General features: G+C 35.1%; 1 protein-coding gene across 1 annotated transcript; it reads left to right on the top strand.

Moving 5' to 3' along the window:
- Positions 1-59,984: 59,984 nt before the first annotated feature.
- LOC141687522 (uncharacterized) lies at positions 59,985-62,566 on the top strand. Its single transcript, XM_074492828.1, has 4 exons — positions 59,985-60,089; positions 60,516-60,899; positions 61,206-61,274; positions 62,153-62,566. The coding sequence occupies exons 2-4, from the start codon at positions 60,516-60,518 to the stop codon at positions 62,348-62,350; spliced, it is 651 nt and encodes a 216-aa protein (XP_074348929.1). The 5' UTR covers positions 59,985-60,089; the 3' UTR covers positions 62,351-62,566.
- The last annotated feature ends 9,523 nt before the right edge of the window (positions 62,567-72,089 follow it).

Genomic DNA, 72,089 nt, shown 5'->3' with positions numbered 1-72,089 from the left:
TAATATTGAACCTACAGGGTCACACCATAAAAAGAGAATGATTTAATGGTGGAGGAATTAATTAATAATGGCTGATAATTATTTATTTATGAAATAAATAATTAATTGGCAAATTTAATAATTGATTAAATGAGATTTAATTGATTATAAATTAATTAAGAAAAGGTTCTTAATATTATTAATTAAGAATTTAATTTTTGGAAATTAAATCAAGTGAGAGAATTATTTCTAAAGAGTTTAGAAAAAGGATTAATAATTAAAAGGTATTTTAATTATTAGTGAGAATAATAAAGGGTTAATAATAATAATATTTTATGGGAAAATTTTTAGCTGAAAATTTTGCCTATAAATATACTATTATAAACCCTATTTTTGCCTCAACCAAAAAGATTTACAAAATCCTAATTCTCTCCATCTCCTCCTCCTTCATTACATCGTTTTCTTGGTGGATACTGGTGGAGTGCTTCACACTTGAGGAGCAGCTGCTAAGGATCTCCGTTCATCATTTTTGGATCGCCATTAAAGACCTCCATCTTTCCATTAACGTAACGCTTCTTAAGGTAAACATACTGAACTACGAATTAAATATTATTTTTCGCATGGATCCTGCGGAGGGTTTCATTTTTTTTTAAGATTTAAATTTACGTTTTTGCTGCGTTTATGTGCTAAAAACCCTTCATTGAGTATAAACTTCTTCCCCGATCAAATTATCCAATCCTTGATTCATAACATCCTCTTGACACTTTCTAATTCTTTCCATCAATTCTGGCTGAAAAGTGATTTCATAAAATTGCTCTTTATTATCTTCTGGCACTTGAACTTCAAATTCCAGCTTTTCCAATTCTTTTGCTCATTCCTCAGCAACTTTATTCAATCTTTCCAACCTGCTCAAGGCATCTGCTACTACATTGGCTTTGCATGGGTGATAGTTAATGGAACAATCGTAATCTTTAATCAGTTCCAACCATCTTCGTTGTCTCATATTTAAGTCCTTCTGGGTGAATATGTACTTTAAACTTTTATGGTCCGTATAGATCTCGCATTTTTCTCCATACAAGTAGTGTCTCCACAGCTTCAACGCGAACACTATTGCTGTTAATTCCAAATCATGTACTGGATACTTCTGCTCATGGGGTTTTAACTGTCTAGACGCATAAGCAATAAATTTATCATGTTGCATTAACACACAGCCTAAACCTTTCAAAGAAGCATCACTATAGATCACGAAATTTCTCGTTTCATCCGGCAATGTCAGCACTGGTGCTGTCACTAATCTCTTCTTCAACTCCTGGAAACTCTCTTTACATTTCTCAGTCCAAACGAACTTTTCATTCTTCCTGGTCAGCTTGGTCAATGGATTTGCAATCTTGGAAAATTCTTTTACAAATCTTCTGTAATAACCCGCTAATCCAAGAAAACTTCTAACTTTGGTTGGGGTCTTTGGTTGTTCCCATTTGGATACAGCTTCAATCTTTACGGGATCCATTTTGATACCATCCTTACCCACTATATGACCCAAAATCTGAACTTCATCCAACCAAAAATTACATTTTGAAAACTTAGCGTATAGCTGCTTTTCTCTGAGGCATTGCAAGGAAATCCTCAGATGTTCGGCATGATCTTCTTTAGTCTTTGAGTAGATGAGGATATCATCAATAAATATAATAATAAACTTATCTAAGTACTCCTTATACACCCGATTCATTAAGTCCATGAAAGTAGCTGGTGCATTGGTCAATCTAAATGACATTACCAAGAATTCATAATGTCCATATCTGGTCCTGAATGCAGTCTTTGGTATGTCCTCAGGCTTGATCTTCAGCTGATGATAGCCCGATCTTAAATCCATCTTCGAAAAACAGCACGCTCCCTTAAGCTGGTCAAACAAGTCATCAATCCTGGGTATGGGATATTTATTCTTGATGGTTAACTTATTTAATTCCCGATAATCAATACACAATCACATGCTTCCGTCCTTCTTTTTCATAAATAACACTGGTGTGCCCCACGGGGATACACTTGGCCTAACTACTCTCTTATCTAGAAGTTCCTGAAGTTGCTTAGCTAGTTCCTTCATTTCCACTAGATCCATACGATAGGGAGACTTTGAAACTGGTTCTGCTCCAGGAATTAGATTAATAGAAAACTTGATCTCACGATCGGGTGGCAATCCTGGAAACTCATCTGGAAAAACATCCGGAAATTCCCTAACTATCGGAATCTTGTCCTGATTAGGTGCCTCTTTCTCAGTGTCTACAATATAGGCTAAGTAAGCTTCGCATCTTTGCCTCAATAGTTTCTTTGCTTTTAGTATCGAGAGAAATTTCTTTTCCTGCTTCTGTCCTTGATAATTTATCCTGAAATTATTTTCTGTAAACATTACAATCCTCTTCTTACAATCAATATTTGCCTTATGCTAGGATAACCAATCCATTCCTAGAATCACATCAAATTTTCCTAACTTGAAGGGTATTAAGTCTGCCGAGAAAGAATGCCCGTAGATTTCTAGTTGACACTTAGGACAAAATTGGCTCACCGAAACTCTATCCTGATTGACCACTTCTATGGTCAAGGGTTCAGCTAAGTCTTCCAACATTAAATCCAATTTACTCACACATTATTTCGATATAAAGGACTTAGACGCTCCTGAATCAAAAAAACTTTAATACGTACGAAATTAAGAGGAAGCGTACCTGCCACTACATCCGAGTCCTGAGCATTGGATCTTTGGGTCATCTTGAGAGTTCTAGCCTTAGCTGTACTGGTTGTCGGTCCTTGGGATGCACTACCTCCTACGCTGCCCTGAGTAGCGACCTTACAATTTCTGGTAATATGTCCAACCTTACCACACTTAAAGCAAGTAACTCTGTGATTCCCTCAACTACACTCCGACGTGTAATGGCCCTTCTGATCACATTTGAAACATTGGACGTCCTTTCTGCATTGGCCACTGTACCTCTTGCCAACAACTTACATTCCACTACTGGCTTGATTAACTGAGCTGGAGTATAAGCAACTGAGGTGGCACTTGGCCTTACCTGGGGCAAACCTTGCCTTCTGAATCTCTCATTCCTATTTCGGCGAAATCGCTTCGGAAACTTCTGACTAGATTCTTCTTGATCCGTCTTATCAGTAACGCTTTCAAACTTTCTCTTCTTGTCACCCTTTTCCTTAACGACCAACTTCTGATCACTCTCAATTACTAGGGCAGCCTGAACTACAGAAGGGTACGTCTTGAGTTGCAACACCACAACTCTCCTACGAACTTCAGGCTTCAATCCTTGTTGAAACCTTCTTGCTTTCTGAATCTTCGTACTCACATATCCAACAGCTAATCGGGCCAATTACGTGAACTTGGCCGCATATTCTGACACACTCTTTTCACCTTGTTTCAATTCCAGAAACTCAACTTCCAACTGATTCTGTAAACTATCTAGAAAATACTTCTCCAAGAATAACTTTGTAAACCTGGTCCAAGAAACAGGACCCTCTCCTTCCAAAGCACGAGTGGATTCCCGTGAATAATTCGCTTCACCCTTAAGAAAATAGCTCGCATAATCCATTTTGGAATCATCACTCACTTGAATGAGGGTAAAAGCCTTTTTCATTTCCTTAAACCAAATTCTGGCAGCAACAGGGTCTAATTCGCCCTTAAACTCTAGGGGTTTGACCGACTAGAAGGATTTGAAACTAACGGTTTGGTTTGGCTCTCTTTGCTGGTGTTGTTGTTGAAGTTGCAGCTGTTGTTGTTGGATTTGTTGGTGCTATTGTTGTATGAATTGCTGCTGTTGTTGCTCCTATTGCAGAAATTATTGTTGCTGCTGCTGGAATTGTTCTTACTGCTGAGCCATCTGATTAGACTGTTGGCGTAGCAAATCTAGCAATTAACCCATGGCTGGGCCCCCAACAGAATCTCTACTAGAGAAATTGGACGGGATATTTTTCTTGGGCGACATTCTCCTCAAACACAACAAAAATTTTAATGTGAAAATTTTGCCCCCGGGTAGCAACATTTTTATACATCAGGAGAACGCTGTCATCATAAAACATTCCCATCCATATTTACTTGGGGTCCATCCACGATGCATGGCTAGATTTAACAAAACCAGCAACAAATACAATAATAACAGTAACAACAATAATAACAGTGCAAAAGTTTTATAAAAAAAACCAACAACAACTTTTATATAAGGAACTACAATACAATAGTAGTGCAAATATCCAACTAAATAGCTACAGTACAACGCTGATAATAAAACTGAGTACACAATAAAATTGGTTGTTATAATAGCCTTCGCCTAATACATGCTACAACAACATAATGTACATATAAAACAAATACAGAACTCCTGATGAACCAACTCTGAGCTCTGTCTATCACTGCTGCAACTCCACTCTAACCACTGCCACTGCCACCAATAGTGCCTAACTCGAAACCAACCAGTTAACCGGGTCCTGGTACTGAATGGCCCTAAACTAAGAACTAATAAAAGGGTCAATAGACCTAGTTCTCTCAACAGCAGTCTGAGTCAAAGTCCTCATTTTGGCCTGGATATCGGGTGAGGGGATAGGGATGCCCTAAAAGGGTTCAACTGGTACTCGATCAAGATGTGCGGCCAGCTCCGGGTTCTGCTCTCTAATAAAAGATCTGTTCACCGCTCGGTGAACATTATATAGAATCGGGGAGGAGGTACCTGTAGGAGCAGATGGAGGGACTGGAGGTCTAGAGAAAGAAGAGTTGGGTCTGCATCCCGGTGGAAAATCCCTAACTATAGATATTGTCTCTGTACCCAATGAGGACGGGCACTAGGTCCAGGTATATCTCTCGGTACAAACGGGGGCACTAGTGGGGGAGGCAAAAGAGTCACCTCAGCCACAACATCTAAGGTCCTCTCCGAGTTTGAGCTGTCGGAATCAGATATGTTCTCCTGGGATGGAGAACTGGATATCACCTTGGGCCACTGTCAATAATATACATATACAGAAAAGACACAATAAGGTTAAGGCAGTTTTATCAAAACATCAATAGATGTCAGGGTAACGCCTTCGGAACCCTCGACTGTCTCTAGGATTGCTCCTCTAAATGAGTTGCTGACCCACACCTTGGGACACAGTTTCTATACCTTTTTGACTCAATTCCTAACCTAAATCAGGGACTTGAACCTGTAGCTCTGATACCAACTGTGAAGGCCTCAACCCCGGGGTCAGGAGCTAACGTCACTATAATATAACAAACCACAAATATAAACTACAAATTTAACATTATTACACTAACATGACCCCATAACTAAGATTCGATCCAGGTTCAAGTATTATTTAGGTTACGAAACTACAACTAACTTATTCAACAAGCCTGACGCTCTAACTTATTACAATAACTCATCAGACCACATGGTCTGATACAAACTACCTCAAAGGAGCCGGGACCGAAGGGGTCTGAAACTCTGTTCTTCCAAGGCCTGATAGGTCTTCCGGGCATCTATTATATATATATATATATACATATAAAACAAGCTGCAAGGGTGAGCAATCAATTACTAAACAGTACCAGTATACGAATAACAAGTAAAACAGTGTATGAAAACAATTATATGAACATAAATCATATCTCATTTGTTGGATTTTTAATCGCAGCGGGGCATGGCAAAACACTTTTACATATATAAAATCCAAATAAAAGCATATAAATCGTGGTAAAAACATAGGGATCGAATCTAACCTTTAAAATAATTCGGAGACAACGATCAGAGATCCTTAGCAGTTGCTCCTCAAGTGTGAAGCACTCCATCGGTATCCACCAAGAAAACGATGTTAATGAGGAGAAAGGAGGTGGAGAAAATTAAGTTTTCCAAACTTTTTGGGTTTTTGGGGTTCAAATAAAAATAGGGTCTATAATAGTATATTTATAGGCAAAATTTTCAGCTGAAATTTTCCCATAAATATTATTATTATCCCATTTATTATTCTCATTAATAATTAAAAAACCTTTTAATTATTAATCCTTTTTCTAAACACTTTAGAAATAATTTTCTCTCTCGATTTAATTTCCAAAAATTAAATCCTTAATTAATAATATTAAGAACTTTTCTTAATTAATTTATAATCAATTAAATCTCATTTAATCAATTATTAAATTTTCTAATTAATTATTTATTTCATAAATAAATAATTATCAGTCATTATTAATTAATTCCTCCACCAATAAATCATTCTCTTTTTATGGTGTGACCCTGTAGGTTCATTATTAAGCCGGTAGTAGAAATAAATAATAATAAAACTATTTTATCATTATTTATATAAATTCTCTAATTTATTAAATATGATTAATTAATTAATCACATTTATTCTACATCGTGAGGGATACTTCTCAGCATATCGCGACTATCCGGATAATATGAATTAACTGCTTAGAATACCAAGAACCTATTCAGTAAATAGTTACCGTACAATAAACTCTTTCTACCCTACAATGTCCCGATTAAATACAAGGCATGGATCTCGTGTCAAGCCTATCTAATTTAATCACTTGCTTACCATTTACTATGCGTAGTTCTATGTAAATTAGAAACTCCTTTCTAATTTCATTCACTCTGGCTAGAGATTCCTGAACTAGCATAAGTGGATCAGCCTTGAACATTCGCTTCCTTCACTGGAAGGGGTAGATCCTTTATTGATCATACACTATCTTCGTGTACAAATTCCTATACCCAATAGAGACCTAATAATTGTCCCTGGAGACTAAGAACTAAACCAAAGCATAGTTCAGTGTACACAAGATGACTATGATGACCTCAAGTCTAAGGATACTTGTACAACTATCACTATGTGAACAACTGTTGACACGTGAGTGAACTCCATCAGTTGTTCAGCTGTGCGAGTCATGTTCAGTGAACTTATTCTATAATAAGCACCTACATACTAGCTATAGTGTTACCACACAAATGTCTATGAGAACAGACATCCTTCATAATGAAGCAAGCATAGTATGTACCGATCTTTGCGGTATTAATTACCAGTTAGTAATCCTATGATCAGGAACTATTTAAGTTTAGAGTTATCATCTTTTAGGTCTCACTATTATGATCTCATCATAATCCATAAAAAGCTTTACTCTAAACTATGGTATATCTTATTTAAACACTTAAATAGATAGAGCCCGTAATAAAAACAAAACAAGTCTTTTATTAAAATCAATGAAATCAAAACAGATTACATAAAGAGTTATTCCTAAATCCTAATACATGATTGGACTTAGGACATATTCTTTTCAATCTCCCACTTGTACTAAAGCCAATCACTCTGGTATCTAATACCCATCTTGTCTTTATGACGATCAAAGTGACTTTCATAAAGTAGCTTTGTGAGTGGGTCTGCTATGTTGTTATGTATGTCAACACTATTTCAATACAATACAAGAAATGTTACCGCGCTCCCACTAACCCTTTTGTAGACGCATGGTTTATCTACGTTTTTTGATAAAATCAAACTCTTTGATTGTCTCATCAAAACGGATATTCCATCAACGAGAAGCTTGCTTTAAACCACATATGGTTCGCAGCAGCTTACACACTAGGTTTTCATTTCCGTAGGAAAGAAAACCATCTGGCTATATGCCAGATCTCATAGTCGTAGTAAGCAGCAATCGCAAGCAAAATCCGAACTGATTTTAACATGGCTACAGGTAAAAGGTTTCATCAAAGTCAATCCATTGCCTTTGTTTGAATCCTTTTTCCACAAGCCTGGCCTTATAGGTCTCCACCTGGCCATCTGCTCCAATCATTCTTTCGTATACCGTATACATAGATTCCTTTTCGGATTTCATGGCACTATGCCATTTATCTGAGTCAACACTACTCATAGCCTCATTATAGGTCACAGGGTCGTCATCATCAATGATCGAAAACTCATTGTCATTCTTAATGACAAGGCCATATTACCTCTCAGGTTGGCGAGACACTCTCCCTGTTCTATGAATGGACTGTTCCACAAAAGGTTGTTCAGTCAGAACATGTGTTTTCACTTGATCCGTAGTAGTTTGTGCTTCTTGAACTTCATCAAGTTCAATTTTGCTCCCACTGTTTCCTTCAAGGATAAACTCCTTTTCCAAGAAGGTAGCCTGTCTAGAGACAAATACCCGATGATCGGTGTAAATGTAATACCCTAAAGTCTCTTTAGGATATCCCACAAAACTACATTTTACGGATCGATATTCCAGCTTATCTAGGTCAACTTACTTGACATAAGCTGGACATCCCCAAATCTTAACATGTTTAAGACTCGGTTTCCTTTCTTTCCATATCTCATACGGAGTTTGAGGAACAGATTTTGGAAGGCACTTTATTCAGTAAATATGTTGAGGTTTCCAATGCATAACCCCATAGGAATACTGGAAGATTTGCATAGCTCATCATGGACCGAACTATGTCTAACAAAGTTCGATTTCTCCTTTCAGATACCAATCTGGAGGCGTCCACTGGGAGACTATACCATTTACTTTGAGATAATCCAGAAACTCTCCATTCAAGTATTCACCACCTCGATCTAATCGAAGAATTATAATACTATGTTTGGTTGTTTCTCCACTTCATACTTATACTCTTTGAACTTTTCAAAGGCTTCAGACTTGTGTTTCATCAAACACATATCTGAATCTAGATCTATTATCCATGAAAGTAATGAAGTATGAAAATCCACTCATGGCATGCGTAGACATTGGTCCACATACATCTGTGTGTACCATTCCTAGCAAATTTGCAGCCCTCTCTCCTTGTCTACTAAATGGAGACTGCAGTGCCACAATTAAGTGAGATTTTCATCATCCCTTTTCTTTTATTAGTTTGTTCAATCTGAAGTAAATTATGTCACATTTATACAGACCATTATTTAAAGTACCACGTCCATAAGGAATATTATCTCTAAGAATATAACATTCATTATTCTCAATAATAAATGAAAATCCATCCAAGTCTAACATGGGAATAATATTCCTCACAATCGAGGGAACAAAATAACAATTATTTCAAACAATAGTCTTGCCCGTAGGCCTATGTAAATAGAATGATTCTACATCTTCAGCAGCAACTCTTGCTCCATTTCCATCAGTAGAATCACCTCCTCTTCCTCAAGAGTCCTACTTCTCCTTGGTCCCTGCAACAAATTGCAGATATGAGAACCACAGGCGGTATCTAATACCCAAGTAGAAATTTGATTTAATGACATATTCACTTCTATCATGAACATACCTGAATCAGAAGCGGTAGTCTCACTACCCTTCTTCTTCTTCAATTCTGCAAGGTAAACCTTGCAGTTCCTCTTCCAGTGCCCCACCTTTTTACAGTGAAAGCAAACAACTTTGCTCTTGGGGTCTTCAGCTTTTGGTGGAACCGGCTTTTCTTCACCTACTTTCTTCTTCTTGGAAGAGTTCCTCTTCCTTTTCTTAGGATTGGAACCTTCACCAATTAGAAGAACAGAACTCTTCTTAGGGGGAAAATTCGATTCCGCAGTCTTCAACATGTTGTGGAGTTCAGGCAGGCTGACATCCAACTTATTCATGTGAAAGTTCACAACAAACTGCGAGAACGAACTTGGAAGCGATTGCAAGACCAAGTCTTGGCTCAGCTCCCCATCCATGGCAAAACCAAGTTGTCCAAGACGTTCAATCAAATTGATCATCTTAAGTACATGGTCATTCACAGATGATCCCTCAGACATCCTACAACCGAACAGCTCCTTCGATATCTCATATCGAGCTGTCCTCCCTGCCACATCATACAACTCTTGTAAATGCATTAGGATAGTGTGAGCATCCATATGCTCATGTTACTTCTGTAGCTCAATGTTTATGGAAGCTAGCATGATGCATTGAGCAACATTTGTATCATCTATCCACTTACGATACACAACATGTTCATCATTATGTGCATCACTAGCAGGTTCAGTAGGCTTAGGTGAGTCAATCACGTATTCCAGCTTCTCAATCCTGAGAACAATTCTCAAGTTTCGAAGCCAGTCAGCATAATTAGGACCAGTCAATTTGTGGGCATCTAGTATGCTCCTGAGTGATAGTGCAGAAGACATAACGTACAAAGTAAATCTGTAAATGATAAACACATGACAACACTTAGCAAATATTCAATTTCATTTCAAAACACTATATGAATCGGGTCTTTATTCATAAGTGGCTCCCACTAGTTTATCTAATTTATTCAACCCCCTACGTGAAAAATAAGCATTCATAATGCTAGTGGGAATAGGGATCCTACATTCCATTACACAACCCCGGCTGTGGCACGAACCGCCATGTAATGTTCAATAGGCAGACAACTCTTGTCAATTACATCTAATGTTATTCCCTAATCAAACTTTAGCCTCTTGAATAATTGAGTCATGGCTGTGGCACGACAAACTCAATATTCTAAGTCAAGTCTAACCCAACATTCCGTACAATTGAATCAGTCCCCAAAGGCCCACGGCTGTGGCACGTACCGACCTTTAGATTCTTATTCAATGTACACATCTCTATGTAACAGACAAGTATTTCTTATTTCAAAATCAAAGCCCTCGGCTGTAGCACGAACCGACAATGATTCAAAAATAAGAACTACTTTCTATCATGTTGGAAGGCTATGACCGACACAAGCCCGTTGTATCATTGGCCAATTACTACTTGATATTATTTAATTTTAGAGGGATTATATTACGTTACAATCATAATCATATTATAAAGAAATTCTTCCTTTTAAATTAAATATTTCAAATCAATAATCAATAATCAGATGATTCCCAGATCGGGTGGAGCATTGTCAAGAGGCGTCACTTAATAACCCTTTCTTACAGATAGAAATCTGTTGTTGACAGAATCATCCTTTCTCTCATATTGAAAATTCATATTCAATTACGTGTTTCATAAACACAAGAATCTCATGATTGTATTCATAATATTATTATTAAGGTTATGAAACAATTTCACTATACTAGGTTGTCTAACAAACGCCTTATGTTCATTTAAGTTCACCTAAATCTATCATCGCATGATAAACTAAACATATATCACATATATAAACATGAATAAACATCAAGGTAGGCATGTTATATCATCTAGCACATTAGTCTAAGCATTATGCATCTCTATGTATCACATGAAGCATTTAAAAGCAGTTAAAAACAGCTTTAAAACACTTCCGGAAATATAAACAGTTCAAAACTTTTATATAAACTAAAATTGATCACTCCATTAGACCTGTCTCGGAAAAACGAATCCAACGGTATATTGCACGCCCAAAACGGAGTTACGAAACTCCCAGAAAATCAATTTTAATATGGACAGTCGGGCTGTAACGCATTACAGGAACGCGTTACAAGCCCTGTAACGCATTCCGGTGATGCGTTACAACCCTTTTAACCAATTAAAAGGTGTAACGCATTCCGTGAATGCGCCACAGGGTGTAACGCATTCCCGGAATGCGCGATACCCTTTTTTTTTTTGCAGCAGCCGCCGTCTTTTCCTCCTCGAACAACATGCCGCCTGATCTGTCTTTCTCTTGCTTTTTCTCCGTGCAGCAGCAATCAACAGACAACAGCAGTAGATATACAAATATATAAACATACTTACAATTCATATATATATATTTGATTTATTTAATTATGAATTTAATTGTAAGAACTTCAAAAATTCATAATAAAAAATCTATACATCATAAAATTATGAAAAAAATACCCAGACGATCTACAACACTTGTAGAACCCAGATCAACATTCAAAATTATTCTGAGAAACGATTTCCCATCAGACAAAATTAATCCATGATATAACTTGTAAAAATCATAATTAATTCATACAAGCACATAAAATTCTGAAATTTTTACCACAGATCTATATGCATATAACCTAGGCTCTGATACCACTGTTAGATTTTTAATCGCAGCGGGGCATGGCAAAACACTTTTACACATATAAAATCCAAATAAAAGCATATAAATCGTGGTAAAAACATAGGGATCGAATCTAACCTTTAAAATAATTCGGAGACAACGATCAGAGATCCTTAGCAGTTGCTCCTCAAGTGTGAAGCACTCCACCGGTATCCACCAAGAAAATGATGTTAATGAGGAGGAAGGAGGTGGAGAGAATTGAGTTTTCCAAACTTTTTGGGTTTTTGGGGTTCAAATAAAAATAGGGTCTATAATAGTATATTTATAGGCAAAATTTTCAACTGAAATTTTCCCATAAATATTATTATTATTATCCCATTTATTATTCTCATTAATAATTAAAACACCTTTTAATTATTAATCCTTTTTCTGAACACTTTAGAAATAATTCTCTCTCTTGATTTAATTTCCAAAAATTAAATCCTTAATTAATAATATTAAGAACTTTTCTTGATTAATTTATAATCAATTAAATCTCATTTAATCAATTATTAAATTTGCCAATTAATTATTTATTTCATAAATAAATAATTATGAGCCATTATTAATTAATTCCTCCACCAATAAATCATTCTCTTTTTATGGTGTGACCATGTAGGTTCATTATTAAGCCGGTAGTAGAAATAAATAATAATAAAACTATTTTATCATTATTTATATAAATTCTCTAATTTATTAAATATGATTAATTAATTAATCACATTTATTCTACATCGTGAGGGATACTTCTCAGCATATCGCGACTATCCGGATAATATGAATTCACTGCTTAGAATACCAAGAACCTATTCAGTGAATAGTTACCGTACAATAAACTCCTTCTACCCTACAATATCCCGATTAAATACAAGGCATGGATCTCGTGTCAAGCCTATCTAATTTAATCACTTGCTTACCATTTACTATGCGTAGTTCTATGCAAATTAGAAACTCCTTTCTAATTTCATTCACTCTGGCCAGAGATTCCTGAACTAGCATAAGTGGATCAGCCTTGAACATTCGCTTCCTTCACTGGAAGGGGTAGATCCTTTATTGATCATACACTATCTTCGTGTACAAATTCCTATACCCAGTAGAGCACTAATAATTGTCCCTGGAGACTAAGAACTAAACCAAAGCATAGTTCAGTGTACACAAGATGACTATGATGACCTCAAGTTTAAGGATACTTGTACAACTATCACTATATGAACAACTGCTGACACGTGAGTGAACTCCATCAGTTGTTCAGCTGTGCGAGTCATGTTCAGTGAACTTATTCTATAATAAGCACCTACATACTAGCTATAGTGTCACCACACAAATGTCTATGAGAACAGACATCCTTCATAATGAAGCAAGCATAGTATGTACCGATCTTTGCGGATTATTAATTACCAGTTAGTAATCCTATGATCAGGAACTATTTAAGTTTAGAGTTATCATCTTTTAGGTCTCACTATTATGATCTCATCATAATCCATAAAAAGCTTTACTCTAAACTATGGTATATCTTATTTAAATACTTAAATAGATAGAGCCCGTAATAAAAACAAAACAAGTCTTTTATTAAAATCAATGAAATCAAAACAGATTACATAAAGAGTTATTGCTAAATCCTAATACATGATTGGACTTAGGTCATATTGCTTTCATCATTTACAAAAACAAGTAAAATAGGTATCAACTGGATATCAACAACTAGCATGCTCTGTAAAACGTATTATCAGTTGTGTGCCATGTGAATACCAGAGTCCAATTTTAGCATGCTAGTTTTATTTCTAAATCCACTGTTCCATTACAGGAACCACAAAGTCATCTGTTCCATTACGGGAACCAAAAAACCAAAATCAGATAAATATGCTAGACGAATTCTAGGGAAAGCTGATCAGTCTATTCCACCACAAACCTGTTCCCGAACTCAGAGACTAGCTAGGTCTCTGTCACGCTGGACTAAGCGGTTCAAATAGGGCGTGCAACCGTCTTAGCCACTTACGCACCTCTTACGCAACCATCCAATATCTGATCCGTTTTCTCCAGTTTCCAAAATCACTTATACCTATCTCTTTTAAAATAATATATCACAACACACTTTCAAAAACCTTTCAAATTTTAATCAACCATTTAGAGATAGGCATTTTTAGAAGTTACTTTTCCCCAAAACATAAATTTAACAAATATTTTCAATTACAGGGGATACGTAACTTAAAACATCTTGTTCCACTATGCAATTTAAATCAACAGTTATTCATATATTACTGAACTGTAAAAGATTTGTTCATGGGTACTTGCCTTGCGAAGCTTTTTAACTAACACTAGCTCGACTTTTAACCGACTTTAATTTTCGAGTCCTTCGACTGGAACCTACAGAATTGAAATATCCTAGGTTAGATGACCAATTATACTTGACATATCCTCGCTAAACACTTTACCCAAACGATAGCAATTCCCGACTCGTACCTATACGTATTAATATAATACACGTAACAATCAGGGTTCATTTAATAATTATTTACAAATATATACGCTCGACTTGTATTCGTGTATTTAAAATATTTTTTAGAAAATTTGGACAGCGACTCCCCTATTTATAGGAATACCCATCGAAACATAATCAACGTCCATTACCCAACAAATCACAATCCACAATTAACGTCTCGATACGACTCGTAACATAAATACTTATTTACGTTTCAAAAATAATTTATATGAATCATTTATTTGTTTTATATATTTAGGACTCAGAATTAATTCATCGCCGTCCACCGTCGACTCGCCGAGGCTCATCGCCGACGGCTGCAAAATTTTGCAGGTACCCGATTAAATTTCGGTTTTCCAATGCAAAAATTCCACTAATTACGAAATTGTTTCCCGCACGAAATTTTATTTCATGAAATTACTCAAGAATTTTCCTGCAGAGAATAAAATAATAAAATACAATTAAAAGAATTTCGAACCAACAGACGACATGCGCATCACGCGCCAACATAACCAAATGAAACAAAACCACGGCCACAGGCGGCGTTGCCGCCTCCCACCTCCACACACACACACAACATCACCTCTCACACACACACATGCACACAATAACACACACGAATACTGCACACACATATACACCACTATATATATATGTATATAATCTTAAAACAGGGGCGGAAGTCAGATGAACCGTCGGAAACCACCGGCTAAACTCACCGGAAATGCAAGGTGAGGCAACAGGGGGCAAGGGAAGGAAGAAACGGGAAGAAAATCGAGAGGAAAAGAAATCGAGATTAAGGAATGGAGAGAGAGCAGATGAGAGTGAGAGATTGAACCAGGAGAAAGAAAAGAAATTGATGTTTTTAATTCCCCAAAACTCTGCTGAAATGCCACGAAGCAAGAAAAAAAATGATACGTGTCAATTTCTTTTTATAGAAATCTGACACGTGTCCTAATACTCCCCTAATTTTCTGACTCGATTTTCCTAATTAAACAAAGCAAGCTGCGAGTGAAAATAACTCGAAAAATTCCCGAAACACTTTTAAAATTCTCAAAATATTCAGCTAGTAATAAATTAAAGTTTTCGTAATTTTTAAAATATTTTTGAATCGCGCAGTATATCCGCATTTAACGATTTAGCGAACAAACGTACGGGTGGATTTAATCCCAAAAATTTCCAAAATAATTTTAAAATTCTCGAAATATTCCAAACTTAATAAAATATGAACTTTGTAATTTTTGAAGCACCCTGAAATTAAATACTAATTTTACAAATAAATGTAATCACAAAATCATTTAAAGATAAATAATTAATGAAATATTGATTTCTAAATTTTATAAAATCCCAAAATAATTATTGAAATTATAAAACCATAAAATAATTTTAGAGACAATCCATATTTATGGAAATAAATCTGCCATAAAATCACTTTTAAAAGTGAAACGGAAACAATACGGCTCTATAATTAATTATACAAATATTCCCTGTAAATCAATAACCACGTATAAATAATAACAAAATATCACACAGCTGACAAGATCAACACACATATTCTATTTAATTATTTAATCCATAATTACGCTTTTAAATAACACAAAATATACTAGTCGTTATAAAGACCAGTTAGAAATGAGATTTTTGAATCTGAGACAAGAAGACATGACAGTGGCAGAATATGAAGTGAATTTTCGGAGTTAGCAAGGTTTGCGCCCGAATATATGAATACTGAAGCTAAGAAGGCCAAAAGATTCCAACAAGGATTAAAACCGGGGACTCGAAGTCAGGTGGCTCTTCTTGAAATAAGGAATTATGCCGCGTTATTTCAGAAAGCGATGATTGTAGAAGGAGAAAAAGAAGCAACTAAGAGGATAAGTGAAGGAAAGAAGAGAAAGTTTGTGGAATTTGAACATGATCAAGGAAATTCTAAGTTTAGAGGGAAGTTTGGAAAGAATGCTGGAAATCAGAACCAGAAGTTTCAGAAGTTCAAGCCCGGGAATGGAAACAAGAAGATCTTTTCTAGAAGACGGGACAACCAGTGAAGGACAATAGACCCCAGATTCAAGAGTGTAAGAATTGTGGAAAGCGACACGCGGGGAGTTGCAATAAGCTGAATGTGACTTGTTTTAAGTGTAACCAGAGAGGACACTACTCAACAGAATGCCCAAGTGGCGCAGGAAAACCAGAGATGACTTATTTTCAATGTGGAAAGGTAGGCCATATGGCAGGGAACTGTAAGGAGGTTGTTCAGAAGGCGAATGTGCTTAGGATTGCTGGACCACCCCCAACAGCACCAACAGCCCAGCCGAGGGCAAGAACATTTAACATGACTATGAAAGATGATGTGCAGGATGTGGATTTGGTAGCAGGTATGCTTGTTATAAACTCAGTAGAAGTTAAAGTGTTAATGGATTCTGGAGCAACCAGATCCTTTATTGCTGAATCGTTATCGATAGATTAAAGTGTGTTGCGTACTCTCTCGAACCTAATTTGACTATAGAAGTAGCAAATCAAGAAAGAGTTACTGCCAATAAAATTTGTCCAAATTATAATGTGGTTATAGAGGGTCAACACTTTTCTGCTGACTTAATACCTTTTAAGCTAGGAGGATTCGACGTTATATTAGGAATGGATTAGTTGTCAAACCATGATGCGCAAATCGAATGTAAAAGTAAGAAGGTGAAGTTAAGAACCAAGGATGGAGATGAGGTGAAGAAATGAAGTTTTAACGGCTATCCAAATGAAGAGATTGTTGCGACAAGGATGCGAAGCGTATTTGGCTCATGTAAAGGATATAGAGGCGGAATCCTTAAGAATTGAGGATATTCTGGTAGCTAAAGATTTTCTCGATGAGTTTCCAGATGAATTACCTGGACTACCTACGGAACGAGAAATCGAATTCACGATTGATTTGGCTCCTGGAACGGAACCAGTTTCGAAAGCTCCCTATCAAATGGCGCTTGTTGAGATGAAGGAATTAGTGACGCAATTACAGGAATTGTTGGACAAAGGAGTAATTCCCCGAGTGTATCCCCGTGGGGTGCACCAGTGCTATTTGTGAAGAAGAAAGATGGAAGTTTGAGGCTGTGTATCGATTATCGCGAGTTGAATAAGTTGACGATTAAGAATAAGTACCCTCTACCGTGAATCGACGATTTATTTGATCAGCTGAAAGGAGCTACTTGTTGCTCGATGATTGATTTAAGATCAGGGTATCATCAACTTAATATTGAAGCGGAAGACATACCCAAGAAGGTGTTTCACACAATATATGGGCATTATGAATTCTTGGTAATGGCGTTCGGTTTGACGAATGCGCCAGCTACATTTATGGACCTCATGAATAGAGTGTTCAAGCAATATCTAGACAAGTTCGTAATAGTGTTTATCGATGATATCTTGATATACTCCAAGACGGAAGCGGAATATATAGAACATTTGAGGATCTCTTTGGGAATTTTAAGGAAAGAGAAGTTATACGCAAAGTTTTCTAAGTGTGAATTTTGGCTAAAGGAGGTTCAATTTCTTAGACATGTAGTTAATAGTGAAGGTATCAAAGTCGATCCCGCAAAGATAGAAGCTGTGATGAATTGGGATAGACCAAAAGACTCCTACGAAAGTAAGAAATTTTCTCGGATTAGCGGGTTATTATAGAAGATTCGTACAAGATTTTTCGAAGATCACTGTCCCATTGACTAAGTTGACAAGGAAGAACGAGAAGTTTGTTTGGACGGATAAGTGCGAGGAAAGCTTTTAAGAGCTGAAAAAAAAGTTAGTAATCGCACCAGTGCTAGTTCTACCTGATGAAAAAGGCGAGTTTGTAATCTACAGCGATGCTTCGTTTAAAGGACTAGGTTGTGTGTTAATGCAACATGGAAAGGTAATAGCATATGCATCAAGGTAATTAAAGCCGCACGAGCAGAAGTATCCTACGCATGATTTAGAATTAGCAGCAATAGTGTTTGCTCTTAAGATTTGGAGGCACTATTTATACGGAGAAAAGTGTGAGATTTATACGGATCATAAGAGCTCAAAGTATATCTTTACGCAGAAAGAACTAAACATGAGGCAAAGGAGATGGTTGGAATTGATCAAGGATTACAACTGTACGATAACTATCATCCTGGGAAGGTGAACGTTGTAGCGGATGCGTTGAGTTGTAAGGAAAGGTTGAATGTGTTGACTTCGTTTGAAGAGTTAATCAAGGAATTTAAGAAATTGGAAATAAAAGTACGAGTCCTAAAAGTTGCAAATGAAGCAATGTATGCGATAACATTCCATCCGGAAATCTTGGAAAAGATTTGATGTTGTCAAGAACAAGTGATGAACTACGAAAAGAGCAAATTGTCAGGAGAAGAAGTGAGAGCACAAAAGGATGAAAAAGGAATATATCGCGTTGGCTCGCGTACTTGGATTCCTAACGTTGTGGAATTAAAGCACGAGATTTTGCATGAAGCGCATAACTCAAAATTTTTGATTCACCCTGGAAGTACGAAAATGTACAAGGATTTGAAAGAAAGTCATTGGTGTCAAAACATGAAAAAGTGAAGGCGGAACATCAGCGACCGAGTGGATTGCTTCAACCACTGGATATACTCTAATGGAAATGGGAGCATATCGTGATGGATTTCGTGGTAGGATTGCCAAAGACTAAGTCTAATCATGATATGATTTGGGTAATAGTCGATGGAATGACAAAATCAGCGCATTTCTTGCCTATCAACGAAAGATTCTCATTGGAAAAGTTGGTCAAGATGTATGTGGATGAAATCATAATGCGTCACAGAGTACCAGTATCTATCGTATCTGATAGAGATCCGAGATTTAACTCGAGATTTTGGCGACAATTTCATGATCATTTGGGAATGAAATTGAAAATGAGCACCGCGTATCATCCGCAGACAGACGGACAAAGCGAAAGGACTATTCAAATGATCGAGGATATGCTGAGAACTTGTGCATTGGATTTCAAAGGAAATTGGGACGATCATCTACCACTGACTGAGTTTTCCTACAACAACAGTTATCATGTGAGTATCGGCATGTTGTCCTATGAAGCGTTATATGGAAGAAAATACAGATCCCCTACCTATTGGGATGAAGTCGGTGAGCGCAAGCTGCTACGCTCAAAATTAGTGTAACGAACGAAAAAGAAAGTGGAAGTGATTCGCACAAGGCTGATAGGTGCTCAAGATCGACAAAGAAAGTATTCGGACCAGAGCCGAAAGGATGTGCTATTCGAACCTGGGGATAAAGTGTTGCTAAAGATATCTCCACAAAAAGGTTTAACCAGATTCGGGAAGAAAGGAAAGTTGAGTCCTAGGTATTTAGACCTTCCGAAGTGCTAAGATAATTGGAAAAGTGGCATATAAGCTAGCGTTACCTCCGCATATTCAACATCTTCATAACGTGTTTCACGTTTCTCTTCTGAAGAAATATAAGGCTGATGCTAGTCTTGTGATCGAGCTGGAACCAATAGAAATTCAGCAACATCTGTCTTATGTCGAACAACCTGTTTAGATTTTAGATCGAACAGAGAAGACGCTCAGAAATAAATTTGTACCTCTAGTTAGAGTATTGTGGAGAAATACTAAGATAGAGGAATCGAATTGGGAATTAGAAAGCAAAATGTGAGAGAAGTATCCCCACTTATTTGTTTAGACTAGATTCTGAGGACAAAATCCTTTTAAGGCGGATAGATTGTAGCAACTGGGAATTTCACGACGTGATTAAGTGAATAAAGTATAATTTTGTGTCGTAATTATGAATTAATGTGAATAAAATAAAAGGTTAAATGATTATGTGGATTAACTGTTATTATTGTATAATAGTAACTGGGAACATAAAGTAGCTCGTTCTAGTTTGATGAGTCGGCTAAAAGGGATTTCAATACTTATTTAATATAACACAAAACAATCATAATTTTCGGGTTCTTACATCATCCCCCCTTAAAGGGATTATGTCCTCAGAATCACGCTAAGAAAATAAATGAGAGTACTTTTCTAACATTTCACTCTCAAGTTCCCAGGTTGACTCTTCAACCATAGGGTTTCTCCACAAAACTCTTACTAACGATACTGAATTATTCCTTAACACTCTCTCCTGCCGGTCCAAAATTTTTACCAGTTGCTCAACATAGGACAAGTTAGCTAGGATTTCTATCGGCTCATATTCTATTACATGCCTCGAATCTAGATTATACTTTTAAAGCATAGACACATAAAACACATTATGAATGTGTTGCATATGGGGAGGTAGAGCCAACTCATACGCAACATTTCCTACTCGCTTCAATATTTCAAACGGTCTAATATAACGCAGTTTGAGCTTCCCTTTCTTTCCAAATACGGTCAACCCCTTCCATGGTGATATCTTCAATAATACTGGTTCTCCCATGTTGAATTCCACGTCCTTTATAGTTTGGTCTGCATATTTACGTTGACGATTCTGAGCAGCTTCTAATCGTTTTTGAATAAGTTCCATTTTTTTTTAGTTTTCTGGATCAATTCTGGACCCAAAATATTTCGTTCACCAACTTCATCCTAACATACTGGAGATCTACATTTTCTCCCGTATAAAGCTTCATATGGTGGCATCCCAATGCTTGTATGATAGCTGTTGGTGAGACTGCGTAGCTGTATGAACAGTTATGTGATAACTCAACACGATAACAACACTTGAACATGACAGGTTAATAATACTACGGCTACACAAGAAATGAGGAAGAATAAAGACAAGGAAAATACAAAGAATCAGAAGATTAGAAGAAGGCTTGAAGTCTGTCTACAGGTCACTGAAAGAAGTTCATTAATATGATCATGCCTCAGTGAAGAACAAAGGTTAAAGACTTTCAGGGTTTCAGAAATGTTGATGATTCAGTATACAAGTGCTACCGGAAGATTTCAGTGTATTGGCATTGATTGAAGATAGACAGTGTTCGAAGTATAGGAATCTGAAAAATTGAAGACAGGGTATAGACAGAGGTTAATGAAGACGTTGTCTAGAGTACCATAAAGGATTCTAGTGAAAGTACAGTTGTTTATTGACAGTCTGTGTCTGAAGCGATAAAGTTGTTGCAAGCTTAACAATTTAATCAAGGCTATAATACGAATACCTGAATCGGGGTTAGTCGTCTGTGAACCAAAACAGTTGCACTAGGCGTTAACAGCTCATGAAAGGAATCTGGGTATTATTTATAGAAGAATTGTTAAGTTGAGGAACGTACTTGGGTTGAACGTATATCTGTTAAAGTACGAGAAGAGGTGCGCGAGGTATACAGCTAAACAACTCAGGGGACTGGCGAAGCTCAAAGTTTAATTGGTTTATTAAATAAATTAATTTAATGGACTTTAATATAATTTATTTAATAAACTTAAAATGATTTATTTTATAAATTTTAAATAAGTTTATTTTATAAATCTAAATTAGTTTATTTATATAAGTTATATTTAAGCTTATTTTATAAATTAATTTAGTTACAACTTAAACTTAAAAAGAAAAGGAAAGAAAAACAAAAAGAAAAACAAAAAAAGTGTTATTCCTAGTGGACTAACAATGAGATTTACAGAAGGGGGGTTGAATGTAAATCTCAAAACTTTTTCAAGTTTTGAGCAGTTTATGAAAGTTGTGTGTTCAAGAAGAACAAGTGTGTGAATTGCTTTAAGCTAATACAGACAGATATATATTCAAGCACAAATGTAAAGAACACAACAGACCTTAAAAACTTTTCTGGTGGATTTGTTGTTCCACCAGAGATGGTATTTTAGAAAATCTGTGATTAAACAATGTTGATCACAGCTGCATCCTAGTACAAACTAGATGAATTTTCTCTCAATATTTTTCTAAACAGCTCTGGAAAATCTCACATCTAATTACTAGCTTCTACTTGGTTTATATATTACCAAGTGTACAAGTGAAGAACAATATAAAATACAGTAATAAAATAAGATCTTCACTTGCTTCTTTTCCTGTTCACTCCAGTACTTTGTTGACTATTACATCTTTGTACTAGAGAAGAACGGCTGCTTTTTCTGTTGTTCCTGAAATTCGGCTACCACATCTCAGTTGTCTCTATCAACCCATGTGCCTCTGTTTGTAGGTACAACTACCCCTTATCAACGGCTAATCATCAGAACATCCGTTGAAGCTTTCATCCGTTGATGCACTCATCCGTTGAAGCTTTCATCCGTTGATGCACTCATCCGTTGAAGGATGTTATCCGTTGATGACTTTATCCGTTGAAGCTTTAGAGACATCCGTTGAAGCTTAGCTTCTCATCCGTTGAAGGTCTTTAAGTCATCCGTTGATACCACTTCACTTATACAAAATTACAAGGCATGAAGTATTTACAATTGGCCTTCCTATCTGCATATCATCTAGTAGTCAACATGACTCATAGTTTCTCTCAACTTCCAAGAATTACATTTTAAATACAGAGACTGAAATATGCTACAACACTAGACTTATTTCTAAGTAAAGCTACACCATCAACGGATAGCCAAAGTGGTCTTATCCGTTGAGGCTACAGACACTAAATTTCTACTTAAGTATTTTGTTAAACATATCATCAAACTAATGCACATACATTCCTAACAATCTCCCCCTATTTATGTCTATAAGAATTGTAGGCATAAATTCAGGGTTAACTTGATGATAACAAAACACTTAACAGATATATGAATTGAAACTAAGTAGAAATTTATAAAATGCTGCAAAAGTGTATGTACTAGGAGATAATTGAAGATTTACAGTGTTTCCAAGGACACTCCTTTAGTCTGAGCAAATCATCTTTTTCTTCTTTGTTCCCTGGTTTTCTTTCCTAGCCTTTTGTCATTTTCCTCAATTTGGAGTTGGAGTTGTCTGAAGAATTCAGCTTCATCTTCAACACTGACATCCAACTTAGATTGCATTTCTTTGAGAGTTTCATTGCTGGCAATCTTGAGTTGGTCTTCAAGTCTGAAAAATCTTCTGACTCCTTTATCATCTCTAAATTCCATCAACCAATGAGGTGATTTGAGAATTTTCATTTCCCTTTCTTGAATGAGTAAAGTCCTGGGTAAAGTATTGGGCTCCCTCCAAGTTTTCCTTATATTGGCTATCTTGTTGAGAATTTCAGTCTTGGCAGTTCTGGTAAAGCCAGAATCCTTTTGTATAGCTGAATAGACTCTAATCAAGGTAGAGTAGCCTTCATCCAGAATCCTGTGGAGAGGCCATGTTCTTTCCCCAGCTCCTTTATATCTGAACACTAATCTCTCTGGTAACTGTCTGTAGGCAGCTATTCCCCTTACATCCTCCAGCTCATCCAGATAGAGTTCAATGTCTGAAATTTCTTTTATGTCACAGATGTGAACATAATCATCTTTAGAAATGGGTGACTTAGGCTTAGGTTTTTGTTTTTGAGTGAATTTCTTAGAGGTTATGGTAGGTGTAGATTTTGGTTTTCTTTTCTGTTTCTTTGGTAGTGGAAGAGTGGTTAGAAAGGTAGGCAATTTGATAGTGTCCCAATCAATAGGTTCCTCTTTTGGAATGATTGGTTCACCATGGATGTTTATTGTGGGATCAGCAACAAGGGGTTCAGGTATAGAAGGTAGTGGTTTAGATATAGATTTGGTTACTTCAGTGTTATCTCCACTCCTTCTATGTGTCTTGGCCTTTCTTCTGTTTCCCTTCTGCCATTCCTCTCTTTCTTCCACACTCTCACCAAATATACTCCCTAAAACCTCATCTAGGTTTGTAGTCTTGTCTTCACCCCTGACTTCAATCCCTTTTTCTTTTTCAACTAGACTTGACTTTAGCTGTTGTTCAAGCTTTGCTTGTGCTCTTTTGTCAGCCTTTAATTGCTTGTCTTCTTCCTTCTTGGCTATTGAGAATTTGGGATGTCCTTGCATCACACATATGCTCTTTCCCTCTCTAATGATAATAGCTCTATTTCTCCTTACAGCCTCATCCATGGTCTTTTTGAGATAAGCAATACTTCTGCCTAAAATCTTGTTCTCATCAGCTTTTGGAGGAGGAAAGTCCACTTCTTTTAAAGGATTCTTTGTTGAGTCCTTATTGGATCTTTCATTGGGCTTGAGAATTATAGCTTGTAGTTCTTTGGAAGAAGCTTCTCCATCCTTATGACTCCCTACTGGCATGAGCTCCATGTTGATTGGTTCAATTTTTGTGCTGTATTTCACAGATGTTGATTTGTCTTGTGTAGAACCAAACAACAGTTGCAACCTTTCATCAATTCTCCTCCTTTGCTCTTTCACTTGAATTTCAGCTGCTGCTAGCTGAATCAAATCAATTCCATCAGGCTTGCCCTTGATTTGAATGATTGGAGAAGTAGTGATGGCAGGAACTAGCACTTTAGATATGTTGACTTTTGTAGATGGCTCTCCTTCCCCTTCCCTTTTACTCTCCCCCTTTTTGTTATCATCAAGGAGAGGGGTCAAGCCTTGTGCTTTTGCCAGCTGCATTAGGAGACTGGTTTGAGATTGTTGATTGTGAAGAATGGTGGCCACAGAATTTTCAATAACTTGAACTCTGTCTTCTAACTTGGCCAACCGTTTTTCAGTAACAGATTCTTTCTTCAATCTCAAAACCAAGTCCTGCAATGTACCATAGGGCATGACTGAATCCAATTTTTCTGAAGTATAGGTTTTCAAGTCAGCAATATCCTTCCTGAGATCATCCATACTCAGATTCTGCTTCACTTGCTGCAGCTTCATGAGATGCAGTGAGTCCAGGTGAGCTTGAAGGATAGCCTTGATATTTGCATGGGAAGTATTCTGAATGGCCTGTTGAATAGTGTTGATTTGTTTGACTAAAGAGACATTGAATTCCCCTGATCTGTACTCCTTAGTCAAGGCCCATTCAGGTAGATTTGGAATTGAACTAGGGCCTTCATCTCCCCCTAAGTTCATGCTTCCATCAAAAGAAATAGAGTCATCATCATCAGAATTTGCTCCAAATTCCTCAGATGGCTCACCAGCTGTAGAAGGCATTTTGTTAATGGCAGCTTTATCCCTTTGAAGAGATTCTGTTGTGTGCACTAGATGTAGTGACCTTTCTGCTTTCTCATTGCCCTGAGCAGCCAACAGTTGATAGGCTGTCACAGGATGAGTAAAAGTGTCAGCATCCAAGGAAATGTTATCAATTACAGCTTTGTAATGTTGCTGAAATTGTCTTTCCTTTTCAGCATCATCCACAATCATTGACTCATTAGCAATGGCTGGTTCCACCCTTGTATCTACTGTACCTGCTTTTCTCTCTTTTTCTCTATGTTCTTGCATCAGGGGCTCCCCCTGGCTCACACAACTCACTCCCTCACCTTCACCTACTAAGGTGGTACTCCACTCACTTACTTTTGCCATGCTGGAAGAAATAGCATGCATTTTTGAGCTCTCAATCTCTCCTTTTGCCTGGGAGCAACCCAGCCTCTCACTCAAATTGTCACTCCCTTCCCTCAATCCTAAGAGTGATTGCACAGTATTCATGTCTTCTACACTTGGGATTAATTCAGTTATTTGTGTAGAGACTGTCAACGGATGTGGAATATCCGTTGAAGGTGAAACTGATGTTATCAACGGATAACTGCTGTTGAGCTTATCCGTTGAAGAACAACCACTTGTCAACGGATGAGTGATATCCGTTGAAGAAGGAAAAGAAGTTGAAATTGAAAGTGATATAACTGTTGAATCTGTGTAGATTGATTTGAGATGTGGTGACACAGATCCTTCAATTATATCTGAAAGAATTTGCGGGTGATCCAACAAATCATCCAAGAGATGATGATCACCTGTATTTGAGTGGGGCTTCTCCCTGAGTTGTAAAGAGGGAGAATCAGGAATTGATGGGAATAACATATCCACATCCAGAGATGGTGATGAAGTGTTTGGTGATTGATGTGTGATTATTGTGAGAGAATGGGGTTGTGACTCCACATTTATTGGAGTCACATCAAACTGAGTTTGAGAAGGCATAGATACAGATGGATGTATCTGTGCAGTGTGTGCACCCTGTGTAGAAGATTGGGTTCTAGCCTTCTTTCTTCTAATAAAGGCTTTTGTTGGTGAGTGTTTGGCTTTAGTGTCCCTCCCTCGTTTGTTCTGTGTTCCTGGTTTGGAACTATTTTCAATAGTAACATCCTTTTGGGAGGATGCTACTAGGGATGTGCTAGATACCTTTTCAACCACCACAGCTTTTTGAGAAACTGTGGCTTGGCTAGCTTGGGAAGCACTCAACTTTCCTTCCTTATCCTGGGGGTTTCTTTGATGTTCACCCCTCCCCTCACCACTCACACCCTGTTCACTCACCTCAGGGTTAATAGTTGGTGTTACAACTGTTGTCTTTTGAGAAACAACAGAGGTGGATTTCTTTGTCTTTGATTTTGAGAGTTTAGTTTTGGTGACCTTGGTAGAAATCTGTTGGGGCATCACAGATTTCATGGCCACACTACAAGATAAAGAAATAGAGGGGTTGGAAGAAGTAGGAGTTGTAGAAGCAATTACCTCACCTACCTGAGGTGCATTCATGATTGGTAAATATACCAATGACACACTGCTGTTAAGATCCATTCTCATCAAGTCTGCAAGAACTCTTTTCTCTTGTGCCCAGCACTTGAGTTTATTATTCTCATTGATTATGACTAAACCTTCAGCAACATGGTTAGCCAATAACATAAAGAATCTAGCATAATAGATGTTATTAGGTCTATTAGCTTTGTTACCTAATCTAGTACCTAATTCTAGCATCACATAGTTGCTAAAGTTAAAATACCTATCAGAAACAAGCATATAGAGCATATTAACCAGAGATGAAGTTATGGCATCAAAATTACTAATTTTCCCAGAGAAAACCTTTATAAAGGCATCCCCAAGGAAACTCCATTCTTTCCTAAGGCCTTTTCTTCTAATACTCCCTAAATTAGCAGAGTTAAGAGAATAACCTATGGAATCTAACATGCTGGATACATCACTATCAGTGTGTGGTGTCATGGCATTGTTCTCAGGCAATTTAAAACATGCTTGTAAATCATCACAGTTAATACAGTGAGTTTTACCTTTGAGAGTGAAGGAGATAGTCATATCCATGGAGTTGAACTCAGCAGTTGTCCAAATCTCCTCAACTACTTCACAGAAAATTGTTGGGGCTTCCAGCATTGCATAGCTAAGTTTACAGTTTTTGATGAAGTCCATCATTTTGTGATAGTCTGAGTGGGCTTCATTCTTTTCTACCAAAGCTATGAAATTGTTCTTTTCATAGATGAACCCAGATTGAGACATAATCTTCACGACTGGTGCCATTGTTGTGAGTAGAAATTGCAGAGAATAACTTGAAGTTTTTGCAGAGAGAAAATGGTAAATGCTTGAAATTTTAAGAAAGCGTAAAGTAAAAATGAACACTCAGAAGGACTTATATGCTTTCTCAAATTAATAAACAAAAATATAAAATAAAGATTTATCAATAAATATGCGTTAGTGAATTTCAGCCGTTTTAAGAATAAACTGTAAGTATTCTAAAAACTACCTTTAAAACCAATACATACAGATGTATGTATGAGTATCAACGGTTAAGAGAATAGAATCAACGGCTGTTAAACACCTGAATCTATTGATGTGACATTTCAACGGATAAGGCAAATTGTCATCCGTTGAAAGGTACTTCAGTTTTATCCGTTGACGGATAAAAATTCCAGAAATGTATTTGTCTTTCAACGGATAATGATTATCCGTTGATAGAGCAATTTTGACTTTCAACGGATAGGGAACATCCGTTGATGGAATAAACTATGTTAAAAGTCAAATTTGTTCTTAGCAACTAATATATTTCAGGCTTCAATTCAAATTGCAATAAAGACATGAATTTTAAGAGTAATTAAGCATACCTAGCTCACTTACCAATCTTGTGAATGTTGATTCATCAAGTGGCTTGGTAAATATGTCAGCAATTTGTTGTTCACTTGGAACAAAATGTAGTTCCACTGTACCATTCATGACATGCTCCCTAATGAAGTGGTACTTGATATCAATGTGCTTGGTCCTTGAGTGCTGCACAGGATTCTCTGTTATGGCTATGGCACTTGTGTTGTCACAAAAGATAGGAATTCTATCAACATGAAGTCCATAGTCAAGGAGTTGGTTCCTCATCCATAACACTTGAGAACAGCAACTTCCAGCAGCAATGTATTCAGCCTCAGCTGTAGAAGTAGAGACTGAATTTTGCTTTTTGCTAAACCATGATACAAGCTTGTTTCCCAGGAATTGGCAGGAGCCTGTTGTACTTTTCCTATCTATTTTGCAACCTGCATAGTCTGCATCTGAATAACCAATTAGATCAAAGCCAGATTCTCTAGGATACCAAATACCTAAATTTGGTGTACCCTTGAGATATCTGAAAATCCTTTTGATAGCAATTAAGTGAGACTCCCTAGGATCAGCTTGGAATCTAGCACATAGACATGTAGCAAACATTATATCTGGTCTGCTAGCAGTTAAATATAAAAGTGAACCAACCATGCCTCTATAACTTGTAATATCCACAGACCTTTCAGTCTTATTTAATTCAAGTTTGGTGGCAGTGGCCATGGGAGTTTTTGCAGATGAACATTCCATTAAGTCAAACTTCTTTAAAAGATCATAAATATATTTAGTTTGACTAATGAAAATTCCATCACTAACTTGTTTAACTTGTAAACCAAGAAAATAGGTTAGTTCTCCCATTAGGCTCATTTCATAATTACTTTGCATTAGCTTAGCAAACTTTTTGCAAAGTTTATCATCTATAGAGCCAAATATTATGTCATCTACATAAATTTGAACAAGTATACTAGAGCCATTAACATCCCTAAAGAAGAGAGTTTTATCAACAGTACCTCTAGTGAAGTGATTCTCCAAAAGAAATTTTGATAAGGTTTCATACCAGGCTCTAGGTGCTTGCTTCAGTCCATAGAGTGCTTTCAACAGATAATACACATAGTCTGGAAAATTTGGATCTTCAAATCCTGGAGGTTGACTTACATAGACTTCTTCCTCTAATTTCCCATTTAGAAATGCACTCTTGACATCCATTTGATAGACTTTGAAATTGGCATGGGCTGCATGGGCTAGAAATATTCTGATGGCTTCAAGTCTTGCAACAGGAGCATATGTTTCATCAAAATCTATTCCCTCTTGCTGAGAATAGCCTTTACCAACCAGTCTGGCTTTATTCCTTATGATAATGCCATTTTCATCCATCTTGTTTCTGAATACCCACTTTGTGTCAATAGGACTCTTGTTCTTTGGTTTGGGTACCAGCTTCCATACTTGGTTTCTCTCAAATTGGTTCAGCTCTTCCTGCATAGCTAATATCCAATCTGGATCCAATAGAGCTTCTTCCACTTTCTTAGGTTCCTCCTGAGACAGAAAACTACTATACAGACATTCATCTTGAGTGGCTTTTCTTGTTTGCACTTTAGATGATGCATCACCAATGATCAGTTCAAAGGGATGATTCTTGGTCCATTTCCTTTGTGGTGGAAGATGTGCTCTAGATGAGGTGGCCTCAGTATTGTCATGATGTGAGACAGAGTGTTGACTAGTTGAAACTCCCCCTGAGTTGTTGGTCCTTTGCAGGGAACTTGGAGTTCTATCAACTGATGATGTAAATCGATTATCCGTTGATGAACTATGATCAACGGATGCTTCATTTTGTACTTCAACGGATGATGCACTATGTCTTTCAACGGATACTGCATTGCCTCTATCAACGGATGCAGTATTTTGTGCATTATCCAAGGGCATGTTTTGAATCCCTTTTGAAGTGTCATCTCCATCAGTCTCCTCTTCACTATCATCACAATATATCTCAATGTTGTCAAATTTGAGTCTCTCATTATGTCCCTCATCTGTTAGTCCATCAATCTTTTTATCATCAAACACAACATGCACAGATTCCATAACAATGTTGGTTCTTAGATTGTAGACCCTATAAGATTTTCCAGCTGAGTAACCAACAAATATCCCTTCATCAGCCTTTGCATCAAACTTCCCTTTATGGTCAGATTGATTCCTCAGTATAAAGCATTTACATCCAAAGACATGAAGAAAGTTTAGAGTTGGTTTTCTTCTCTTGAACAACTGATAAGGAGTCATGCCTTTAGCTTGATTGATCAAAGAAATATTCTGAGTGAAGCAGGCACAATTAACAGCTTCAGCTCAGAAATATGTTGGTAACTTTGATTCTTCAAGCATTGTTCTGGCAGCTTCAATTAAAGATTTGTTCTTTCTTTCAACAACCCCATTTTGCTGAGGTGTTCTTGGAGCTGAGAACTCATGCATGATTCCATTTTCTTCACAGAACAGCCTTAATGTCAAATTCTTGAATTCAGTTCCATTGTCACTCCTGATATTTCTAACCTTCAAGTCAGGATGATTGTTGACTTGCCTGATGTGATTGATAATGATTTCACTTGCTTCATCCTTTGATCCAAGAAAATAGACCCATGAGAACTTTGAGAAATCATCTACAATCACTAAGCAATATCTTTTTCTTGCAATAGACAATACATTGACTGGTCCAAACAAATCCATATGTAGCAGCTGTAATGGTTCATCAATTGTTGTTTCAAGCTTCTTTTTGAATGATGCTTTCCTTTGTTTGCCTTTCTGACAAGCATCACACAAACCATCCCTTGAGAATTCAACTAGAGGGATTCCTCTAACTAAGTCCTTTTTGACTAGATCATTCATTGTCTTGAAATTCAAGTGAGATAGCTTCTTGTGCCATAGCCAACTTTCAACTGTGCTTGCTTTGCTGAAGAGACAAGTAATGGATTCTGCATCTGTAGAGTTGAAGTCAGCTATGTACACATTTCCTTTTCTAACTCCAGTTAGAACCACTTTGTTGTCTTTCTTACTAGTGACAACACAGGCTTCAGAATTGAAGGAAACTGTATTCCCTCTATCACATAGTTGACTGATGCTCAGTAAATTGTGCTTGAGACCATCAACTAATGCAACTTCATTAATGATGACATTCCTTGTTGAAATCAAGCCATATCCCATAGTAAACCCTTTGCTGTCATCTCCAAAGGTTATGCTAGGGCCAGCTCTCTCCTTGAACTCTGTGAGCAGGGAGAAATCTCCTGTCATGTGTCTTGAACAACCACTGTCCAAGTACCATAGATTTCTTCCATTTCCCTGCACACCATAAAATCAATCAATTTGATTTTGGTACCCAAGTTTCCTTGGGTCCATTCTTGTTAGCCTTTCTCCTAGACTTCATTCCTCCTGCATCTTTAGACTTAGGTAAGTTTGAGTCAACCTTGGTCTTAGATGTAGTTGGTTGAGGTGTAGGGTTAGTCACAGAATCATTTAGCACATTTGTAAAATTATTAGGCATTGATTGTGCAAACATGTTATTCCATATGGGCATATTGTATGGCATTTGAGGCATACTAAATGCAGCAAGATAAGGATTGTTAAAATATGGCATGTTTACAAAATGTGCATAAGGATTTTGTTGAGACATAACAGGCATAGCATGCAGAGGTGATGCAGACATATTAGGCATAGAAGAGGGTACATTTATGGGAGTCTTCTTAATGGATTTACAACTAGCAGATAGATGATTAACACTACTACAATGCACACAGCTTTTTCTAGGAGCATACCTATCAGGTGTGTAATTGTTGTGTTTATTAACTCCTACCTTCCCATTTCTGTTGGATTTTCTTTTAGATTCCTTTTTATCCTCAACCATCTTGAGCCTATTATTTAACTGTTCTAAGGTCATGTGCCCTACATTCACCTTACTGACATCTTTGGATGTGCTTGCTTCTTCTTTGACAAAGTTCTTTGAAGTTGAACCAAACTTTTTGTTGAGTTTCTTTAGATTCTCTCTTTTAGAAACATCTGCCTGTTTTGATTGAGGAACCTTCAACGGATGCTCCTTTTCTTCCTTCAACGGATAACTTTCATCATCCGTTGATTCCACATCCGTTGACAGCCCATCAATTAATTCCAGTTTCTTTTTATTTTTATCCCAGGCAGTTTCACAGAATGATTCAATTCCTTGGACCTTAGCAATTTGAGCACTTACATCCCTAGATGTCTTCCAGGCTTTAATCACCTCTTGCTCTTTCTCTAATTGATTGGAAAGTATTTCTACTTTCTTAACAGATTCAGCTAGTTCATTTTCAACAGATATACAATGCAACTTTGTTTTCTCTAGGTCAATCATCTTATCTTCTAACAAAGCATTTCTATTACTTAAAAACAGATTGTTCTCTCTAATCCTACTATTTTCTTTAGCAAGAGATTTAAGAGACACACGCAAATGATACAATTCGGTAGACATGTCATTAAAAGCATCATTGCACTCTTCTTTAGTAAGCTGTGTTAAGTCAGTAGTGATTACCTGATTGCTTGATGAACTAACTTCATTTTCTTCAGAATCAGCCATGAGAGCAAGGTTGACATACTCCACATCTTCATCCTCTTCATCTCCATTAGCTGCCCAGTCCCTTTCTTGAGTAATGAAAGTCCTCTCCTTTTACTTGAGTAGATCAAAATATTTCTTTTTGTAATCTACTTGTTCAAATTTCTTCTTTTCAGAAGTTGGCTTTTTGCACTCACCTGCAAAGTGTCCACTTATACCACAATTGAAACACTTGAACTTGGATTTGTCCACAGTGTTTTTGTGAGGTTTAGTGGCTCTAGTGTTTTTCTTGAATTTCATCTTTGCAAATCTTCTGGACAGAAATGCAAGATGCTCATCAATACCATCTGAGTCATCTTGGCTGGAGTTGTCTTCATTTTCAGCAACTTGCTCTTTCCCCTTGCTTGATTCCTGATTTCTTATACCATCTTTGGAGTTTGATGTAGATCTCGCAGTTTCTTGTCTGCATTTCCTCTCATCTTCAGCTACCAATGCAACTGAACTTCCTTTCTTTCTCCCCTTCTCCAATACCTCATCCTGTTCCAGCTCTAGTTCATAAGTCTTCAAGATTCCATACAATCTTTCAAGAGTGAAGTCCTTATAATCTTGAGAGTTTCTTAAGGAGACAGTCATGGGTTTCCATTCCTTTGGCAAGGATCTTAAAAATTTAAGATTTGAATCCTTCACCTGGTACACTCTTCCATACAGCTTCAGTCCATTCAACAGCTTTTGGAACCTATTGAATGTTTCATTTAAAGATTCATTTTCTTCAAAATGAAAGTATTCATACTGTTGAATGAGAAGCTGCATTTTGTTTTCTTTCACTTGTTCTGTACCTTCACACAGTAGTTGAACTGTGTCCCAAACCTCTTTGGCAGTTGTGCAATTTATCACATTATCAAACATATCCATGTTAAGACCATTAAACAAAATGTTCATAGCCTTCTTATCCTTGTGGACTTCTTCTGTGTCTTCCATTGTCCATTCTGCTCTAGGTTTTGGAATGGATGGACCAACAGCAACTGTGGCTGTAGCAACTGTTGCTACTTTGTGGGGAATGTGAGGACCATTCTCAATGCAGTTTACATAACCTTCATCTTGGGAGAGTAGATGAAGGTGCATTTTCACCTTCCAATGGTGATAACTGTCTTTGTCAAGAACTGGGATCTTTACTCCAATATCCTTCTTACTCATCTTTGTTAGATTCCAAGATCTTTAAACTCTTTGTATGTCAAGAGCCTGCTCTGATACCAATTGTTATTCCTAGTGGACTAACAATGAGATTTACAGAAGGGGGGTTGAATGTAAATCTCAAAACTTTTTCAAGTTTTGAGCAGTTTATGAAAGTTGTGTGTTCAAGAAGAACAAGTGTGTGAATTGCTTTAAGCTAATACAGACAGATATATATTCAAGCACAAATGTAAAGAACACAACAGACCTTAAAAACTTTTCTGGTGGATTTGTTGTTCCACCAGAGATGGTATTTTAGAAAATCTGTGATTAAACAATGTTGATCACAGCTGCATCCTAGTACAAACTAGATGAATTTTCTCTCAATATTTTTCTAAACAGCTCTGGAAAATCTCACATCTAATTACTAGCTTCTACTTGGTTTATATATTACCAAGTGTACAAGTGAAGAACAATATAAAATACAGTAATAAAATAAGATCTTCACTTGCTTCTTTTCCTGTTCACTCCAGTACTTTGTTGACTATTGCATCTTTGTACTAGAGAAGAACGGCTACTTTTTCTGTTGTTCCTGAAATTCGGCTACCACATCTCAGTTGTCTCTATCAACCCATGTGCCTCTGTTTGTAGGTACAACTACCCCTTATCAACGGCTAATCATCAGAACATCCGTTGAAGCTTTCATCCGTTGATGCACTCATCCGTTGAAGCTTTCATCCGTTGATGCACTCATCCGTTGAAGGATGTTATCCGTTGATGACTTTATCCGTTGAAGCTTTAGAGACATCCGTTGAAGCTTAGCTTCTCATCCGTTGAAGGTCTTTAAGTCATCCGTTGATACCACTTCACTTATACAAAATTACAAGGCATGAAGTATTTACAATTGGCCTTCCTATCTGCATATCATCTAGTAGTCAACATGACTCATAGTTTCTCTCAACTTCCAAGAATTACATTTTAAATACAGAGACTGAAATATGCTACAACACTAGACTTATTTCTAAGTAAAGCTACACCATCAACGGATAGCCAAAGTGGTCTTATCCGTTGAGGCTACAGACACTAAATTTCTACTTAAGTATTTTGTTAAACATATCATCAAACTAATGCACATACATTCCTAACAAAAAGGAAAGAAAAAAAAGAGGAAAATAAAACAAAAAAAAAAGAGAAAAAGAAAAAAAAACAAAACAAAACAAAACAAAAAGGAAAAAGGAAAAAGAAAAAAAAACAAAAACAAAATAAACAAAAGAAAAGATAAAATGAAACAAATGTGCAGGTTGTTAGTTTTTGTTTTGGTTAGTTAGTACACTACTAGGCCGCCACATAGGTTGATCTCTCACTCCCCTGTACCTCCTGTGTCGCCACACATGCATGATTTATAATAAACAGGCAAATGATCTCTCTGTCGCTAGGGGAGAGCACGGTTCGGTTCGGCTCGGTTTTATGATAAAATGTTAGGTCACACACACTGTAGAGGGGGTGAATACAGTGTATAAATACAATCAAATCGAACTTTTAATATTTCAAGTAACAGAAAACAAACTTTATTGAAACAATAAACTCTGTTACAGTATGGAACTGTTACCTCTCAGTGATGAATAATTATCACGAGAGCTGATAGGGTTACAATGAATAATCTTCTCGAATATGATAACACTTTTAGTGTAAACCCTATGTCTGTGTTTATATACTACACAGTTACAAGATAATCGCTAATTGATATGGAATATAATTCTGCTTCCTAAAATATATCAATCAGATATCTTTTCTTCCAAGTATTCTATTCTTCATAGAACTCCTTCTTCATGCATATCTCTTCTTATGTTTATCTCGATCTTCTTTCCTTTAATCAGCTACTATCCTTATCTGAACATACTTCAGCACTTAAGTTCTGATATCCATCTTCTGATGATTATCTCCTGATAATATAAGTACTGATATCCTTAAGTCCTGACTTCCAGTAAGTACTGATTTATCCTGTTTAAGTAAGATCTGAAAACTAAACATAAATCATATTAGCCATGACATTATCAAATATATCTAACAATCTCCCCCAACTTGTAAATTAGCAAAATATACAAGTTTAACAGATATTTGATGATGTCAAAAACATTAAGTACAAATGCATGAGAATTAGACTAGATAACTACAATTTACAGTCCTTAAAGCTTTACCAATCTTTAACTTCTGATAAAAACTTCAGTTTGTACAAATATCAGAATTTAAGCAGTTGTAGATCTTGACTTGGCTTCATCTTCTGATCTCTCTGATGTCAGGAGTAGTTCTGAGATAGTTCTTCAACAAACATCTCTCAACATATCTAAGTTCATCAATCATTCTCCTTTTAGCATCTTTAAGCTCTGCATTATCTTCACGAATTTGAAAGATTGCAGCCCTGAGATCATTAATCTTTTCTTTTCTTATATCCTGATCCAGTCTGATCAAATAAGTTTTATCAGACTCAAGATTGAATTCCACAGCCCTGTAACCCAGAAAGGTAGTTATAATTTGAGCAGTGTTGGGTTTCATTTCAACTATATCACCCTTGTGATCTCTGTACTTTGGAACATATGTGATGTCAGATTTAACAGAATAAAGCCTTTAATATCTCAGAATCTGATCCTTCAAATAATTTGCAGCACTTCCTGTCAATCTGTCATCCACTTAAAGTAAGAATAGTACATGCTCCAATTCTTCAAAATACTTCAATGGAATGGCATTTTGCCTTATATGATAAACCCTACCATCTGTCATGAAGTACAACAAGATGTGTTCTTTCAAGTAGGTATGGTAAACCATTTGTACAGATTCCAGTTGATTCAATCTCTCAGGAGTTGCTCCAATACCTGGTTCACTCAAGGAAGTTGGATCATTGGTAGTGTTCTGTATTCTTCTCTCATCAGCACTTCCCAATCCAGTTTTATCTCTTGCTTCCTTTCCTGTAACTACTCTTACTTCAAAACCACTTGCAGCAGTCTTTAAAGGTTGAGTCTGTTTTGCTTTAGTGAATCCTGGTAGGAGTGTCTTTGGTCTGTCTTCTGATATCAAGTTAACTTGAGTTATGTCAGAGGTTACTTGCTCCTTCAAAATATCAGAACTTACAGTCTCTTGACTCTGAACAACTTAAGCCATGTCAGAGGTTGTTTTAAGAACTTTTCTCGAAGTCAGAGCAAGATCATCCTTTTCATCAGTGATTTCTTCATTCTCAGGAGGCACATAAACCTTGATAGGTTCACCAACCTTTTCTTTACCCTTGGATCTTGGATCTATCTGCGGTTGTGATTTAGCCAATGTTGCTTCGGTATTTGTCCTTTCTTTTATCACAATGCCTTTGAGTTTTGGAAGTATCTTTTCATCAGAAGCTTCAGATTTAGATGTGACTTTTTCTGATTTAAGTCTGGCTTCTTCTTCCATTAAACTCTCCAAGTCCATTCCTGGATTTTCCTGAAGAAATAACTGTCTTGACATTTCTTTATCAAGATCTAAAAGTTCATCAGAACTTATCCTTTTATCAGTAGCAGAACTAATTCTTTTCCAAGTATCAGAACTTGTCCTATGACTTGTGATTTCAGCTTTTCTTGATGAGAAACCTCTACCTTGACTATGACCTCTACCCATTCCAGAGTTTCCTTGATCATCCTTTTTATCATCCTTCCCTTTCAGTGTCTTTCCAGTCTTGCATTTGGACTTAATTACTTTCTCCCCCTTTTTGGCATCAGCAGGTAGTAGAAGAGAGACAAGCAATTCCACTGAGGCTTGGATTTCAGTAAGTTGAGATTGCTGAGAAGCTTGATTTTTCAGAATATCATCAATCTGAGCTTGTTGTGTCTCTTGAGTCTTCTCAATATAAGCAATCCTGTCAAAGGTAGGTTGGAAGAACTTATTCTTATCAATCTTTTGAACTTGTTCCTGTTTGATGAATTCTTCCTGAATCTTGTGTAGCTCTGCATGAGTAGTTGAATGGAGACCTTGAAGATGTTTAGTACTCAATGCAGTGACTCTAAGCTGGGTTTTGAAATCACCAGAAATTAACATTTCATCAGCTTTTGTCAAGTGCTCAGCAAGATGCTGTGCATTTGGAACACAGGAAACTGAGTTCCATTCCTTAGTCCACTCCTGTCCTGCAGGAGTTTCACTCCAAGGCACTGGTGCTTCTCTGGTAACAAACTTCTTAACAAGTTCAGATTTAAGACTAGTTTGTTGAGGAGCATGTCCTGAAGGACCTGCTTCATCAGCATCTGCATTTGGAGCAGCATCACCAGTATCTCCAGCATTTGCAGCATCAGAACTTACAGAATCAGAATATTCTGATAGAACAACAGTGTGACTAGCAATGGAGACTTCAGCATCCTCTAATTGCTGATCTAGTTCCAAGTTCTGATCAACAGCCATATCCTGATGCTCACCTATATTCTGATCATCAGCATCTAGATGCAGAGAAGGTGTAGTAGATAATTATGGAGTTTGAGCAGCATCAGTAACAGGTGTTGGTGATGGATTAGTTGCTTTTGGAGCTTCTAAGCAAATGACTTTAGGCACAACCAAGGTCTGGATATCTATATCAGCACTTGTGCCTGTATTAACAGGAGACACAGATGGTGTGTTGGCCTTTTCAGTAACAGCTTCATGAGGTGGAGTTGATGGAGAAGTAGTGACTGGAGCAGATTCCTTTTCTTGTGAGATCAGAGATTCCTGATCCCCTTCCTTAGCTGCTGCTTCTTCATCATCTGAAACTGGCCTTTTTGCCCTCTGTTTCTTGTATCTCTTTGTAGATGGATTCCTTGGGAGTTTCAGGAACAGTCATTCTTCTAAGCCTCTTGAGAAGCCTAGATCCCCCAATTCCAGAATCCTTCTGAGAAGTCACTCTCTCAGCTTCTTTAACAACAGGTTCTGAAGAAGGAACCTGTTCCTCAGTATCAGATTCATCTCTCAAAGTAATCTTCCTTCTCTTTTGAGGTGTTTGAGGAACAGTCTTTGTCCTCTTTGGCTTGGAAGATGAAGGGTTCACAGGAGGTTCTGAGGATGAGGGTTGAACTGTCTGTGAAGTTGAGAGATATGATCTAAGATATTGCCTTAGTGTTGGTTGAGTAGTATGGGTAGTAGGTGCTGATGGTTGTTGTGGTGTTTGGGAGGTTGTTGTTGGTTGGACATCAGGATAAACAGATTTATAAGTATCAGGATCAGCATTTACTAAGATCTGTTTTACAGACTGAGGAATCTGTAAAGGTCTAACCACTGGTTTCTTAGTGTCAGCATGTACCAGGTCATTAAAGTATCATTTTGTAACTTTAAAAGGTGGAGTTGAGGTACTGGTTAGTTGAGGTTCATCAGTACAAAAAGTATATACAAGTTGACAGAATCTAGCAAAGTAGACAACATTCCTATCCTCTGTCATCTTATCCCCAATAAAACCAATTATAGTCGTTGCAAAATTAAAATGAGTTTGGTTTATAATGGCATACCCGATGTGCTGACTCATTATAGGGATGGCATCAAAATTCGAACACTTGTTCCCAAAAGCTTTAGTGATGCAGTCGAAGAAGAAGCTCCATTCCCTTCTGATATGAGCCCGTTTCAACTGCCCAAGCTTTGCCAAACTCTGTTCATACCCCAAACTGGCCATTAACTCCTGAAGAGCTGATTCCTCTGGAATTGAAAAAGTACATCCTTCTGGGAGATGTAGAGCCTTACGTATTGTACCAGGAGTGACTGCATATGGAGAATCACCCACTTCGAAAACAATACTAGGAGTACCATTTGGACCACCATTATCAAAGTTTCCAGTCCTCCAAAGTGTTAGAACTTGTTGGCTTGAGAAGACGGAAGGTTGGGTCAATGCATACCCGATTTCACTGTGTGCAAGAAGGTCTTGCACAAAATGCAATTCAGACGGAGCTTCAGCATTATCAAGAATTGTAGCATAGTTGTTTGGAACAAATTTAGCTCCATCAATGATTAAATCCTTTGGTGCCATGAAATTAATCGAGATGTGTAAATGCCTGTTAGGTGTTTGATAGAATGTCTATATGAAAAACAACGTTAGAAGAAGAAAGAGAGTAAAAGCAAATAGAGAGAAAAAGTATGAAAGGAAATAAAAGATTAAAAAATCCTCTCTCTGTCTTACTTATACTTTTTTTAAAAAAATGTAACCGTTGGACACCTGTCAGACATGCAGTAAAAATGAATAGTTAATGGGCACGAGAAAACAGTAATCATTACTTACCCACTTGCAGTTTTTCAAAGAAAAAATCGCTCCACTTACCCAGTTATTCCATTAATCAAGGTGAAACAGTTTTAATTCAAAATTGAAACTGTTCCCACTTATTTAATTATTTTTCACTGCAACATCAATATTCTGGAAAAAAAAATCGAGTGAAAATGACCATTATAAATCGAACGAGCAAGTACTGATAAAATAAAATCAGAACTTAAGTTAAAATAAAATTTATATGGTCATCAGAATATGAATATGTATCAGGATTTATCAATACATGACAAAATATCTCAGAGACAGAATCTTGAAACAAAAACAAATTTCATTAATATATCAAGAGAATACATTCATGAAATTTAAATTACATCAGAACTTGTACAAGATTTCCCTAAGCTGCTAAACCTAACGTCAACAGCCTTAGTTCTAGCTCAAGAAGCAGGGCAAGGCTTATGATGAAGAAAAACAGGAAGAAGAAAATAAATTATTTCTTCTTCCTACTCTCGACAAACAGAATAGCGAGTCGAATGATTCGCTCTTGCTGGCGGAGAGCTTCCAGCCTTTCCTTCTCCAATCGCTCCAGATGGCGATGGTAGTCCATGTAGAAGAACAGGAGGTGGGTGAGTACCTCCTGGGGAACGGAGTCCCATATCTCATCAGGAATGGCAGTAACGTGCCATTCCTGCTGCCAATCGGCACAGCTCATCTCCATGTTGAAAGTTTCGTAGTTCAAAAACATATTGTATCTGACCATGGTGTTTTTGATATAAAAAGTATGAAGGTGAGTTTGTGATAAGAGAGTTGATGGGAAGGCTGATGTGAAGTGGTTGTTTATATAGGAAAGAGAATGCCAGGAGACGCAAAGAAACTTAATGTTGACAGGTGGAATTAATTCTACCTCATCTCCCCAAACTTGGAAAAAGGAAAACATTCATTGGAAAGAGAAAACATGGTTTAATGCGCACAAGAAGCACGTAAAAGTTGACTATTCATGTACGAGTACCACTATCCCTAACTATAGTGACTATTAATCTTCCACTTCAACAGTATTCTGGTTTATACTGAGACTGTTGTCAAATTTTATCCAAAAATAAGTCAAGTAAAGAGTTAGACTGTAATTTCAGAACTTAGACTTATATCAGAACTTAACAGTCATCAGAACATAATTTCTTAACTCGAAAAAGGAATGCCTATTTTAGTAAGTCCTCACTCAAATTCTGATTTATATTCTTCAGAACTTAATCATCAGAACATGCAATCAGAACTTGTCCTCAGAATTTGTGCAATGTGACACAATGACTGTTCATCTAAAATAACATAGATCCCCACAGTGATTTTCATCATTCATATGGAGTGGTTAGTGTAACGACCGAGGAATTACGCTTGTATTATATTATAATAATGATAAATTATGTGTATTATTATGTGATTAAATGTGTTAAGTCGTTAAACCATAACTGTTATGTGTTATGTGTTGGCTGTTTTGATCCAAACGTGTTTTGGATATTTATTGAGCGTTTTATCGTCAGTTATATATATTATATTAAAACATGTACAGCTCAAAATTATGTTTTAAAAGCCCGTATTTCAAACAAAATCATTGGCTCTATTTTATTAAAAATGCCCTATACCATATCGCTATTCTGAACCCCTAGACGTTTTACAAATTGACCTTTTTCGCGAAAAACGACTTTTTCGGACCCCTTCGGGTACCAAAAACCCCACAAAAATTATATTTTTATTTTTATATGATCATGAAATTATTATATATCATTTTTCTTTGTATTTTTGTAATTTTCACAATTTTTGGGAATTTTTAGTATTTATTTTGTAATTATTGGATATTTAAAAATTCAATATTAATACCCAAAAATTATAAAAATTGGGGCCAAATATTTTTATTAGGAGTATAATTAGACCCTTAATTTTACTTAGGGGTATTATTTTCATAAATATAAATACCTGATTTATTAGTAATTAAATCAGTTAATTATACAGAAAAATCAGAAAATAAAAAGAAAAAGAAAAAGGAATTAGGGTTAGGGTTTCTGTGAAGAACAGGGCAGCAGAAACAATCGTGAATTTGAAGGTGATTCCGGAGTCCAAATCGTTCATATAAGTAGTCAAATTGAAGCTGGTGATTCGTAGTTTCTGATTATGTACATGATTTTGTTGTTGGATTACTTGAATTTAATTTTGTATTTTCGGGTTTATTTCTTGAATTCGGGTTTGATTCTCTGTGTGTTGTTTGATGTTATTGTTGTTGGAGATGAGTAGATCGTTGTTGTGCGAGTCGAATGGTACCGGATTCGTGGTGTTTGGCTTTGGTTTCGTGCTCGTCGAAAAAACGGCGGCGACGCCGTCGTTCTTCATCTCCGGCTGTGTTCGACGAGGAAGGAGGACGGGGAAAGGCTAGGAAGCAGAAGGGGAGCATCGTTTTGTTGCTGTATGTCGAAAACGCAGAAGAAGCAAGTTGGAATCGAACGTTTCGTCTCGCCGGAAATTTCCGCCGGCGTCGGATTCTGGGATTGCAGGGCGGTGTTCTTCCCGACCCGATCGGGTCGGGGACGACCCGGTTGCAACCCGGTTTCGACCCGGGTTCAATCCTAAAAACCCTAAATCCTGTTATGTTTTTGTGTTTCTGAATAAAATAATTAATTATTTATATTTTAGTAATTAAAAATCAGTTTTAATAATTCTAAAAAATTAATTAAAAATTAGTTTGATATTCTAAAAAATAGTATTTATAATTTCTGATTTATTTTATTAAATTATAAATTTGAATTTATTTATTTAATTAATTATTTAATTATTTATCTAATTATTTATTATTTATCTAATTAATTAATAATTGGGTAATTAATTAATAATTAGGTCATTAATTAGTAAATAAGGATTAGAAATAATTAAGTGAGGTAATTAATAATCTAATAATTAGTTAATAGTGCGAATAATGATTCGGTAATTAGAATTATTATTCGAGCATTAGTTATTCGAATAATATTGTGATAATTATTCGTATTGTATAATAGTTATCGGTAATTATCTGTTTAGCGAATCGTATGAGTTTCAATAATGATAGAATAGTTCGGTAACTATGTGGGAATTGCGAGTAGCTCGTAGTTATACGAGTGATTAATCGTTAAATTGATTTATAATTCGAGTAATTCGTAGTTATTCGATAAATAGTGTATCGGTTAATTAAATCGATTGATTATTTGTAAATAATCGATCTGATCGAATAAGTAATAATAATTTGTAATAAATAATAATAATTCCTAATAATTAGGGATTAATTATTTTAAAATATAATAATTATTAATTAATTATTTAAAAATATGATTAAGGATTGTTTAATTATAATTAATTATTTATAATTAATTATTAATTAATTAAATCTTGTTTAATTCATAATAATTCAACCGTTAGTCCGATTTGAGCGAAACGAAGACCCCTAGACTCAGAAAAATGAGACGAATCCAATAAAAATAGTTGTAAGTTATAATTTCTTCCGAAAGAAAGTGGTTTGGTGATAATTGATAGTTCGTAGGTCCTAGTAGGAGTATAATTGAGCCGAATAAATCCCGAAAAATTATAATAAAATCAGATAAGACTAGTAATGCAGGTATAAGCCTAGAATTGATTCTAAAAATAATTATAAATCTAGAAATTAATTATGTGCTTTATGTGCTACGTGCTTTATGTGATTATGTGAAACTATGTGCTGTATAAATGTATGTGTATATATACGAGTCAGATAGAAACGCATGGGTAGACTGATAAGGTTGCGTGTTATCAATTCAAGATACACGTATATAGTAAGTTATCTAAATGCCTATCTTTCCATGATTTGTTCAGTGTTAGCAAGGCCAAGCAAGCTAGGGTCAGAAGGCGGTGAGTTAAACCAGGTTAAGTACGCGCAAGGCAAGTTTTTCCCCTATTCTAAATTCAGAATAGTGATTTATATTTCTTTTCTATCGTATCAGTTCTCTTTGATAATCATTGTTCATATACACTGTTAGCCATTTATTATCGCTTGATTCCAATTTCATTTCAATTCTTGATTTACCCAATTTATTGAATTCCCTGTTCATATTTCAATTCCTTTACCCTTATTACATATACTCTGGTATATCCTGGTGTTGGGATATATCAATAGCATTCCGATTATTCCGGATGCTAAGCCTTGGACTGGATGGTTACTATACGGGCTGCGTTTTACCCAGACCATTATTTAATAGGCCATAGTTGCCTGAGTACTCTTTATGTTGGTTGGGTCTATGCAGTTGGGTATAGATCTGCACTATATTCTGACTGATCAGCAGGTTATAGTGCATATGTTGGTTCTTGTTTCCAGTCTTGTTCATTTGGTACTCGCCAGCATTGGCAAATTACTATTCTATACAGATTCAGATGGTTGTTCCGACCAGCAGCTTATTGTTTCACTCATTTCTCTTTCTTTATACTATATATATTGTTGCAGGCTTGTTGAGCAATTTTGGCTCATCCCTTTTTATTGTTATTCCTATTGTTTTACAGTTAAGGTAGAGAATGAAACCCATCAGAACCTGCATAGTCAAGAAGCGAGTCAAGCAGCGGGACCCTCTTATACCAAGAGTGTTCCTTCCTATTCCCGAAGAGAGCTTTGAATTGCCAAATCATGTGTAGCAGGATAAGTAGTAATGTTGGGTTGAATAAAAGTCTTGTGTAGTTTGAATAAAAGTTGTGTAGTGAGACTGTAGATAGAATAAAGTTTTGTAACAAAGAGAGTTCTTGAGACAGGTTTTATTTAGTTGGGTTTGTAATAAAGTGTAGTATGTGATTCTTGTTTTCAAACTCAGACCTTAAAAGATCCTGAGTAGTGATAGTTCGGGGTAATTATTATATTTATATTCCGCTTGTGCAGGTTTAGTTGGTAATTGTTGTTAATAATGCCCCAAATCTATACCCCGGATTTGGAGGGTGTTATAGTTAGTGTGTGCATTAAGCGAAATATCAGACAAAGAGAAAAGTCTGATTCACTTCAGTACATCTTAGAAATAAGGCATAACTAAAATTTTACTAAAAACCTGTCAATATTCTGAAACCTACTATTGAATGAATTCATGCTTGAGTCCACCTCAACTATTGTGTACTAATTTTGTGCATCTTTTTAAATTCTATTTTACAGTGGCTTCTCAGTGTAAGTGAGTCACGACTGCTTATCAGAATTTATGCTATTATCAGAGTATTTCTCCAGTAATCATAGATTGTGAAAAGTCACCAAGAAAATATTTTATTTGCTTTTCTGATGCATATTACTTAATAACAGCAATGCACTTGGGTCTTCCCTTCCATATTTTTACTCTAGATCTCAAAGGAGTACCTGATTTTTAATCCATGATTATTTTCTTTTTCTTTTGACAAGAGAGGTTTATCAGCACTTTGTACATTCAACAGATTTATTAGCATCAGAACTTAACAGATGAGAAGCAATATCCTAGTTTGTGACTTAGTAATAAGATAGACAAAGTAAACTCAACTAAGCTCAATTATCAGAATTTGCTTGTGTCAATGGATTTCCACAGAAATAATTACTTCTTACATGGGATCCCTTGTTTATTGAAGACTACTAGGTCAGCATCTAGCACAGTTATCCTCATAGGATTGAATAGTTACCTAAAAGACATATCACTATCAGAGTTTAGAAACATATATCAGACAACAGTCAGTACTTAACACATTTTTCAATTAAGCACAGAATACACAATGAGATTAAATTCTGTAAATACTGATCATAAAGTCTGATGCATCAGAAAAAAACTAAGCAGATTTAGAGAAAGAACCTGAAACCATTCCAAGTTCATTTACCAATCTTGTAAAAGTAGCTTCACACAATGGTTTTGTGAAGATATCTGCTAGTTGTTGATCTGTTGGAACAAAGTGCAATTCCAATGTACCTTCATCCACATGTTCCCTGATGAAGTGGTACCTGATGCTGATGTGCTTTGTCATAGAGTGTTGAACTGGATTACCTGTCATAGCAATAGCACTTTAATTATCACAGTAAATAGGGATTTTGAAATATGTTAACCCATAATCCAGTAACTGATTCTTCATCCAAAGAATCTGTGCACAACAGCTTCCTGCAGCAATATATTTTGCTTCTGCAGTTGATGTGGAAATTGACTTTTGTTTCTTGCTAAACCAAGAAACCAATATGCCTCCAAGAAATTGGCAACTTCCACTTGTGCTTTTCCTGTCAATTTTACAACCTTCAAAATCTGCATCTGAGTAACCTATTAGTTTAAAATCTGATTCTCTGGGATACCACAATCACAGATCAGCTGTTCCCTTAAGATACTTGAAAATCCTTTTCACAGCTGTTAAGTGAGGTTCTCTTGGATCTGCTTGAAATCTTGCACAAAGACAGGTAGCATACATGATATCAGGTCTACTAGCAGTTAGATAGAGTAGAGAGCCAATCATACCTCTGTAATCAGTAATATCTACTGATTTACCAGTATCCTTATCCAGTTTTGTTGCAGTGGCCATGGGAGTGGATGCACTTGAACAATCTTGAATTCCAAATTTCTTCAGCAAGTTTCTGGTGTACTTAGTTTGACAGATAAAAGTGCCTTCTTTATTCTGCTTGACTTGAAGGCCCAGAAAATAGCTAAGTTCCCCCATCATACTCATCTGATACCTTGACTGCATCAGTTTGGCAAACTTCTTGCAAAGTCTGTCATTTGTAGACCCAAAAATGATATCATCAACATAAATTTGGACCAGAAGTAAGTCCTTTCTATGGTTGAGATAGAACAGTGTTTTGTCTATAGTCCCTCTGTTAAATCCACTTTCCAGAAGAAACTGAGCTAAGGTCTCATACCATGCTCTAGGAGCTTGCTTAAGTCCATAAAGTGCTTTATCAAGCCTGTAGACATAATCTGGATGTTTGGAATCTACAAAGCCTGGAGGTTGTTCAATATATACTTCCTCCTCCAATTCTCCATTGAGAAAAGCACTTTTCACATCCATTTGAAAGACAGTAAACTTTTTGTGAGTAGCATAAGCCAAAAATATCCTTATGGCTTCTAACCTAGCAACTGGTGCAAATGTTTCATCATAATCAATTCCCTCCTGTTGAGAATATCCTTTTGCAACCAGCCTTGCCTTATTCCTTATAATTATGCCATCACTGTCATTTTTGTTTCTGAATACCCACTTTGTACCAACAACAGATCTATTCTTTGGTCTTGGCACTAGGGTCCAGACTTTGTTTCTTAAAATTCATTTAACTCTTCCTGCATTGCTTGCACCCAATCAGCATCTTGAAGAGCTTCTTCCACTTTCTTTGGCTCAGTCTGAGAGAGAAAAGAATTGTAAAGACATTCGTTTGAAGTACCTGTTCTAGTTCTGACACCTGCATCATGATTTCCAATTATCAAATCAGGTGTATGTGATTTAGTCCACTTTCTTGCAGATGGAAGGTTTTCTCTAGAACTGGATGCTCCCCCATGATCCATGTTGTCTTCATTTTCATTTTCTGATGCTCCCCCTGAAACTATGCTCTCTGAGTTGGATTCTTCAGAATTTAGATTTTCAGAACTATCAGAACTTGGCTTATCAGAACTTGACGGATCAGAACTTGAAGAGCCAGATGTATATTCTGATGCTTCTTGAGATGTGGTATGTTCTTGAGTACACTCCCCCTGCATAGGTGCATCTTCCTTTGGCGTAGTCACCACAGTTTCAATAATATCAGAGTTTAATCCATCAGAGTTTACAGTATCAGGACTTAGACTGTCAGGATTTTCAGTATCAGAATTTGAGTCTTCATTTTCAAATCTCAGCTGATCATGATCAATAAAATCTTCAAGACCAGTAATCTTCTTGTCATCAAAAGAGACATTGATAGATTTTATGACCACTCTTGTTCTCAAATTTTAGACTCTGAAGGCTTTTGTGAAAAGTGGATATCCAACAAAGATTCCTTCATCAGCTTTTAGATCAAATTTTGATAGCTGTTCAGGATGAGTCTTAAGAACAAAACACTTGCATCCAAATACATGAAAGTACTTCAGATTTGGCTTCTTTTTCTTCACCATCTCATATGGTGTTTTTCCTTGCTTGTTAATGAGTGTTGCATTTTGAGTAAAACAAGCAGTCTGCACAGCTTCAGCCCAGAAATAGGTTGGAAGTTTTGCTTCTTCAAGCATTGTACGTGCAGCTTCAATGAGAGTTCTATTCTTCCTTTCAACAACTCCATTTTGTTGTGGAGTTCCAGGAGCAGAAAATTCCTGCTTTATTCCATGGTTTTTGCAGAACTCTTCATTATCAAATTCTTGAACTCAGTGCCATTATCACTTCTTATGATTTTCACAGAATCTTTGACTAATTTATCCAGATGTTTGACACGATCAATCAAGATAGATGCAGTTTCACTTTTTGTGTGCAAGAAATACACCCATATGTATCTGGTGAACTCATCCACTATGACCAACGCATATTTCTTCTTTGCAATAGACATGACATTCACTGGACCAAATAGATCAACATGTAGTAGATGATAAGGCTCAAGAATTGTTGATTCAGTCTTGCTCCTAAATGAGGATTTTCTTTGTTTGGCCTTCTGACAAGAATCACACAGGCCATTAGGAGCAAATACTAACTTTGGCAGTCCTCTCACAAGATCTTTCTTGACCAGCTCATTTATATTGTTGAAATTTAAATGAGAGAGTTTCTTGTGCCAATTCCAGCTTTCTTCAATTGATGCTCTACTCATCAGACAGATTGCAGAACCATCAGTACTTGTTGAAAGCTTAGCTTCATAAATGTTACCACGCCTGTATCCTTTCAGAACAACTTTGCCTTTAGCTTTACTCACAACTTCACAGTGTTCTTCAAAGAAATCAACATGATAACCTCTGTCACAGATTTGACTTATACTCAGCAGATTGTGTTTAAGTCATGAGACCGAAGCTACTTCTTTAATGATGACATTCCCAAGATTGATATTGACATATCCCAATATTTTTCCAATGTTGCCATCTCCATAAGAAACACTTGGGCCAGCTTTCTCCACAAAGTCTGATAGCAGGGCCTTATTTCCAGTCATATGTCCTGAACATCCACTGTCCAGAACTAGGATATTTTTCCTGTTGCCCTGCAATCACAAAGACCACTAATGATTAGTTTTAAGGACCCAGACTTGCTTGGATCCTTTGGCCTTATTAAGTTTATTAACATTTGCAGCGGATTTAGCATCAGAGTTTATGTTAACATTTTTCTTATCAGAACTTACACTATCAGACTTTGAATCAGAATTTACACTAGAAGGAACAACAGAAACTTTCTTTAAAGAAGGTTTTATTTGATAATAATCATAGTACAAACTATGATATTCCTTACAAGTATAAATGGAATGCCATAAACTACCACAATGAAAACAAGGATCTTGTGGTTTGTATCTAACAGACTGACTCTTAACTCCTGATTTTGAAGGTAAGGAGTTTATGTTCTTATTCTTCCTGCAAAAAGAAGCCAGATGGTTAGAACTTCCACAGTTATGACATGTTTTCCTAGGAGCATCAGGAACAGGTTTATAATTATTGCTTTTATTCACACCTTCCTTTCCATTCCTATTTTTCCTAGGTGATTTTACCTTGTTTGCATTCTTAACATCTTTCAGCTTATGCTTAAGCTGCTTCTTAGTCATTAAGCCTATGTTTACTTCAGTTGTCTTTTCCTATTTTAGTTTGTCAGAAGTTAATTCCTCTTTAACTTCTGATTTCTCATTATCAGACTTTACAGTTACAAACTTAACAGGTTTTAACTTTGGCTTTTGCTTAACAACAAGCTTAATTTCTACAGTTCCTTTATCATTCTTATCCTCTCCATAACCTAAGCCCTCTTTCCAATTTTCACTACTTAACAAATTTTGAGTTGTTCTGCCAGAGTTAGTCCAAGTCCTGATAATCTCTCTTTCCTTTTCTAACTCAGTTTTTAGAGATTCATTCATTTTTAGCACTTCATCCCTAACATAAAAAGCATCATCTCTATCCTTCTGAGTTTGATGGAACATAACTAACTCTTTTTCTAAGAAATCATTTCTTTTCTTAAAAGAAAGATTTTCAGAAGTTAATCTTTCACATGTTAAAGTTTGATCTCTATAACTAACAAACATGGTTTTAAAATATCTTCTCAACTCATTAATATCATCAGTATGAAAAGCATAAGTAGTCTGAGGTACCTTTGTTTCAGCAGCTTCAGAACTGCTCTCAGCACTTTCATTATCAGCATTTGCCATCAAAGCATAGTTCTCCTCACTTTCAGAGTCTGAGGTGTCTGTCCAGCTTTTCTTCTTTGTGACCAGAGCCTTGCCTTTGTCACCCTTCACTTTCTTGCAATCAGGAGATATGTGGCCTTTCTCACCACAGTTATAGCATTTGACATTGGTATAATCTCCTCTATCAGACTTTCCTCCTCTGCCCTCAGATCTTCTAAAATTCTTTTTATCAGAACTTGTGCCTTTCCTGGAAAACTTTTTTCCCTTCCTGAACTTCCTGTATGCAATCTTTGTGATCCCTTTTACCATAAAAGCACACAGCTTCATCATCTCCTCATCAGCATCAGTCTCAGGCAAGCTTTCAGAATCTGATTCATCATCACCTTCCGTATAGGATATTCAGATGGTCTCAGTATGGGAACTCTGATGGTCTCATACCGACTTTGAATTTGTGTCTTTGGTGGTTCTTCAGTTTTGGTAGGCTTAGTTTGAGTTTCTGTGTCAGACATGATTGTGTTTGGATCTTTAACTGTATGTGCGTTAACAGATAGGCTCTGATATCACTTGTTAGGTCACACACACTGTAGAGGGGGTGAATACAGTGTATAAATACAATCAAATCAAACTTTTAATATTTCAAGTAACAGAAAACAAACTTTATTGAAATAATAAACTCTATTACAGTATGGAACTGTTACCTCTCAGTGATGAATAATTATCACGAGAGCTGCTAGGGTTACAATGAATAATCTTCTCGAATATGATAACACTTTTAGTGTAAACCCTATGTCTGTGTTTATATACTACACAGTTACAAGATAATCGCTAATTGATATGGAATATAATTCTGCTTCCTAAAATATATCAATCAGATATCTTTTCTTCCAAGTATTATATTCTTCATAGAACTCCTTCTTCATGCATATCTCTTCTTATGTTTATCTCGATCTTCTTTCCTTTAATCAGCTACTATCCTTATCTGAACATACTTCAGCACTTAAGTTCTGATATCCATCTTCTGATGATTATCTCCTGATAATATAAGTACTGATATCCTTAAGTCCTGACTTCCAGTAAGTACTGATTTATCCTGTTTAAGTAAGATCTGAAAACTAAACATAAATCATATTAGCCATGACATTATCAAATATATCTAACATAAAACCAGAACCGAAACTGAAGATCCTCGGTTTTAAAAATTAAAAACCGCAACCGAATTTTCGGTTTCGGTTTCAAAAGCCCCGGTTTCGATTGTAATTTTCGGTTTCGGTTTTAAAACCGGCAAAAGAATTTTTTTTTACAACTTGAATAAAAGGAGTTCACTTAATTAAAGAAATTAACATCATCTGAGTTTTTAATTGAATCGAAATAAAAAGTGACATTAGAAAGTAACATTGTCTGAAAGCAAACAAAAATTGATTAAATTCATCAGCTATCTTCAATTTTCCGCCCTTTTCAGTTCCCCCTCACTCTCTGTCCTTTGCAATTTGCATTCACCATGTACTACTAGGTCTGATGTAGTAGGTTGAATAAGGCTCTTAGAGAAATAGAAACTTAAATACCAGGAATCTTAAGTGATGAAAACATACATCAATCAAATCGATATATTTAAAATCAATAACAACCATACAATTTTAACCTCATAATGCTTTACTTTCAACAAAATGGCTTTATACTAGACAACTACTGGAGTATAAACCAAAACTTTTAAATACCTAAACTATGGACTCTGTTATGGATTTAGACAAGCCCAAATAATAAAAAGTACTGGCCCAAAGTTTAATTTCTTAAATTAATTATTTGTATGTATATGATATATATTTTATACAATATATATATATTTATTTATTTATTAATATATTATAATAATCGGTTCGGTTTCGGTTTTTTCAGTTCGGTTTAACTCCAAAACCGAAACCGGACTTTTAGTAACGGTTCAGTTTTTCGGTTTCTCGGTTTTAATTTGGTTCGGTTTTAATCAGTTTTTATCGGTTTCGGTTCGGTTTCGGTTTCATTTCGGTTTTTCTACTCAGCTCTACCTATCGCCACAGAGCAAAACTACTCCCTCATGTATCTCTTGGTCGCCAAAGAACACTCCTTGTCGCCATAGAAGTCTCAGCCACTACTTTATTGATTCATTCAATTTATTTGTATGGTTAAAATTGAGTCACACATTTGAATTGAATATAAAGACTACACTCACTAGCAGATAAGATTCAAGCTATTGGAATTATTTTCTGTTCAACTTCTCTCCCAAGAGAGGTGAAAAATAGCAGCAAAGATTTTCAGAGAAGCTCCAGCTTTTTATATATCCATTTAACTTATCACCGGAGTAACGTTATAATGCCCGATTTAATTCTAGTATATTCATAGGGGCATTATAATCATTATCTGGTAATTAAATCCTTAGACAAACAAAAGCTAGATCATTGTATAGGATTTAATTTGTTGATCTTTGTAAGAGCTAGGAACTTTGTTGTTCTTAGATTGTAGCTGGTTAATTTATTAACCGAAGTGTAGCAACACCCCCCGAGGATTTATATACGAATATATACTTCCCCAAATATCTTATGTTCCTCGTTTTATTGTTCCAAACACTATTTCTCTCAAGAACACGAAACCACTAACCGAGCACTAAATCTATATCCGCTAAAGATTCGAATGAATTTTTAATTTAGTGATTATCATATTCAACCCCCCCCTTCTACGATAATTCGGGACCTAACAATTGGTATCAGAGTGGACTGATTGATACACAAATCAGGATCCTTAAAAATAATTTATTTTATTAATTTTCCATTTACATAAATTTAGTTGGTAAATTTGATTTAGAAAATTTATTTTATAAATTTAATTTAAATAAGTTTATTATGAAATTAATTTAAATAAATTTATTTTATAAATTTAACTAAATTAATTTACTACTTAAATTTTATTAAATAAAGATTTTTCATTTAAATTTATTTTTATGATTCGAATTGTAGGCTGACGGATTGTTTTTTTTACCTCAATTAGTTGCCAGTTTTATGTTCAGTTTGTTCCTTATTTACAATTTTTGGCTGCCAAATATTTTAATTAACCAGTGGTGTACAAAATCAAAGCACCTCAGTTTTTGTTGTTGTTGAACAAACGTACGGCAACCTGTCAACACACGCGGGAGTAAAACAAGCTGGACACACACGCGCGCAGGAAAAGAATACTTCTGGTGGTTTGTTTTCTGGATGATCACGCGCGACTTCAGGTTCTGTGACATGCGCGAGAATCAGACCACATGCACGAAATTGCAGTGCACGCGCAGAAGCTTCAGTTTTTTGTTCAATATGCGAATATTGTGAGCTTACCTGGTCGCCAGTAAATGGAATGAACTAAGCAAATTAAGGCAAAGAAGGTAAGGTCGCCATAGACGAACAAAAACACCCTGTATTCCTGATCGCCACAGAGACAACAAAGTCGGCGCACAGTATAAGGGTCTCCACAGAGCTTTGAGACGAAAATAACTCTAAGGCAAAGACTCTATTGCAACCTGTGCTCCCCTGTAGAAAACTAGGTCAACTTAAATTTTTTTTGTTGCCCCTAATTTCTCTTTTCTGATTTATTTATTTTTTCTATAAAATTTAAAATTTTTTAAATTAATTTTTTCTTAGATAATAATTTACGTTTTATTTAATTTTTAAGAAAATTCAAAATTCTTGAAAATTAGATTATACGTAAATATTTATTTTTGATTAATTTATTTTCTAAGAAAATTAAAAATATTGGAAATTTAAATTTCTCCTAAATATTAAATTAAGGGTACTCAAAGGATTGGTAGACTCGGGATTCCTCCGGGCTTTTAAAGTGGATTTTAATCTTTTGAAGAAACGAAGACCATGTGCTATTCAGACGGAAAGATCCCGAATACGGAAATTATAAATAATGGTTTCCTTACTCCGATGGAACTGATTTCAAGACCTACAGACGAAATTTGTGGAACTTCCTCAAATGCTTATTCCATAGGATACCACTGGGTTTTCAGACGCGGGAAATGAATGAAATTTCTACGAGTACAATTTTCATCGGAGATTTGAAGACAACTCTATGATTCCAGATTATACAGTCACGCAGTGGTTTATACCAATGCTATATTTATCTGGGAATCTATGAGATCATACAGGCATGAATTGTGGAGGTCAGAGAGAATAGTGGGGACATACAAATATCTCAGTTACATGCAGTAAAGTTGGAACCTCGGGACAGAATGTAAGAGTTACTGATAGCTGAATCAGAAGAAGCTTAGGTAGAAGTACTTGAGGGACTGGATGTCAGGGCAGTGTTTCATATATCAGGGAAGTTTGGTCACATTGGATTCAGATGGAATACAGAAGCAATATCCAAGGATCAAGCCTATCTATTCTGAAATAGAGACTTTTACATATTCAGTTCAAGAGGTAATTACAAGACTGAGATTGGGACAAATACAAGATTTGATAGGTACAGTTATGACAAGATATATGTATCAAGTAACTATCGGGGGTTTTGCTACAACAGAACAAGAAGCTTGACAAACAAGGATGAGTAGGGCTTCAGTTGAAGAGTTGAGACAAAGGTGGAATGTTTTCTTAGGGAAGCAGTCAGTCAAAACTTATAGTACACGGGAAAGAGTTGGGATGGATCAGATGATGAGAATCATGAATATCTTGCTTTCATAGCAATATCTGAAGATGATCCAACTCACATATCTCAGGTTTCAATTTCTTGAACCACTGCAATATTTTGTTTTCAATATTCAATGCATGATAAGATCTTAGTGTTTAAATGTTTAACACTCGCACAAGCATGAGAACATCACACATAGATAATGCTGAACTAGTTCACTAGATTATTTTTCCGGTAACTAGGATTGATGTTTAACTTGTGCATGTTACTTTAGATGATCTTAAATATGTGTTTGAATATTTGTTGAACATGATTAATTGCTTTAGTGAGATATATGTTTTCCAACATATAAGACCTTTGTTTATGCTTACGCTCTGTATCCTATTACAATGTGATCTATCTATCTAATCTGAATTGTTTGTTAAAATGTATTATAATTGGATTGAGATAGCTAGATGAGATACATCAACAAGATTGGTCTAAATAGAGTTAGTGATTTATTTGTTAATTCTGTTTGTTCCATATCATGTATGTCTTACTTAATTTTTATGCATAATGTTTCTGAATGAATGTCATGAACTCCTATTTCAATGCTTATTTTTAATACCATGAATGCGTCTCTTAGTACTTGCATTAATTTTAGAAAAAAACATGTTTAGGATTACGGTAGGGCAAAGACTGCTAGTCCTCCTTATGTAAGGTTGCAATCATTTTGCTCCTAGCTTAGAGACAATTTTGTCAAGGGTATCAAAATGGAGAAAATGATTAGTCAAAGATAAGAATTAGCATGATAAGGTTGCAGCTGTTGTTATCTCTGATTATAATAATATCTCTAATCCATCTGGACCCAAACTAATAAGTTGGGTACCAAGAATTGTTAATCCATTTGTGAGTGCAGGACATAACAGGTCAATTAATTCTTATGTATTCTTGGTAATTCATACACAAGGCATATGATCAAGGAAAGAGCCTCACAATTAAATGTGATTGACAAAAGCTATTCCGTCAATAATCTTTGGAGATGACAACAAAGGTTTTCATCAAGGGACAAGCTATACAGAAAAGGAATGTCATCATGAACTCAAAAAATTGCTATCACTGATAACAACTAATTATTGGAGTCATTGATAACAATTGAAGCATCTTTCTTGCTAGAGAATCAAGGCACAAATCCTCTTATCAGACAGTTCTGCATCAAAGGAAAAAATGTCAATTCAAAGAAGGATTAGTGTCTCATCTGAAGCAGGAAGTTTGAGAAGCTTGCTCTTCTTAGAGTAAGGAAAGGATATGCTCGTGGCTAGACTGGAAACTTTGAAAAGGTGAAGTCAATGGTTTCTACTGTAAAGCTTCATCTGACAAAAGTCTAGCTATGGCATTAGAATCTCTCACCCTTGAACATCAACACAAGGAACTCTTTTGTAAAAAGGGTTTAGTGAGAGGACTGCCTCATCTGGAATTCAGAAGATGAAAAATGTGAGGCATGTCAGAAAGAGAAGTCAAAGAAAACATCACATCAAAGTAAAGATATACCTTAGTGATGGTAGTTGACTACTCTTATGAAACAAAGTTGTTGTTCGTGCATTCTCAAGATAAGATATCACAGATGGTGATTGATCATATCAGAAGGTCAAGCTGGAAGCAATTGTAAAAGAAATGATCTTGTGGTCGGATAATGGGACTGAATTCAAGAAGCAGTTCTAATTGATATCCGTAATATCAAGAATATACCGAGACATATTCAGCACTAGGAACTCCATGTTAGAATGGAGTGGTACGAAGAAAGAACCTGAACTTGATTAAAGCTGCAAGGGAAATATCAAGCTAATCAAGAATTTCTAAATACCAAAGGGCTGGAGCAGTCAAAACAGTTTGTAACAAGTAAGATCAAGCCTTGATTAGGATGTATACATGAAGACCACTAATGAGTTAATGGCCAATAGAAGCATACACTGGATAACCTGAAAGTGCTTGGAGAGAATATTCTACAGGAGCAAACAATAAAATGTTTTCAGTTGTTTGAAGATCTTGGCATTTGCTGCTAAGACTTGTGAGGAAATTCTTCATGGCTACTCAGTGGAGTCTACAACCTACAGGGCATTTGTGGTTAATCAACAAAAGGTGATAGACAGTCTAAGTGTACAGTTCAACAACTCCATGCTCCAAGCTGTTAAAGGAGAAATTGATGGTATTGATGATTCATATCCAAGTAGTGGAATGGCAGTGTATCTACACATCTCATTACTTCAATGAAGCCAGTCAGCAAGGGTAAGGATTTTCAGGAAATCCCAGCAACATCTTAGGGGGAGCAATAGAAGGATCAACTAGTCAAACACAACACCATATTGTAAATCAAGAGGACACTACAAGAACATATCTGCTAAGACAAAGGGTTTAATGTCAATATTATTCCCAAAGTCTAGTTCTTAAGTGATCCAGATGGTGGAGTAATGATTAGCAGGGCTACTGAGTGTGAATAATTATTTCTCTAATTTTCTATCTGAAGAAGAAACTAAGAAAGGTATAAAAGCTCCGATAGATCCCGACTATTTGGATGATTGCAAAGTAAGATGAACTCAATCAGTCAGCAAGCAGATTGTAGGGAAGCTGGTATCCAAACCAAGTGACAATATTGTAATTGGTACAAGGATAACCAGAAGTCAAACTGGATGCTAGGTTATTATCAGGATGCATTATCTGACAGAAAGCACCAGTGACGAGACTTGAGGATATTACGACATATCAGGCACCTGATGCACATTACACTTGGAATTGGACTCTAGTAGATGTGTATAAGTGTACTCTTGGTTGGTGAGTCAAAGGAAGTAGTCAATGCACACCAGTTCATGGACTTTGCAGTTGCAGATCTATTGGACTCTGTATATCTCTTCTTCACAAGCTCACTTTAGGATGGTATGAACTAGTATACTACTCAAGAAATCGTCAAGGACATGATTATTTGCTAAGTTATCGCGGAGTAGGTATGGAGGAGCATGTTGGAAAGGTTATAATTCTTTTTGGAATTACTTCAAGAAAGCCATTAGGATAATTCTTTTAGGAGCTCAAGCAAGCCAAAATAACAATTCTTTTAGGAGCACAAGTAAACCAAAATAATGATGGCAATACAAGTAAGTTAAGGGTCCTTTGAAGATGCAAAATTTGGAAGATTCTAAACATGCCAAGACTACTTACCAATAGAAACCACTAAAGCTTGATCAGTGCAACTCAGGTAATTATTACAAGCTAGAGAGGTATGACAAACTCAATCTTTTACTCAAATGCTAATAGACAACATATGATGTTCTCAAGATGCCAAAGTATAAGGTTCCAAGTGGATCCTAGAGAATCCAATCGTATAGCTATTAACAAGATTATTAGATATCTTAAGGGACTATTAACTCTTGGAGTAAATTACCCTAAAGATATTATTCTTAACATGTTTGGCTATATAGATACATATTATGCGGGTTGTAAAAAAGACAGGAGAAACATCTCTGAAGCTGTCAACCTAAGTGACAGGAGAAGCATCTCAGGAAGCTATCAACTTCATGGAAGAAGATTGATTTCATGTTATGATAAGAGTCAACCTCAAATCCAACAACTTTGTGGAACACTTTATGGCAAGGCACCTTGACACCAGGTATAATTTAATTCGAGAGCATGTCTTTTAGTCAAAGAGTCACTTGCAGAAACACTTATTAGATCACTTGTTAAAGTTCATTTTTCAAAACTGGTTTGTAAGTGTGGGATACCATTCATTGCATATTAGTTGGAAATCCCATTTGTAAGGAATTCTTAATATAAGTCCATAAGTATTAAATATTCACTATTTAAAGGACTTGTGAATTTATTAGTAATCCAGTACCTCATACTTAGTGCTACTATCTTGATTATCATGATTACAATGTCATATACATTTGTGGTAGTTAAGTACTATAGCATTAAGTTTGAATACTATTTTAGTTGATTTAAATTATGACTGTAGATAATTCCATTCTATATCAGTCTCATAATTTAAATTATATTAAAATAATATGCAGCATAATTATTTATATCATGTACGAGTAATTGTGACACTTTTAGTATTAGTGATATTATTTAGAATTTTTGTTCTAAGTAATCAATGCTTATTTCTAAAATCACTAATATTGAAAGTTAAAGTATTTTCTAAGTCATTTGTATAAAAATCTCAATATTTTATATGCTTAGAAAGTATTTCTAAAATTACTAAGTATCCAAAGAGTGATTGCCATGTTTATAAGTCATATATCTTATTGGTGCTTACTTAAGGATAATTATAAATATTTAAGTGCTAGTATCTAACTCATAGATATTTAGTATTTATTTATTTAATATTTATTTTGGGTTGTTTGGATTATGGAAAGTGAAGCAATTCAATGATTTTATTTGCTCCATAATTCAAACTATGGTATCTACCAAAATCTCATTTTTTTTTTTGAGATTTTGGTGAACCAAAATCTCAAAAAAAAATGAGATTTTGGTTTTAGTGAATTTAGCAATGATTACATCTCAAGAATTCACTGAAATCAGAATCATGATTGTAGCATGATTAGTTGTATGCTAATTTTTGACTTATATCAATTAATGATATTTAGTTAAGAGTTCAACTATGAACTAATTATGAAGTATTAGTATTTGTGACATTACTTAGAACTCCTCTAAGTAATCAATGTTTATCTTCAGTCACTTATACTAATATACAAAGCACATGTTTGGCGTTTCTGGTAAGTCCACTTAATTGGGCTTAAGCCCATAAAAACTTATCATGGACCGTTTGGGTTCCAACTTATCAACGACTACTTCAAATGGGATAAGCCCATAAGTAAATGTACATCACCCGATACTTTTCTTCTCCATTTATTCATCTCTAACCTAGGCGCCTCTTTCTCCCCTCTCTCCCATCTCTGCTCTCTCTCAGTTTGGCGCTCAAATCCGGTTCGATCTCTCTACACCTGCTTCGGTTCTCATCAGGTATCTCCCCTCTCTCCCGTATGTATATATGTGTGTGTATTTAGCTTCGTTAAAATAGCAAATCTGATTGGTTTCGCGTATTTATCGATGTCGATGTCAATGGTTTGTGTATATTCGTATGTATTGTTCATTCTTCAAGCTCTCCTTACACTTCTGGGTAAATTATTTTTTTTTAATAATTTGATCACCTTTTATGATATAATTGATGTTCTTTGCAGTATTTTTTCAAAAGGGTTTATGTTTTTTAATAATTTGATCACCTTGAATATTAGTTTAAAATTTTGAATTCTTCATTTTTTTGTGTAATTATTTTGTGTTTAGTGATGAATTGAGCTGTTTAGTTCTTGTTATGTTGTGTTTAGTTATAGGAGTTTTACTTAAGTTGGCTTTAAGCTGGATCATTGATCGATGTAATGGTTTGTGCAGATGTCAAGGGCACGATCGAAGATACGGCGACGAGATCAACCATCAGGTGCGGCTCCTCCCGTATGTGCGACTCCTTCTGCATCATTTTCTGCCAAGTGGGGAGATGAAGAACACGATTTATTTGTGAGGCTATGCTACGATCAGGTTGTTAAAGGCAACAAGCCTAACACCACTTTGAACAAAGAAGGTTGGAACGCTGTGTATCAGCAATTTGTTGCTCATTCAGGAAAGGATCCCGTTTGGGATTTAAGAAAACTAAAGAATCATTGGGATGCGATGAGAGAAGATTACAAAAATTTTAGGAAATTGAAGTCTGGGAAAACTGGTTTGGGATGGAACGTGTTGACAAAAGCGTCTGATGAATGGTGGAAGGAGAAAATTAAGGTACATCTTTTACAATTTACGTGTTTAATTGAAGTAGGCAGCTTGCTTTTATGTTAAGAACGTTATTGCTGCTAAAGAATCACTGGTTTTTAATATTGTTATCTGATGTTTAGTTGCATCTACTTGGATTTCATTTTTGTTTATATTTGGTGCTGATGTATTTTTCGAATTGTTTCCTGACACACACACTGCACCTACAAAATCATCACAGTAATATATAAACAGAAATGCTTGTGTGATATTTGGAATTTGCATACATATATTTGTAAAACCACTAAATTTTTGTGGCTGCCTATATGTTGCTAGGTTGCTAGGCAGTGGAAATTATGTAGTCGAGTAGAATTGAAGTTGTGGACTTGTGGTAGACTGCAGAAGGTACAAATATAACTTATCGTGAAGCTTAATAGATCTCATAAATTTTGAATATGATCGATCCCTTGCTGGTCTTCATTTACTTGCACCATTTTTCATTGGTGTTACACTATATAGTGTTTTCAGACTGTCCTAATCATTAATGTTAATTGTTGTTATTTCTATTGGTTTGAGGCAGTACCTTGAATGTATAATTGTTGGGTTCTCTGGATAATAAAAAACTTTTATGCAATTTTTATAATTTAATAAAATGATATGCGTACTTCAATTTCAAATCTATTATGTAATCTCATGTGGAATAGTGACTTGCTTTACACATCCAGTCGATTACTCAATTAATGGCTATAGGAGTTACAAGTACTTCTGATGTAGATGTTTTCTCTTCTTAGTAGTACATTCTGCTACAAACTCTACAAATTTTCAGGATATTCACCATATAAAATCTACACAATTAACCAGATATATACTACAATAAGATAATTCCTTATCTTATTCATTTATTTTTACTGTAATCTTATTTAATAGAAAATGTCGTATCGTTTAAATTATTTTTATTGCAAGTAGTTAATTAGGTCCATAATAAGATTTCTAGGTGACCCTGCATCATTGAGTTACCATTTGGCTTATTCATTTTTGTTTGTAGTGTATGTCTCCGTTTCTTTAGTCACTACATTATTCGCTGCAGTTAAAGTTTATTTAAAATTTGATCATCAATGTAAAGAAGATTGTTAGAAAGGATGCACTTTCAGTTCCATTGAAACCTTTTTTACTTATTTGTAAAGCTGAGATATATCAATCGGATGTCCAATAGAATACCATATTAATATGTTTTAGTATAAATATACTAAAAATTCTAACAAAAATGATGGTGTTAGATGCAGGTTATGCACACAAAAAAGGATACATGGCTCCGTATAAAGGATCAAGCATTAGATATCATCTTGCAGATTTTCATCGGGGTGATGGCAGCGAACATGTACTACGAAATCCTAAAGAAAAATATAATCATCTTCATTCTTCTTGTAGAATGGTTATTGAGCGAACATTCGGGGTGTGGAAAGATAGATTTTCTATTTTAGAAAATATGTCGATGTATAAGATAGATACGCAAATTGATATCGTTCTGTCCACGATGGCGATTGATAACTATATTAGAAAATCAAATTGTAGTGACAGCGCATTTCACACGGCCGAAAGAGAAAGTTATATTCCTCCGGATTCTAATACAACAACTAATGAGAGTCGAGAGACCGAGATAGATGAAACTGATGAAACTGACTATGACGGTAGGTGGATTGAGCTGCGTGATCGTATCGCTAATAGTATTCATAACAGAGCATAAATGTTGTAATATCTCGATCTTTTTATTTGGGCATTGTAATAAATAAAAAAAATCCATTTTACTAAAATTATATATTTCTATATTCAAAAAATTATTACTAATTTTTTTTTAAAAAATTAACTTATAAGTTATTTTACCAAACACTCCACTTTACTTATAAATGAAACATCCAAACACCAAAATTAACTTATTTGTTAAAACCACTTATTACATATATGTCACTTATCACACTTAAGTCATAAATTATTTATTATAAGATTTCCCAAACGGGACCAAAGTGTGGAAATTCTTATTAAGTACAATTATGGTTAAAATGTTTGATCGATTTATTAGAAGTAACCATATGTTGTCAAGTTAGAATAATTTTTATACTTACTTGCAAATTCCTAAATACTTTGATATAAGTGACATACTCAATGAATCAAAGTATACGGAACTTAGATATTTTTATAAGATTGCAAACACAATAATATTGGTTAATGTTGCTTTATTTATCGAACCAGTATTGTTTGAGATACTACAGTTGTTAGGATTTAACAATTGTATGATATATGAAATTGAATGCTAATGTCTTTTTGATAGATAATTGGTATTTAATTCATTGATATCTTATTTTAATATTTAAAGTAGGATACAACATAATTATTGGTATCCAAAGTACTTGACAAGTATCAGACAATGATATATTGTTAATATTTTGTTGTAGATAATTGTGAGATTTTAAATTATAGTGGATTTATATGAGTTGCTATATCTAACAGATTCAGTACAATTTGAAATTAGCAGCATAGTCAATCTTATTAAGGATATTTATCAATAAACAATTTTTTTTATTATAATCTTGTAAAGATAGATTATGGAGCTTTTGATGTGAATGAGAATTGCTTAGACTTTACCCTAAGTGATCAATACTTTTACAAAAACTCATTCATATTAAAAGACAAAATCTTTCTTTCTCTTCTTAATACTGTTAGGTCATCAGTCTGTGTCTTATCAAATAATTTATCTTTTTAGGCATAAAAACAAACTTGTGCACTCGAACAGTTTTAGGAGAAAATCAAATTTCTTTCTATATTAGTGATTTCTTTTTTCATTAATATCTTTTGAAATCACTATTGTACATCATTTCTCTCAAAAGATTGAATGCATAATTTTCATTCATTATAGATCTTAAGTGCATTTTATCTCTATATTTCCATATGTTCTGTGATACAGGTTCAGCCTCCAATGGCCTTCTTTCATTGATAGTCATGAGGTTGAAAACCCACAACTTCTATCTCAGACTGTAAAGACAAATACAGAAACAGAACCAACCAACACTCTCTTACCCCTAAAATGAAGTATGAATGAGCGTGAGGGAGATAGTGCCTTAGTGCACCACATAAGGAAGGTTCTGAAGTCAACCCAGCAGCTCTGTCTCTTACAAAGATGAGTAGTATTTAAATAGAGACAACTGCGAGCCCCCATACATCTTCTCAAAAAGATGTAATGGCTGAAAAGGCACAAAAACAGTTACTAGATTCATCCTCTCAACAGGGTCCGTCTATTGAAATTCGCCTGTCGGCCAGAGTATCTGATGTAGTATCACCACCTCAAACATAAGAAATTATTGATGCACAAGGAAAGGTTACATACACAAAGGATGAGTTGACGGAAACAAGAGTTTCGGCCATTTTACGATCAGATTCGATTGTTCAAGGTTCTTTAATTGACCAATTGCCTTTACAGGTGTTAGGAAAGGATACTGATCCAATAGCCATATGTCAGTGGTCAGTTTCTACCTCCCCGGGCTTAAATCCCCTGGATGCATCTGCGCATAGTAGATCTGACATAGGTGCAGATCGGCAACTTGTTGACAATAATTCAGATATTACCTGATGAGTCACAAGGAAATGTCTTCACAGACATTAAAAGGGAATTTGATCTTTATGCTAAATTCTTTGGATCATTGTTTTCCTTCCCAGAGTTCAAATATGGAACCCTAAAAGGGAAACTAGCAACTTGTAGATCATGACTCAGATTCATCTGACGAGTCTAACAAGAATGGGGATTTGCAAACTCCCATTGCACCATATGTGACCTCCTTAAGGATGGCTAAGGTGATTTTTCTTGCAGGTAAAGCTGGATTTTGGAGCTATGAGAGGAGTGATACACTTGAAGAATGAGTGTAAACACGAGTGGAGAGAAGAGTGAAACACTTGTGAGGTACACGAAACAGAATCACACACTCACAATGAGGAAGAAAGAGAAACGCCATATCCCATTCCTTATCCCTAAACATGGTTCTTGATACTTCGGGTCTCGAATATGTTTATGATTGGAACCTAACTCTTAGGGACCTAACATTTTCAATTGTCTGGATCGTTCTTTCATTTTGCTCATTCATTTGCGGATGATATGCGGTGCTCATATTTAACTTGGTGCCCAAGCACTCCTGAAATTGTTTCCAAACTCTTGAATTTAAACGAGGATCTCAATTAGAAATGATTGATACAGGAACTCCGTGTCGTACCACAATTTCTTTGAGATACAAATGCACTAACTTGTCAAGCGAAATTTTTTCGTTAATTGGAAGAAAATGTGTTGACTTCGTCAATCGTCGATAATAACACAAATTGCATCGTGATTTTCTCTGGTTATTAGAAGTCCTACTACAAAATTCATCGCAAGGTGTTCCCATTTCCATTCTGAAATACCTAATGGTTGCAATAATCCACTTGGACGCTGATGTTCAGCCTTGACTCGTTGGCGCGTATAACATTTACTCACCCATTCCGTTATCTCCTTCTTCATGTTTGGCCACCAAAAGTTTTCCTTCAGATCTCTATACATTTTCGTACTTCCGGGATGAATAGAGTATCTCGAATTGTGAGTGCCTCGTAAGATCTCTTCTTTTAGTTCTGCTACATTAGGTATCCAAATTCTTGAGGAAAATCATAAAATTCCCTTCTCATCCTTTTGACTTGTAATTTCTTCTCCTGTTAAGCTTTCACTTTCGTGACTCATTATCTCCTCCTGGCATCTTCGAATCTTTTCCAACATTTCTGGATGGAACGTCATCGCATAGATCATCTCCTTGGATTATCTAGAATACGAACTTCAATTTCCAATTTCTCGAACTCTTAGATTAACTCTTCCGAGGAAGTTAACATGTTTAATCTTTATTTCCTGCTCAACGCGTCTGCCACAACATTTGCCTTTCTGCTAGGGCGAAAACACGCGCTAATATTCACGCAAGTATACGCGTTCGCAAGTAATATAGAATACTTTCTAGTTCATTCCCTCAGAGACTCAGACTAAATTATTGTCTAATTAAACTCACTCACCAATGTATGATTACTTCTCAATGTTAAGACACTAACACTTAAAATTGTTGATTAAATATTAACTATAATTAACTACTTAATTAATCACTTAACTAACACTTCAATTTATCAATAATAAAACACTCATGAGATCACAACTTCATTATTACTTCCTTCTATAGCCATTGTTATTACCTTTAGCATGTGACAGTGATGATATTAATCGAATAACACGAAACTGATAAAAGCCAACTTTCATTGTACTAATACCATTCTACCAAACATCCACAATTAAGATAGAAGTTGAATAGTCATCAATTATGTTGAGTTCCCATATGTCTACAGAAATTGACAACACAACGATTTAAGCACAAGTTATTCCTTTTGATTACATAGGGCAAATAAAACTGTTAGAGTTACCCACTAATCATGCACAACGTACATGAACCTATGCTAGCATGGCAAGTTCTAAATCTCAAGATCCACCGTCGCTTCACAAGAGATTAACACCCTATCTTATATGTTCGCGACGCACATAAGACGAATACGCACAACCAATACTAGATATCATGCAATCATCACACACTAAAGTATTAAACAATTAACTAAATAATTCCATAATAAATCCGTTGCAACCCCATGATCACGATTAGCCCATAATAGCACTTATCGTCATCATGGGTTCATATGAAATCATGATAAACAAACACAAGAAAATAATAAATAAACTAATTATATTAAAACAGAGTACGTCACAAGAGTAAATAAGTTCAAAGCAAGAAAACTAGCATCCAACGTTACAACGAAACAAGAATCACAAGAATATATGCTTCCTCTTCGTTGCGGTGTGCTAAATCGGTCTTCTTCCTTATCTCCTTCGCTCCTTGCGTAAAAACACAATCTTCTTTTTTCCACACTTGTGAAAACGTCTCAAATCTACTTATATAATAGTCCCATAAAACTCAGATTACATAGAAGTGGAAACCAAACAGAAGTAGAAGTCCTAAAATAATCTATTTCCGCTCAGCAATGCTGAGCGGGCGCTCAGACCTCTACTGGAAAAATTATGATTTCGCTCCGTTTCTTCGCCGTAATCTGCCCGTTTCTTTCCTCTTGCAATGGTGAACACATGCCAAGGCTTATTCTTGATGATTCCTCCCCCGAAATGCAACTAAAACCCTGAAATGCATAAACACTAGAAAAACGCATCAAATACACAAAATACTTGATTTCAAGACACCAATTTAAGCCATTTTAAGACGTTCTAAGTGGTATAAAATGCTACTTATCACTTTCCCGGGTGAAAATTGATTGAACAATCGTACTCTTTGAATAATTCCAGCCATCGCCGCTATCTCGTATTAAGCTACTTTTGAGTGAAAATATACTTCAAGCTTTTGTGATCGGTATAAATTTCACACTTTTCATCGTATAAATATTGTCTTCAAAGTTTTAATGCTAACATAATTACAGCTAATTCCAAGTCATGAGTCAGATACTTTTGTTTGTGAGGCTTGAATTGTCTGGAAGCATACACAATCACGTTACCATGCTGCATCAGTACACACCCTAGTCCTGTATAGGAAGCATCGCTATAGATGACAAAATTTCCTTGATCGTCTGGTAAAACCAATACGGGCGCAGTTATCAATCGATTCTTTAAATCTTGAAAACTTTCTTCGCATCTTTCATTCCATATAAACTTCTCATTCTTTCGAGTCAACTTCGTTAATGTTGTAGCTATCTTTGCAAAATCCTTAATGAATCTTCGATAATAACCAGCTAATCCCTGAAACTTCTGACTTCCGTAGGCGTCTTCGGTCTTTCCCAATTTAAAATAGCTTCAATCTTTGCAGAATCAAATTTAATTTCTTCACTACTGATCATATGGCCTAAAATTGTACCTTCCTTAGCCAAAACTCGCATTTAGAAAATTTCGCGTACAATCATTTTTTTCTTAAGATTTCTGTTAGAAGAAATTCATGATATCAATATTTAAACTATCAAAATTTATTGATCAGCATTCGATATCATTATTTGACAGTGATGACGCCAACAACATTTACCATCAGTATTTTCTAATCAGCTTTTGTCATCAGGATTCATTCATATCAGTATCTGTTGAGCTGGAAACCAGAAGATATCAAAGGAGGAAATATTCGGAGAATATATGTCGGTGTAGGACTTTACTTATTGTGGCAATTAATAGATGGATATGTTATTGGATTCCTTATTGTATTGTGACTTGATATTGTAAAAGATGTTGTTTATTAATAATAATGGTTGATTCTAATTTCAATGTTGTAACCTGTATACGATCATGTTTTAGGGGTTAACCTGTTTTCTTTTTAATTCTTTTCAACCGTTCATGTTCTTAAATTCTTTGATTTTTATTATTTTTTTAAAAATACAGGTTTTCAAAAGTGTTTTAAAATATGGTTTTCGTGCGATGACGTCAAATCCAGACCCCCGGATTTGAGGGACGTCACAAGAAGTATAAGGTTTGAATCATATCAGCAATATATTAAAATTATAATTTATAATATATAATGATAAATTAACCATCCTGCGTTGTAAAATTATTATACTAGGGGTATATGGTTCGAATTTCAACAACGATATATTAAAACTATATTTTATAATATATAATGATAAAAACAAGTGTACATCGCACGAGTTATATACTAGTATACTATTAAAGACGAAATATTGAAAATTTGATGGTTGGTTCTTGGTCTTTGTAACATTAAATTTGTAATTATGTATAACATAAAACGCTCTTCTTAATAGACTAATACTCGCAATATAGTTATATAAATACAAATATAATTAAATATGTATAATGATTTCTAACGGGAACAAAATAATATATACTATTGACACGGGCCAAAAAAGTTAACTATTGAGCTGGTGTAAAACAAAATAATTAAATATGTATAATGGTCTCTTATTAGAAAAAAAATACATGTACTAATCAGCCGGGCCAAAAAAGTTATCATATTGAACCGATCTAAAATAAGATTAGAATTAGAATAATTGGTTGGTAGAAAAGATAATCCGGGATAAAAGAAAATAATATACATTATTCATGCATGTTTAAACAACATTATACTACTAATCCGGGTTAAAATAAAAAAAATATAGTTAGTTGATTTGTTATATCGGGTTAAAACAAAATAATAAATACTACTGGTGCAGTTTAAAATAATATTTAGTTATATTACTTATTCGGGCTAAAACTAAATACAAACTAATTCATTTGTTGATATAATGACATCGAGTTAAAACAAATAATATATATTACCCATCCAGGCTAAAATTAAATAATATTCAAATCGAACTAAAATATAATTAAAAATAAATTAAATATAATTACTTGAATTTGGTTGATATAAAGGTCTTATATAATGAAAGGTTTTCTTCAATGTCTACAATATCCATATTATTTTATAAAAACGAAACTAGAGATAATATATATTTTTTAAACGAAACTGGACACTATTCGTAATTTGTAAAATAGGGTCGGATAAAACAAAAAATAATATATACTGTCATCCGAGCTAAAATAATTTTTTATAGTAATCCAAGATAAAAAATTAAAATCGAAAAATAATTAGACCAACTGAAATATATATATATATATATATATATATATATATACTTTAATTGGGGTTAAAAAAATTATATAATATATCTGAACATAAATAAATTATTTTAAATTTTGAAAATATTTACATGAATTTTGTCGATATAATGTGTTTCAGACTAAAACAAAATAACGTGTTCAACTGAAGGTTAAACCAAGGTTAAAATTGAATTAAAGATGATTCCCCCTATTAATTATGTTAACATTATTAAAATAAAATATAATAAATTTAAATAATAAAATATTAAAATTAAAAAATATAATTATAGTTATTTAAAACAACCGTGCATCCCACATATTATTAATTAGTATACATATAGGCCCAATAATTTAAAAGTGGCATTACCACATCACCTAATTTAGAAATTTTTTTGACACCAAATTCGGATAATTATCACTACCTCTAGTTAGTATAAAATTTAAAAATAAGAGAAACTGAGCCATTTTATTTATATATATCCAATTTGTCACAATCAGAGAGGGTGGCTTTGCTTACAAAATTTGGGATCAAAGTCAAATTGGTTGACATACTATACCAACTCAATAATGTGAGTCGTTTACTCCTTAAATATTGTCATACAAGCTTCAAGCTAGCGAGTGACCTAGTGGAATATTTGTTCATCGGATTCAGATCTCCGAAAATATATTACAACGTGAAGTATCTACTTTGAATATGTTGTGATGTCAATTGTCATATTGATAATAATGTAGAAATTTGGTCTACAATCTGGTGAGAAACTAGTTAACGGATTGAAGAAACTTCAACTCAAGTTTGTCTCACCATAGAAAAACCAAAAAATAAATTACTTCAAATTGCAAAATATTCAAATTTAAACTTGACTAAAATATTCGTTTGAATATTCTGCGTGCCGCCTCTAGTTCGTGGTGGATGCATTTTTTTTTCTTTCTTTGAACAATTCAAATCTCGTAATCGTTAATATAAAATTGTATAAAATTATCCTATATTCTTTATTCATGAAATAAGTTGTTAGGTTTCATTACTTTTGTGTGCCAGAGTCCTTCTTTTTCTTAATTCATAATCCCTTTTTTTAGGGAAATTTGATCACCTCTTTCGTTCAAATATATTAAATATATTAATATTTTTCAATTTAACTCAATTTAATCATTAATTTAAAAATTTATTTTAAATAAATTATCTGTCGGTTGATTGCCAAAAGTACCTTTTTATAAACTTGATGACACAAATACTATTTTTAAAAAAATTGGCAAAAATTACATTTATAATATGAATTTCAAGTGGGTACCATTAATATGCATTTTAAAAATGAATATCATATTTTTTAAAAATTATTAAAATTGCAAAATAATAATTTAAAACTAAAATTTGGGATACGCATCTTGTAAATGCATCTTGTATTCACACCGCACCAAATTTTTAATCTTTTTTTAACATAATACACATTTGTGAAATGCGTATTAGTAATATTCATAATTCAAATGCATGTTAGAGATGAATTTTTGGCCAAAAAGTTAAAATGTGATATTCTTATCACTTATCGTAAAAAATATGATATTTTTGTCATTTAATCTAATCTGTCAGTGACGAAATTGATGCAAAATTGTAACTTTCTGATAATTATATTGATAAAAATTTTCAAATTAGTACTCAAATCGAATTAAACTGAAAAATAATGATCTAATTATTATTTTCAAATAAAATGAGTAATCAATGTTATATATTTTCCCACTTTTTAATCATACTTTTGCTAAATTCAAGTGCTAAATTATCTAATGTATAAATTTGTAGACTTGGGGTTACACATTACCAAAAATAGATTTTTATTCATCGACAAAAGTATTTAGTCACAAAATTTGTTGAATCAAACTATCTTTCCTTTGAACTAGGAGTGTTAGTTAAAATGGTCAGCGAAAATAATATTAAATTATAATTATGTAAAATTTTCTGAACTTACTAATTTATTTTGATAGAATGGACTATAATGGTCGTCTATATTTTAAAAGTAGTATGTTATTATTATTTTGAATTGTTATAAATTAAATATATTATTTCAATATGATAATTGATGATGTGTAATTTAATTATATATATGTACAGTTTCAAAAATAAGGCTATAATATAGAGGTTGTCTAAATTTTAGTTAAGAGAAATGACCATTGGAATGAATAATTTTTCATATAATTTCTTTAATTTTTAATTATAATATATTTGACAAACTTTTAGTTAAGAATTTTATCCGTCCAAAATGCTCTCTCAAACAATGGCTGAGATTTATCTGATTCAAACTGGGGTCTTCTTATTAAGATAACTTATACTAGTGTTAACGATAATTGTGTTAAGCACAGTCAAACAACCAGAGTTCAGACCTTAAATTAAACATAATGCACTACGAAAGTCAATAATATTGTTGGTTTTAATATCGTATAATCGGGGAGTCTTTTGAGATAGAATTGTAGTAGAATTGTACAGAAAATCAAATAAGATAGAAAAGATTTATTAAGATTAACCAATAACAAAAATTCGTTGACCAAGAGCTTACAGTCGA

Source organism: Apium graveolens, chromosome 9 (assembly GCF_009905375.1).
Source record: "Apium graveolens cultivar Ventura chromosome 9, ASM990537v1, whole genome shotgun sequence".
Taxonomy (NCBI): Eukaryota; Viridiplantae; Streptophyta; class Magnoliopsida; order Apiales; family Apiaceae; genus Apium; species Apium graveolens.
This window is presented reverse-complemented; position numbering and strand designations above follow the sequence as displayed.

What these genes read in the sequence shown, in the direction of transcription:
- LOC141687522 (XM_074492828.1), top strand. Translation starts at nt 60,516, where the DNA reads ATGTCAAGGGCACGATCGAAGATACGGCGACGAGATCAACCATCAGGT. An exon ending in GGTGGAAGGAGAAAATTAAG is followed by an intron (nt 60,900 to 61,205) that starts GTACATCTTTTA and finishes ATATGTTGCTAG; the next exon opens with GTTGCTAGGCAGTGGAAATT. An exon ending in CTTGTGGTAGACTGCAGAAG is followed by an intron (nt 61,275 to 62,152) that starts GTACAAATATAA and finishes TGTTAGATGCAG; the next exon opens with GTTATGCACACAAAAAAGGA.